This window comes from Dendropsophus ebraccatus, chromosome 3 (genome assembly GCF_027789765.1).
Source record: "Dendropsophus ebraccatus isolate aDenEbr1 chromosome 3, aDenEbr1.pat, whole genome shotgun sequence".
Lineage (NCBI taxonomy): Eukaryota > Metazoa > Chordata > Amphibia > Anura > Hylidae > Dendropsophus > Dendropsophus ebraccatus.
In genome coordinates, this window is record NC_091456.1 from 174,386,146 (window position 1) to 174,447,093 (window position 60,948).

General features: G+C 44.1%; 1 protein-coding gene across 2 annotated transcripts; it reads left to right on the plus strand.

The window, feature by feature from the left end:
- Positions 1-11,683: 11,683 nt before the first annotated feature.
- CCDC68 (coiled-coil domain containing 68) lies at positions 11,684-60,537 on the plus strand. Of its 2 annotated transcripts, none has more exons than XM_069963164.1 (11): positions 11,684-12,017; positions 39,640-39,797; positions 46,165-46,233; positions 48,426-48,572; positions 49,488-49,613; positions 50,168-50,296; positions 51,165-51,250; positions 53,433-53,538; positions 55,295-55,378; positions 57,651-57,727; positions 57,987-60,537. In XM_069963164.1, the coding sequence occupies exons 1-11, from the start codon at positions 11,975-11,977 to the stop codon at positions 58,057-58,059; spliced, it is 1,098 nt and encodes a 365-aa protein (XP_069819265.1). In that variant the 5' UTR covers positions 11,684-11,974; the 3' UTR covers positions 58,060-60,537. The 2 variants fall into 2 exon arrangements, with proteins under 2 accessions (XP_069819265.1, XP_069819266.1); XM_069963165.1 differs by having other exon boundaries at positions 11,685-12,017; positions 39,652-39,797.
- Positions 60,538-60,948: the final 411 nt, after the last annotated feature.

A 60,948-nucleotide genomic window follows, 5' to 3' on the forward strand; every position in this document is an offset into this window, starting at 1 on the left:
TGTGACCGTACCTGTGTCCCTGATAGGACTGTGGTCACACCTGTATCCCTGATAGGACTGTGACCGTATGTGATAGGACTGTGACCATCCCTGTGTCCCTAATAGGACTGTGACCATAACTGAATCCCTGATAGGACTGGGACCATACCTGAATCCCTGATAGGACTGTGGTCACACCTGTATCCCTGATAGGACTGTGACCGTACCTGTATTCCTGATAGGACTGTGACCATACCTGAATCTCTGATAGGACTGTGACCGTACCTGTATCCCTGATAGGACTGTGACCATACCTGTATCCCTGATAGGACTGTACGCACACCTGTGTCCCTGATAGGACTGTGGTCACACCTGTATCCCTGATAGGACTGTGACCGTACGTGATAGGACTGTGACCATCCCTGTGTCCCTGATAGGACTGTGACCATACCTGAATCCCTGATAGGACTGTGACCATACCTGAATCCCTGATAGGACTGTGACCATCCCTGTGTCCCTGATAGGACTGTGACCATACCTGAATCCCTGATAGGACTGTGACCATACCTGAATCCCTGATAGGACTGTGACCATCCCTGTGTCCCTGATAGGACTGTGACCATACCTGAATCCCTGATAGGACTGTGACCATACCTGAATCCCTGATAGGACTGTGACCGTACCTGTGTCCCTGATAGGACTGTGACCGTACGTGATAGGACTGTGACCGTACCTGTGTCCCTGATAGGACTGTGGTCACACCTGTATCCCTGATAGGACTGTGACCGTATGTGATAGGACTGTGACCATCCCTGTGTCCCTAATAGGACTGTGACCATAACTGAATCCCTGATAGGACTGGGACCATACCTGAATCCCTGATAGGACTGTGGTCACACCTGTATCCCTGATAGGACTGTGACCGTACCTGTATTCCTGATAGGACTGTGACCATACCTGAATCTCTGATAGGACTGTGACCGTACCTGTATCCCTGATAGGACTGTGACCATACCTGTATCCCTGATAGGACTGTACGCACACCTGTGTCCCTGATAGGACTGTGACCATATATGTGTCCCTGATAGGACTATAACCATACATATATCCCTGATAGGACTAGGACCATACCTGTATCCCTGATAGGACTGGGACATATCTGTATACCTGTATCCCTGATAGGACTGTGATCACACCTTGACTGGAGATGTAAGACACACTAGAACTGTCTCCAGCAGGTGAAGTTATCTATATCTGCAGGCTGAGAGGCCGTCACCACATCTCTACCCCAATACAAATCCCTTTATATAAGGAGCAGTGATGTCTGTGCATGCCCCTTCAGGCTATGTCATGTATATAATATACATCAGACGGCTATAACGGCTGTATATAAATCCGGGTCTGTTATATCACTCCGCCTGTCACTCCAGGGATGAGTCTCTATGAGTTATATAGAGGAGCCTGGCGGCTTTATTCTCTATATGTAAAGTAGTCGCCGTATTAATAGACAGATGTAATAGATGTAACATTAGTCACAGGAGGACGGGAGATGTCTGGCAGCGCCTCAGGTGTCCACTAATTGTGCAGTGTAATTACTATGTCTCCTAATTTTTCCTGTCATGGTGAGTTGCCATGGAGATGTATCAGTCACATGATACATAAAGCCATAAGCCATAATGCAGCAGAAAGGCTCGGGAAGCCAAATGTGTAGAATTTGGGGCCATGTCACCCCAGACCCTAAGATACGGAATATGGAGGGAGTCACTGGGGCAGGAGGAAGATGGAAAATGGCCTATGGAGAGTACGGCCGACCTGGCGATTGCCCGATGTGCCAGATGGCCTGTCCAGCCCTGCACCAAAACATTCCCAATGGTGTAATATGGGAAAGTTTCCTTTAGCAATAATCATTCACTAAGATCCATTTGCATCTACCACCTCTGCATCACCTATAGGTCTCTGTGTCAGAAAGTTATATAGATTTGGAATGTACTTCGATTCAAAAATCTCCAATCTTTCAGTGCTTATCAGCTGCTGTATGTCCTGCAGGAAGTGGTGTATTCTTTCCAGTGTGACAAAGTGCTCTCTGCTGCCACCTCTGTCCATATCCGGATATGTCCAGAGCAGCAGCAAATCCCCATAGAAAACACCTCCTGCTCTGGACAGTTCCTGACATGGACAGAGGTGGCAGCATAGAGCACTGTGTCAGACTGGAAAGAATACACCACTTCCTGCAGAGCATACAGCAGCTGATAAGTACTGGAAGACTTTAGATTTTTGAATGGAAGTAAATTACAAATCTATATAACTTTCTGACACCAGATTCATTGAAAACATTTTTCTTTCTCCAGAGTTCCCCTTTAAGGGGGTGCCTTAGTTGGCCTTCCACCTATAACTTTTGACTACTATAAATGTTAAATGTCTTGCAGATTTATTTAAGCATTGTTTTTAGTTTACGTTATTTGTTTACTGTATGTTGGCATTTGAGCACTGTATATATGGCGGTATATATTCCAGTGCTGTATACTACCATAGGACGCAGCTGTACTACACCTCATGCATCTGCCCATCCTATACAATGGCAAAGAATAGAAGAAGGTTTATGGATACTAAGAACCATGTATTAGGTGTGTGTCGGAGACAAATCACTGTCCTTAATGCTTCTAGACCGAAGACAGCAACAATTACCTATTTATAGTCATTCTGGGAATGGCCTGACCTCCATCTACTCTATAATCATACGGTATCTACACAGTCTGGGGTGAGTTACGTCCATTGTGGTGAATAATAATGAGTCTTATACTAATAATAGGTGGGTATAGTATACAGTATATTTATATGGACACGGCCAGTGGAAGACTGTAGGTTTGGTAAATGTAAACTTACATATAAGGAAATTGTATGCACAAGAATTCCTCATAGATATCTCCAGATAGGCATGTATAACCCAATCTAACACCCCTGCTATCTCCCCTTTGGGTGGTGGGTAGCAGTAAATGGAGACTGGTTATCACTACCATCTACGCCATGGCCTGTTGTCTCTATATTATGTGCCATTATTATCTTTGGTTATCCCAGTTATATTCCCCTGATGAACGTGGCACCACCTGGGAGAAACACGTTGGGACATTTTTGTTGTACTTCAGTTGCACCATCATATCTGTACTTCACTGCTGGTTATTATCAATACTCCTCTCATTGCTTATCATTGTGATTTAAACAAAAAGATTATCTGACAGATTATCTGCCAAAGATTTGAAGCCAAAGCCAGAAACAGAATATAAACAGAGAGCAGGTCATAAAGGAAAGCCTGAGATTTCTCCTCTTTTCAAATCCATTCCTGGCTTTGGCTTCAAATCTTTGGCAGATAATCTGTCAGATAATCTTTCTGTGTAAATGGACCCTAATGCTGGGTTTACATGGAACGATTATCGTGCGAATTTCCACGATAACGATCGAATTCGAACAATAATCGTACGTGTAAACGCATCGAACGATCGAACGACGAGCGAGAAATCGTTCATTTTGATCTTTTAACAGGTTCTTAAATCATCGTTCGTCGTTCGCAAAAAATTCACTGATCGTTCCGTGTAAACAGTCGTTCACTGATTTCACCTATGTGTGAGATAGGCTTAAGCGATCGCAAAACGATCAGAAAACGAATTTTCTGTACGATATATCGTTCCATCTAAACGCTGATCAGTATAAAAGAAAAATCGTTACTTAGAAATCGTTAATCGTACGATTGGGCGAATTATCGCTCCGTGTAAACCCAGCATAATGGTGCGTTTATACAGACAGATCTGACAGATCTTTGAAGCCAAAACCAGGAACAGACTATAAACAGGGATCAGGTCATAAAGGAAAGACTGGGATCTATCCTCTTTTCAAATCCATTCCTGGCTTTGGCTTCCAAAATCTGTCAGATAAATCTTTCTGTGTAAACACACCCTAATGCTGGGTTTACACGAAACGATAATTGGCCCGATCGTACGATTAACGATGTCGGAGTAACGATTTTTTTCATAACAATCAGCGTTTAGACGGTACGATATATCGTACGGAAAAATCGTTTTGCGATCGCGCACCCGCAGCCCGGCCCCCCGCTCGCAGCCCGCAGCCCGGCCCCACAGTCAACCGCAGCCCCCTGCACCGCCCCGATTACATTCGTAGCGGCGGGCGATTGGAGCGGGAAAATCAGAGCGGCGGCGGGGGGGGGGCAATTGGAGTGGCGGCTGGTGGGGGGGGGGGCGATCACAGCGGTGGCGGGGGTGGCGATCAGAGCGGCGGCGGGGGTGGTGATCGGAGCGGCAGGGGTGGCGATCAGAGTGGCGGCGGGGGTGGCGATCGGAGCCACCCCGCCGCCTGCGGCCGGACTTTTGCGCGACGACTGTTTACACGGAACGATCGTCGAATTTTTTGCAAACGTCGAACGACCATTTAAGAACAAGATAAAAGATCAAAATGAACGATTTCTCGCTCGTCGTTCGATCGTTCGCTGCATTTACACGTACGATTATCGTTCGAATTTGATCGTTATCGTGCAAATTCGAACGATAATCGTTCCGTGTAAACCCAGCATTAGGGTCCATTTACACACACAGATTATCTGACAGATATCTGGCTGATTTTTGCAACCAAAACCAGGAATGGATTTGAAAAGAAGGGAAATCTCAGTCTTTCCCTTAAAACCTGTTCTCTGTTTATAGTCTGTTCCTGGCCTTGGTTGCAAAAATCTGCCAGATATCTGTCAGATAATCTTTGTGTGTAAATGGACCCTTAGGGCCCTATTCCACCGGACGATTATCTTTCACATAATCGTTGACGATTAACGATCTCAAACGACCGCTATTGCGAAAGACCTGAAAATGTTCACTCATTTCCATGGAACGATAATCGTTACTTATGATCGTATTTGCGATCGTTTTTTCCTCGTTATTTCTTTGCAATTGCGTTCGTATCTACTGCGAATGACCGAACGACTTCTTATTCAATGCAAATGATTTGAGAACGTTTTGCGAATGAGCAACGATAAAAATAGGTCCAGGTCTTATAAAGCGATCAACAATTTCTCGTTCGGTCGTTAAGCGTTAACTGCATTTCAACCAATCGTTTAGATTCGAACGATTTAACGATAATCTGAACAATAATTGTCCGGTGGAATAGGGCCCTTAGACTGCCTGGTTATCATCTTCTTCTGCTGGTCTTTTACTTTTCATTTTTGTTTGGTGTTTGCTTTTTTTTATCTTATTACTGTTTTTTTTTTTTGAACATAAAAGGCCCCAACTATTCCCCATATATTTGAGAGGTGGGAGGTCTGTGGGAGTAATAGAGAAAGTCAAGCTAGTGGCTTCTACACACAGATGCAGGTGTATTGCTAGCGCTGCAGCCATAGCATAGTGCAGGGATTTTTGGGCCCCTTTACATCTTTGAAAAAAAGGGGCACATAGCCTTCCGCTGGTTCTCTCTGCTCCTTCCCTTACTTCCCACTGTATTGTATTTCTATGTGTGGTGTGCCCCCGGATTATGTTATAGCGGTGGGACGGCCGGTCACTTGCTAGGTGGAAGTGTGACGCCACTTCTTATGGTGGATAGATGAGATACAGCCGGACATTAGGGTTTTGTCACATGACACCAGTGCCAGGTGGGCACACAGGTGTGATGGCACGCCTGTTTTAAATGTGTAAGGCCGATTGTACCCTTTTCCCCTGTGGTCGGTGTCCTGTCGGGTTGCTGCCAGGTGCCTTGGGATAATGTTGTCACAGGTGATGTAGTCACAGATGTCCAGAGCGGTGTAGTAACCCTCTCCCGGATAGTAGTAGTAGTAGGGCCCGCCACCCATAGAAAGGGGAGATGTCCCAATGTTGCGGCGTAAATGCTGTGTAGCTGGTAGTGAATAATCACAGACTCTCTTGAAAACGTTGACTTGGTTTACTATTGGCAAATGTGCAACAGGTAATACAGAAGGACTTGGATATATATACTTGACAAGTTCCAATAAATACTGAGACGTAAAAACCACCATATCTGCTTGAAAAGTGCTGAGTAGGAGGAAGTAGAGTTGATAAGGTTGTACTGAGGTAGTGTAGTAGAGAGGAGGGTGTCCTGAGAGTCTCAACCCAAGTAGTAATGTGCTCTGCCGGGATGTTGGAGTGTATAGAAGAATACTTGTAGAAGAAGAAGAAGACAACCTGTGCCTGTGTATTGACTTACCTATAGTCTTCCCACCGCCTTATACCCACTATCTTTTGCTGAACCGTACTGATAGGTGACACAGGCCCCAGACCTTGTTACCTGGGATGAGCAGAGTGCTGAGGGTTTCCTGCTGACACTCGCGTTGCAAGATGGAGTTTATAGACTTTCCAGTAACTTTGCTCCAGCCAGATCAGTTCCTAGCTCTTTGGCTCCTTAGTGGATACTGTCCTGCACTGTAGTACTCCTAGTCCTCGGAGTGGGTTGAGTTGATATGTTGGATAGTCGTCTCTGAAAGGGTTTAGCACTGCATCACTCGGGGTACCAGCACTTCAAGAAAGAAGTTTGTAAGAGGGTACTGTCCTGCGTCCTACCCATGCGGGGCACTGACTAAGACTTGGACTTCCCTGTAGAGGGGACCTTGCAGAGGGCCAGGCCCAGGTAAAACCACTGTGGAGAGCTATCTAAGCTGCGTACTTTCTCCACCGAAGCTCAACTAAGACTCCTCCTTCACCCAAGGGACTAACTTCCTATCCAGCGTGTAAGGTGCGCTGTAGTTGGGTGGAAAGAGAGCAACAGAAGAGTAGAAAGGGGAGAGGTGATAGGACAGAAGAAAGGAAAGATCCTACTGGTTCACAGAATCTGGTACACACAAACACAATAACCCTTTTTAGACACTTCAGCTGTGCAGCTTCCATACTTCAATATACAATACAGCGACATCTAGTGGTCATCTTTAAATACTACTCTGGCTGTAATAAGACCACAAAAGTACAGACTTTTATGAAGAGTGTGAATAGCAGTAACACCACATATGCTGGAAACAGGTGTCAGATTATCCCACACATTTGGGATTATCCAACAAGTGTCAAACCAAAGGAATTCCCATACACTAGCCCTATGGGATGGGATTACGGGAAGGCAGTGACCAGTAAAATCCCAGCAGACGTAATGGATGTGACACCAGACGGCTTTTATTGCAGGATCCTCTCATATTCTGATTTATTGACACTAACAGAGTTACCAGGAGCTCATAAATGGTGTTTTTCATGTGTATAATATTTATAGCGATTACTGAGTACATGATCCACTGTAAATCAGAGTGGCGTGTAGTAGATGGATTTTATATACTATTAGCTGTCACTCGCCGCTTTGTGCGGCTGCAGTAAAGCTGTTATTACAGTACAATACAGGGTATAATTTACGAGGCTGAGAATGCCGGATACCTGCCTCTGGGGGGGAGCAGGGGAGAACAATACTGTCACTTCAGAGCGTTATATTGCGTCTGTCATTCTATTGAGCTATGGCTATTAGGGAAGAATAACTCAATGACTTGGTAAAGACCATATCCAGCTTAAGAAATACACTATTAGGGAATCTAAGGGCCCGTTCAAACTGGCGGAATTCTGCGCCTCCTCTTTCTGCGCCTCTTTGTGGATACAGATCCTCTCTGATGATACAAAGAGACCCTCATATTGGAGCATACAACCTCTGTGTGTCACATGGCCAGTCATTTGGTTTCTGTGTGAATGGTGTAATGCCTTATTCCCCCTGTGGAGGCGCTGCAGCAGAATTTTTTGAATCTATTAGGATATATATATATGTGTGTGTGTATCCTGCACCCAGGGCAAAGATTCAATTTTGAGCCCCTGTGTCTGTAAAATAAACAGAACATAGTCACAAAATGACTACGTCCTCCCAATTCAACTCAGCAGGACCATTGGCCACATGCCAGGCTACACGACAGGCTTACTTTGGCATGTATTAGCATAAAAAAAAAAAAAAAAAAAAAAACTTCTCGAAGTACCGCTTTACCTCTGGTCCCCATAGACAGCTATAGGTGATACAGCAGTGAGTGGAAGCACCTTCTGAAAGCATGAGCCCTCATTGGAAGATTGGCCATTGGCAGTCGTAGGCCGTCATTTTGCGATAAAATCCCTTAGTGAGAACATAGTATCCGACTCAAAAATAACTTTTTACAAGTTGCTGTCCATGGTAAGACTAACAATTCCTTCCATACTTGTTATTATCTATTCAGTCTCCTTCCCCCAGTTCTGAGCTGCTGCTTTCTGCTGAAAACACAAAAATCTGTATGTGAGCTTTTCTCTCTGTCCCCCCCCCCCCCCTCCCTTCTGAGACAGCTGATGTACACAAGTCCCTGGCAGGCTGTATCTGCAATTTTGTAACTTCTTTGTAATGCTGAGAGGGATAAAATGAGGTCAAGTTGCTGATGAAATCACTTTGATTATCCCTCCGGCATTACAAAGTTGCAGATGGGGACTTGTTTACATCAGCTGTCTCAGAAGGGAGGAGGGAGGAGAGGGAGACAGAGAGAAAAGCTCACACACAGATTTTTGTGTCTTCAGCAGAAAGCAGCAGCTGAGAACTGGTGGAAGGAGACTGAATAGATAATAACCAGTATGGGAGGAATTGTTAGTCGCACCAGTAACATATGAAAAGTTATGTTTAAGCGGAATACCCCTATAAGGAGGAATCATACAAGAGAGCAAACCCTAATGTTATGGTATGGTGTATTTTAGTTTAGTAGATGTTGTTAGAAGGTTTGTCTGCTCTGAACAGCCCCTCCTAAACATACTGGCCGCACCTGCAAAATAATAGCTACAGCCCTGGCACTAAAATACTGGAGCTCCACTGAGCAGCCTATAATAATCCCGGCACCACTAGAGGATTATTAGAGAGGTGTTTTGGGTGGTGGCCAGGACCTATGACGGTGACTGTGCCCAGACCTGCTGTCTCTCTGATACAATGAATACTTTCACAAGAGAACCAGTGAGCCGTGGGAGAGAGTACACTCTAATAATGATAGGAATGTTTATACTGAGCAGAAGAGTTTATAAGGAGTTTATGCATTTTTTTATTTTATTTTATAAACCATTAGAACTTATCACTGCACCAGTTATAATGCTGGAGTCTACTTATGTAGAATAGAGTTACCTATGTTACATTCAGTATTATACTCCAGAGCTGCACTCACTATTCTGCTGGTGGGGTCACTGTGTACACACATTACATTACTGATCCTGTACTGATCCTGAGTTACATTCAGTATTATACTCCAGAGCTGCACTCACTATTCTGCTGGTGGGGTCACTGTGTACACACATTACATTACTTATCCTTTACTGATCCTAAGTTACATCCTGTATTATACTCCAGAGCTGCACTCACTATTCTGCTGATGGGGTGGAACAACAGGAGAGTAGAAGATTAGTGACCTGATCCAGTAGGGTTGTGGTAAAATACTGGATCCGGAACAGCAGAGGTAGAGGCTACAGGTTGCCTAGCTGTGAGAGGGGGTGGACAGCAGGGACTGTGGTCAGGCATAAGAACAGGGCAAGGTGAGTAACACCTCATTGATTGCCTGTATATCAGTGTGGATTGTACATTGGTTATCTATAGGTTACTTGGGTGACTGGTGACTCAGGCCTATTAGTTCTGTGTATCAATACAACAGTGAGCAGCTCCAGGACAATGCCTTAAAGGACAAAGTTCACCTAAGAATCTGAGTACTTTGCTATGAACTGGTAGTTTCTGTTTTTATTCTTGTAAAAGAACCAGAAGATTAATAGAAGTGAACAGGTAAACAGAGATAAAGGCATTCTTCACCTCTACACATCTGTACTCCTCCCTTCTGTGACGTTCTAAAGCTGGGGGCCCACTGGAGGATTCTCTGGTCCTCTGGTGGGCCAGTCTGACACTGCCTGTGGCATCTGACTCCTTTCTGTCTTTTTCAGCAGTTTGCTCTCTGGCAGCTCTTCTGTGGGATTGGACCACAGGGGCTCGCCTACATATCAGTGGTCCCTGGGCACCCATGTCCCCGGTCACCAATTGTCCTTTCTTATACCACTTTGGTAGCCATTATCCTGTATATATGCTAGTCCAAAAGAAGAGAGGAGGAAATGGACAACATGTTTCTGGGCCAGACCAGACCCTTCAGATTCTTAACACTACATACTGGGAAAACCCGACCCTAACATTGTAGAGATGCTCTCACCTAGTCAGATGTCATTAAAATAAGATATTTAATCTTACTCCACTTGTTATTGCTGATATATACAGTTGTGCCCAAAAGTTTACATTTTTGCTTTCTTGTCCTTTTTTTAAAGAATATGAATGATAACACAAAAACTTTTTTTTCCACTCATGGTTAGTGGTCGGGTGAAGCCATTTATTGTCATACTACTTTGTTTTCTCTTTTTAAATCATAATGACAGCCAAAAACATCCAATTTACCCAGTTCTTAATCCCGTGTATTGCTCCCTCTAACATCAATGACAGCATGAAGTCTTCTGTGGTAGTTGCAGATGAGGCTCTTTATTCTCTCAGATGGTAAAGCCGACCATTGTTCTTGGCAAAAAAGCTCCAGTTCCTGTAAATTTCTGGGCTGTCATGTATGAACTATGTGCTTGAGATCTCCCCATAGTGGCTCAATGATACTGAGGTCAGGAGACTGAGATGGCCACTCCAGAACCTTCACTTTGTTCTGCTGTAGCCAATGACAGGTCAACTTGGCCTTGTGTTTTGGATCGTTGTCATGCTGGAACATCCAAGTACATCCCATGTGCAGCTTCCAATGCCTATATTTGCTGATAACCGTCTGCATTCATCTTTCCTTTAACTTTGACCAAGTTTCCTATGCCTTTGGAGCTCACACATCCCCAAAACATTAGCAATCCACCTCCGTACTTTACAGTAGGAATGGTGTTCCTTTCATCATGGCCGTTGTTGATACCTCTCCAAATGTAACGTTTATGGTTGTGGCCAAAAAATTCGATTTTGGTCTCATCACTCCAAATGATCTTGGTACAGAAGTTTTGAGTCTCTTCTTAACTGGTGACTGTCATTATCAATTCATTAGATATCAGAACAAAGTGAAGGTTCTGGAGACGCCATCTCAGTCTCCTGACCTCAATATCATAGAGCTGCTCTGGGGAGATCTCAAGCGCACAGTTAATGCAGGACAGTCCAGGAATTTACAGGAACTGGAGGCTTTATGCCAAGAAGAATAGGCAACTTTACCATCTGAGAACATAAATAGCCTCATCCACAACTACCACAAAAGACTTTAAGCTGTCAATGATTCTAGAGGGGCAATACCCAGTATTAAGAACAGAGGTATGAAGACTTTTGATGTTTGTGGTTGTCATTATGATTTAAACAGAGAAAATACGGTAGTTTTATAAGCGGCTACAAAGAATTACACTTCTGAGGGTGTATATACATACAATAATACAATAATCACATACGTTATACATACAATAATCACATATATATAAACAAACGTGATTAATTAGCCTCTAATTGACCATGTATCTACACAGGCGGAAGGTTTATACAGAAACCTGTTATCTCATGAATACAATAGAGATCACCTGTAATTTGTATCCGTCAGTAATAAACCTATTGCCTCCCGGAATGTTTCGAGTGTCATCCAGAAAACCTGCTCTGCCATACGTACAGATCCTCCAGGCCACACCTGCGGGACAGGGCTGTGTATGGAAATCAGTGAAACGCGTTGTATCAGGGATGATGTCACCGGCTCCTGGGAAGGTCTCCTTTATAGTCGCAGATGGGGAGAACGGCAGAGATTAGTGATCCTGGTCGGAGGTAGACACCGGGGAGAGCCGGACTTTGAGCCTGAGCCTGGGAGTGGTGGATTTGGATACCTGTTCTTTCTCTGAGCTGTGTGAAAGGAAAGAGTTAAAGAGTCAGATCATATATATTCTTAAGCATTTACCTGGATGTGACTAGTCTACACTACCATGAAGCGGATCCACGACCAGTTATGGGACAGCTAGACGTGCTGATCATGGAGCCCAGCTGTGCAGGTATGACACTACAAGTTCCAGAATGCCTGGAAAGGGTTGCCTGTTCTGCAGGCTTTCAAGGAACGGGTCATTTGAAAGGGTTAACAGAAACAAAGAATATTGTGAGATCTGTAAAGCGTGAAGGTTACAGGTGAGTGTGAGTCACTAGGGGGCGTTACCTGCTGTCAGTCCCAGGTGGTGAGTCCGAACGCCTAATGTAGTGGAACTGGGGGACCTGGGAAGGTAAGTGGAGAAAGGGGTAAGAGGGTCACCCAACAAAGAGGCAGGGACCGCTCTGCTCTTCTTGTCTCATTGAAGACTTTGCAGTGGTTGATAGAAGAGACTAAGAGATATAGTTGGTATGAGATCAATAACCATCAATACAGTCTGCAGGGTAAACAGAGTAATGCGTTGTAGGTTTCCAAGACTGAAGGGGTAGTTCACCAAAAATGTCTTTCTTTCAAATCAACTGGTGACAGAAAATGCCAGAGATTTGTAAATTGCTTCTATTAAAAAAAAAAAAAAAAAAAAAAATAAAGTCTTCAGTACTTATCAGCTGCTGTATGTCCTGCAGGAAGTGCTGTATTCTTTCCAGTCTGACACAACACAATGCTCTCTGCCTCCATCTCTATCCATGTCAGGAACTGTCCAGAGCAGGAGCAAATCCCCATGGAAAACCTCTCCAGCACTGTGTCAGACTGGAAAGAATACACCACTTCCTGCAGGACATACAGCAGCTGATAAGTACTGGAAGACTGGAAAAAAAATTTTTTAAAAGTGCATTATAAATTTCTGCCACTTTCTGGCACTAGTTGATTTGAAAGAACTACCCCTTTAACCCATAATGGGCTTTTATACTTTCTGCTTTTGCTCCATAGTGCATGCAGAAAGGGACTACAAGTTCCAGCATGCAATGTCTGTATTTCAGTCCATAATTCAGCTAACCTGGGCTGCAGCCCTTCCCTTTTAGTTCTCAGTAGTAAATGTCACAGGGATGATAAAACAATGATTTTAATTGTTACTTGTTAGTTCCTGAACTTGTGCAATAAAAGAGTATGTCATGTGTGCGGCACAGCAGAGCGGCACCTGCTGCCTCCTACCTCTCATACATAAGCTTATAGTTCACCTGCAGGTGAACTGCTGGAGTAAGTAGGTGACAGTCAGCAATGTCAGCCATTGCAGTTTACCACCCAGCTCTCTAATAACCCTGTGTGGCCTGTACACAATAAAGTGCTTATACATAGGGCCCTGACTGGTTTGGTTACTGTGGGTGTAACAGTAGTGCCTATATCTATGTGCTTGTATGCATAAGTGTCAGTCTTAAAGGGGGGTTCTGACATTTTTTTTTTCTTTCAATTAAACTGGTGTCAAAAAGTTATATAGATTTGTAATTTACTTCTATTTTAAAATCTTCAGTCTTCCAGTACTTATCAGCTACTGTATGTCCTGCAGGAATTGATGTTTTATTTGCAGTCTGACACAGTGCTCTCTGCTGCCACCTCTGTCCATCTCAGGAACTGTCCAGAGCAGGAGAGGGTTTTTTTTAGGAATTTGCTACTGCTCTGGACAGTTCCTGACATGGACAGAGGTGGCAGCAGAGAGCACTGTGTCAGCCTGGAAAGAATACACCACTTCCTGCAGAACATACAGCAGCTGATGAGTACTGGAAGACTTGAAATTTTTATATAGAAGTAAATTACATATCTATATACCTTTCTGATACCAGTTGATTTAAAAGAAAAACATTTTGTCCGGAGTTCCCCTTTTTGCAGGTCTGGCATTCTATTGATAAACAGAAAACATGATCAGTAGTGCTATAGGTCCTTCCCAGCTAAAGAAGATAGAAGAGACTTAAGGCCCTATTCCACGGGTCGTTTAGAGGAGCAATATCGTTCGTATTCGGACGATATCGGCCGCTACGAACGATATTCGTCCCGTGGAATAGAGTGCAACGATCAGCCGACATCGTTCATGTCGGCTGATCGTTGCAGTCGCTTGTTTTTCAACATGTTGAAAAACAAGCGACTGATATAGCAGCGATCTGCTGCCGTCGCTCCGTTGAATAGGAGCATCGGCTGCAGACGCTGCTGTATCCTATGGGCTGCCCGGATGATCAGCGATCCCCCAGGCAGCCCGCCCAGCAGCTCCCCGCCGCCCCTCCCGCACTCACCCACTCGCCGACGCCGCGTTGAATAGCGGCGGCAGCGAGCGGGGAACGAGGGGCAAACGAGCGCTAATAGCGCTCGTTTGCTCCTCCAAACGACTCGTGTAATAGGGGCATTAGGGCCCTATTCCACCGGACGATTATCGTTTGCATAATCGTTAACGATTAACTATCTCAAACGACCGCTATTGCGAAAGACCTGAAAACGTTCACTCATTTCCATGGAACGGTAATCGTTACTTCTAATCGTAATTGCGATCGTTTTTCTTCGCTATTTATTTGCTATTGCGTTCGTATCTATTGTAAACGACCGAACAACGTCTTATTCAATGCGAACGATTTGCGAACGTTTTGCGAACGAGCAACGATAAAAATAGGTCCAGGTCTTATAAAGCGATCAACGATTTCTCGTTCGGTCGTTAATCGTTAACTACATTTCAACCGAACGATAATCGTCCGGTGGAATAGGGCCCTTATACTGAACCTTACTGTGCAGGGTTTATCATTGTGGGATCAAAACATTCCCATCAGGAATCAGATAAGAGCAGGAAAGTTCCCACACCTCCCAAAACTTGTATATTGGCCAAAGTGTGGCTATGTTCACATGGAGTTCGATGGAGTGTATTTTGATGCATCTCTTTTAGGCTGCATGTACCTGTCCCTTAAAATTGTGTGTGGTCGATGGACAATTTTAGGTACCAATTTTAATGCAGCCATTCACGCGATCCGTGCCGCGACCCGCACCGCAAAAAAATAGGACATGTCCATGTGTGGATTGCGGCAGCAGAGATGACAGGAGCGCATGATGTGCGCTCCTGTCATGGCATCTGACTACTCACCTACTCCCCCCGGGCAGGCTGGCTTGCATGTTCACCAGAAGTCGCCTGGACTACGCCACCTTCTTCTGCTGGCCGCATAGTCCAGGCCACTTCCAGTGAGCATGTGTAACTGGCCGGCATGGGGGCGTAGGTAAGTAGTAGATGCGATGACAGGAGCGCACCATGCTGCTAGGGGATTCTTCCTGGGCCCTTGCCCTCTGCCAGGTCCCCTCTTCAGCTGTAGTCTTAGTCAGTATCCCGCATGGGTAGGACACAGGACAGAGCCCGCTTACAAACCTCTTTCTTGAAGCATCAAACACGCTGTATGATGCACTGCTAAACCCTTCCAGAGAGGACTAGCCAACAGATTACCTCAACACATGCCGAGGACTAGGAGTAACTACAGTGCAGGACAGTATCCCTAAAAGAGCCAAAGAGCTAGGAACTGATCCGGGGGGAGCAAAGTTACTGAAAGTCCATGAAGTCCATCTCGCAGCGCGGGTGTACTCAGAAAATTCTGATCATTCCGCTCATCCCGCTCATCCCAGGTAACAAGGTCTGGGGCCTGTGTCACCCATTGGTACGGTTCCGCCAAAGCTAGTGGGCATCAGGTAGTGTGAAGACTATAGGAAAGGTCAATACACAGGCCCAGGTTGTCTTCTTCTTCTTCTATGCACTCCAACCACCCGGCAGAGCACATTACTACTTAGGTTGAGACTCTCAGGGCACTTTCCTCTCTGCTACGCTACCTCAGTACAACCTTATCAACTCTACTACATCCTACTCAGTGCTTATTGCACAGATCTGGTATTTCTTTGTTCGTGTATTTATTGAAACCGTATCAAGTGTATATCAAGATTCGTTGTATTCCCTCCTGCACATTTACAAGTAGTAAACCAAGTCAACGTTATCAACTGAGTCTGTGATTAGTCACTACCACCTACTGTGGGTGGCGGGTCCTACCACTATTCGGGAGGGTCACTATACCACTCTTACCACCTGTGACCACACTATCCCAAGGGACCTGGCAGCAACTCGACAGGACACCGACCACAGGGAAAAGGGTACAACCGGCCTTACACTACAAAAGCAAGCGTGCCATCACACCTGTGTGCCCAACAGGCACTGGCGTCATGTGACAAAACCCTTAAGGTTCGGCTGTATCTCGGCCATCCACCACTAGTAGTGGCGTCACACTTCCATCTAGCAAGTGACCGGCCGTCCCACCGCTACAACATCATCCAGGGGCTCACCACAACTGTGTGTCGTAGTTTATGATTAGGAAGTTGAAGCAACAGCCAATAAAAATCCTGCTAAAAGCTGTTTCTAAATTTGGCCCCACCCACGAGGATCCAACCAACAATCAAACATAGTTTTACTGTCTGTAGGTGAAATGTAGAAGTGCACTGACCTGGATGTAGTGCATGTCACGTACAGTGCTATAGATTTACAGGCATGTTCAGTGTGGATGATGCCACGAGCTTGCTATTAGCTCTGTGTAACCTAAGAGATATGACAAGCTTGTTTTATCAGGCGGCTTCTGTGAACAATAGATTGTAAATCATATTCCGTGACTGATCAGGAGTCTCTGTCACTAGGTTACTGAGTCACCGACCATGCTGATCATGAGCTGTCATTGTGATGTAAACAGGGCCCTGACGTCTAAGAGCACAATACTATATATGTTAATAAGAGATGATGACACAATGTTATGTGGAGTGTCAGTGGATTTGTATTTGCCGGGGCTAATGGCCATCATACGATAAAGAGATGCTGAACTGCCAAGCTGTATAGCTCACAGAGCATTGTCTAGACTGGATACAATTGTATCACTTCTCAGCTGAGAGCAGGGCTAGCTATGTACAATGTATCAGTCTGGAGTCCAGGCTGTAGAGCTCACAGAGCATTGTCTAGACTGGATACAATTGTATCACTTCTCAGCTGAGAGCAGGACTAGCTATGTACAATGTATCCGTCTGGAGTCCAGGCTTTAGAGCTCACAGAGCATTGTCTAGACTCGATACAATTGTATCACTTCTCAGCTGAGAGCAGGACTAGCTATGTACGATGTATCAGTCTGGATACCAGGCTGTAGAGCTCACAGAGCATTGTCTAGACTGGATACAATTATATCACTTCTCAGCTGAGAGCAGGACTAGCTATGTACGATGTATCAGTCTGGAGTCCAGGCTGTAGAGCTCACAGAGCATTGTCTAGACTGGATACAATTGTATCGCTTCTGTCAGTGGACAGTGTTTATATCCTGGGACTGATACCATGTACAATATAGTATATAACATCTAATACTTCAGACTGTATTATGTATGATGGATTTATCTCCAAGAAGGAGAGCTAGAAGCATTCTGTACATCCCATGGGTCCATGAGTCTCTGACATATTGTATATAATGCTTGTGTGTCAGACGTCACCAGGGCAGGTTTCTACATTCGGATGCCAGTTACCGCGTTTCAGTTTACTGACAGCGAGCGGATGAGGAGACGAAACAACAAGTACATTACAGAGTTGTAGGACTGTTCATTAGGGTGCATTCACACGTACAGGATTGACAGCAGATCCGCAGCAGATTTGATGCAGTGTTCAGTTATTTAGTCAAATCTGCTGCGGATCCTGTACGTGTGAAGCTAGCCTTATACACAGATTCTGCTTGTCATACCCAGAACTGGAAAGCCCCTTTAAGCCTTTGCTTCAGTATCAGGAAACAGCATATATGGAATTCTTCTATAATATGCAAATAAGCTCTCAAGAAGAAAAAAAAATTAATACCAGATAAAGTAAAGGTTTCCCTAAAAGGATGAGAGTTCTATATAGTTTTTTGGTGTGGGGGAACTAAATTTCCCTATTGAAGAAAAAAAGTAAATCTTCATACACCAACCAGTTCTCTTCAACAAGATTATTACAAATATGTTTTATTTGGACATTTTTTTGATACAAGGACCTATGACTGTAATCTCCATAAATGGCCGACCATAACCTAATATTTTCTATGCCAAAAAATATCTGACTCACAAGGCCTAGACACATCCAGACCAGTGTCCTGTGGTATCTGTACCAAGGTGTGAGGTGCAGGCCCCATATCCCTGTGATGTCCCCTGTGGTATCAGCAGTACATCCTGTAAGGTGTGAGGTGCGGACCCCATATCCCTGTGATGTCTCCTGTGGTATCAGCATCCTGTAAGGTGTGAGGTGCGGACCCCATATCCCTGTGATGTCCCCTGTGGTATCAGCAGCATGCTGTAAGGTGTGAGGTGCGGACCCCATATCCCTGTGATGTCTCCTGTGGTATCAGCAGTACATCCTGTAAGGTGTGAGGTGCGGACCCCATATCCCTGTGATGTCTCCTGTGGTATCAGCATCCTGTAAGGTGTGAGGTGCGGACCCCATATCCCTGTTATGTCCCCTGTGGTATCAGCATCCTGTAAGGTGTGAGGTGCGGACCCCATATCCCTGTGATGTCCCCTATGGTATCAGCAGCATGCTGTAAGGTGTGAGGTGCGGACCCCATATCCCTGTGATGTCTCCTGTGGTATCAGCAGCAGATCCTGTAAGGTGTGAGGTGCGGACCCCATATCCCTGTGATGTCCCCTGTGGTATCAGCATCCTGTAAGGTGTGAGGTGCGGACCCCATATCCCTGTGATGTCCCCTGTGGTATCAGCATCCTGTAAGGTGTGACGTGCAGACCCCATATCCCTGTGATGTCTCCTGTGGTATCAGCATCCTGTAAGGTGTGAGGTGCGGACCCCATATCCCTGGGATGTCTCCTGTGGTATCAGCATTCTGTATGGTGTGAGGTGCGGACCCCATATCCCTGTGATGTCTCCTGTGGTATCAGCATCCTGTAAGGTGTGAGGTGCGGACCCCATATCCCTGTGATGTCCCCTGTGGTATCAGCATCCTGTAAGGTGTGAGGTGTGGACCCCATATTCCTGTGATGTCTCCTGTGGTATCAGCAGCAGATCCTGTAAGGTGTGAGGTGCGGACCCCATATCCCTGTGATGTCTCCTGTGGTATCAGCATCCTGTAAGGTGTGAGGTGCGGACCCCATATCCCTGTGATGTCCCCTGTTGTATCAGCATCCTGTAAGGTGTGAGGACCCCATATCCTGTGATGTCTCCTGTGGTATCAGCAGTAGTTCCTATAAGGTGTGAGGTGCGGACCCCATATCCCTGTGATGTCTCCTGTGTGGTATCAGCATCCTGTAAGGTGTGAGGTGCGGAGCCCATATCCCTGTGATGTCCCCTGTGGTATCAGCAGCAGATCCTGTAAGGTGTGAGGTGCGGACCCCATATCCCTGTGATGTCCCCTGTGGTATCAGCATCCTGTAAGGTGTGAGGTGCGGACCCCATATCCCTGTGATGTCCCCTGTGGTAGCAGCAGCATCCTGTAAGGTGTGAGGCGCAGGCCCCATATCCCTGTGATGTCCCCTGTGGTATCAGCATCCTGTAAGGTGTGAGGTGCGGACCCCATATCCCTGTGATGTCTCCTGTGGTATCAGCAGCAGATCCTGTAAGCTGTGAGGTCCGGACCCCATATCCCTGCGATGTCCCCTGTGGTATCAGCAGCAGATCCTGTAAGGTGTGAGGTGCGGACCCCATATCCCTGTGAGTGGTATCAGCATCCTGTAAGGTGTGAGGTGCGGACCCCATATTCCTGTGATGTCTCCTGTGGTATCAGCAGCAGATCCTGTAAGGTGTGAGGTGTGGATCCCATATCTCTGTGATGTCTCCTGTGGTATCAGCATCCTGTAAGGTGTGAGGTGTGGACCCCATATCCCCGTGATGTCTCCTGTGGTATCAGCAGCAGATCTTACTGTTGTATTTTGTGATTCTGTGCACCAGTGAGAGATGCCCTTCTCTTCCTACCTATCTCTATTCTCTTCTATGCACTCTCTTCTCCACTACTCACAGGAGCTGTTTCATACACCCTGTAGGAAGTAATGACATGGGGGAGAGGAAGTGTAGGTCTACTTTAGTTAGTTCTTTTCTGATTCTCAGTGGAGCAAGACCAGGCATCCCTGCTAAACTTAGCCAGAAGCCTGGCTCTGCCAGGTTCCCTATCCGGGACAGACTAGCTGTGGTAGTAGACACATATGGAGAATGCAGAGACTTTCTTTCTTCAAGCTACACTTATAGTCAAGATGCAGTGCTAAACACTTAAAGGAGGACAAGTCAGAGAATACCTCAACCCACGCTGTGAACATCTCTATACAGTGCACAACGGTATCCTAGGACAGAAGAATTGTCCCAGATAGAGCAAAGCAGCCATAGCCAAGGCCTACATACTCTTCCTCACAGCACAGGTGACACCGGGACACGCTCACACACTTTACTCAACTCAGGTAACCAAGACTGGGGCTTGTGTCACCCATGTAGGACGGGTACCCTAACACTGCAGGGCAGAAGGTGGTTTATAGTGACAAAGGTCGAAGCACGGGCAAAAGTATTCTTCTCTTCTTAAGTATCTTTAAATACTTCTTCTCACAAGTTCCGGAAGAGCACATTACTTAACTGACACACTCCTCTCCACTCTTCTGAACTCTCTACACTACTCAACTGAACCAGCATTGCTATTCTACCTCAGCACTTCAGTATCTCTCTGCACAGATTCAGTGAACGCAAGTCTGTATCTCAAAAGTCACTCCTGTATTACAAGAAATTTTCAGTAAAGATCAGTTTATTTATTCTACTGAGACTGTATACACACAGTCTACACCGTCCTTGCGTCATTTTCCCCTTTCTGTGGGTGGCGGTAGTGACAGTCCGGGTGGGTCATCTCTCCACTCCAGACCACCGTGATAAGAGCCCAAGGGACCCCTCACAGCCCGGCAGGTCATCAACCATTGGGGATCAACATAGCCAGCCACACACTAAAAGCAGGTATACCATCACAACAAGAGTGCCTATTGTGCTAATGTAGAGGGCTCTCTAGAAGCGGGTGATGTGTTACAAACACTGTGGAGGCATATAGTTGTATACTTGTATAAGCTATACATCAACATTTATTGAATACATGTGACATAATTAATAATCAATCGTCACTATAAAAAACTTTGTATAGGTAAGACAAAAAGAAATCTAGATGCGTAGGAAATATAAAATAATTGTGTATAGATACCTAACTAATGTTAAAGATAAGAAAGATAATAGAATAAAATAAAATACAATAAAATCTATATGATAAAATAAGTGTGTATAGGGAGCCTAGTGAAGTTGCCTGCGCCGGGCCCAGCGCAGGCAGCTCACCCAGATGTGTATGGCAGTAGTCCCGAATCAGGAGATCTAGCTTGAGCTTATATCGCTGGATGGCCGTTGGAGTGATTGTATTCGTATCCTGGTGAGACAGCTTGCTATTTGAGTTGTACACTTTGGGTGAGATAAGATGGTATTAGATGAAAAATGGTGGAATATCCACCTCTCACCCTGTCGGCGGTAGTTCCCACGGTCCGGTATAGTATTGCAGCGACAGTCCGTGTTCCAGTTAATGCGGCTACTTTGCGATCCGTGCAGTTAAGGTCTAATGCAGCACGGTGAGCTGTCTCCTGTTTGCGGCGTCCGCATGCATCTGAGCGCGCGCTCTGGCTAACTGCCGTTTGATTTGAATGTCCAGACAGATCAGCTTAGGTTCGGGATATACTCCAAAAACAGTAGATGTCAAAAAAGGCTCTGTTATCTTTGGTTCTTGAACGCGTTTCAGGAGGTCTACTTGCTCCTTTCCTCAGCAAAGAACTTTAGATAACACTGGTGCAACCATATCCATTTGGACTTTATATCCGTTCTAAATCCATCTACAAGACCCGTAGTGGATCATTCCGGATGATTTTGCCTTGTGTGAATTCTGTAGATCCAGTTGTCCAATGTGGCTTCTCTCCTGTGTGAGTTCACATTCAAATAGATCGATTTTCCAGTGTGGCTTCTCTCCTGTGTAAATTCTGGTTTTTATATAAAACAGGATAGTAATATTGTTGATCAATATACATTATGAGCTAAGTGGGTTGGTTCCACTATGACTGCTAGGACTGGATCCAGTTTGTGTATCTTTGAATGGCATAAGTTCATATCAGCTTGTGCATGCCTGCACATACATAAACATATATGTATATAAATAAATATAGAATAATAAATAAATAAATACACACGTAGATACATGTAGGAAAAGTAAGTAAGTGAATGAATAGATGGATCTTAATAGAGCAACGGGGTTCACACAAGGTGGTTTGAATACTGGTAGAACAGTATTTGTGTATACATCAAAACGAATAGATAAATGAATACGCCCGCGTGCACATATAAACATATAAATAAATAGATGGATAAATAACTAGATAGATCTTGACGGGGCGACGGGAGTCACCAAGGGGCGGTCCAGGCACTGATGGAAACAGTCTGGCACTGTACCGCCCGTCGGTAATGCTCCCGACGTACATCTGTTTGAGAGATATGGAGTGTAGCAGCAGATACTTCTGTATTGTGCGTTCTGCCTCTCAAAAATACATAATTCACATCTTATATATGTGCACTGTCACATAGGACTGGACCCAGTTTGTGTGTCTTTGAATGACATAAGTTCATATCAGCTTGTACATATATGTGTAACTGAACATATATGTTTATAGATGTGTATAAATAGATATAGACACAGGGTAATATATGTATATGAATGTATATAAATAGATATAAAGTAATAAATAAATACACACGTAGGTATATGTAGGAAAAAATTGGGAGAATAAATAAATGAATGAATAGGTGGATCATAATAGAACGGCAAGAGTCCCAGAAAGCGGTTTAAGTACTAGTGGGACAGTCTGGTACTGTATATATATATATACATCTAAACGAATAAATAAATGAATACGCCCGCGTGCACATATAAAGACATAGGTAAATAGATGGATAAATAACTAAATGAATCTTAATGGGGCGACGGGAGTCACCAAGGGGCGGTCCAGGCACTGATGGAAACAGTCTGGCACTGTACCGTCCGTCGGTAATACTCCCGACGTACATATACTTGAGAGATATGAGATGTAACAGCAGATGCTTACGTATTGTGCGTTCTGCCTCTCAGGAATACATAATTTACATCCTATATACGTGCACGGTCACATTTTTCACAGAAAACCAAAGATCTCTAGTTCGGCGTTGAGACCATAAGGTATAAGTGTCTGAAATTCAAAGATAAACCTGGACTCTTGTCTTGACATTTTGGATATGAAATCGCCTCCCCTCCAATCTTTTTCAACCTTTTGTATGGCCGCGTAAGTTGTGCCTCTCAGTCTACTTTGGTGTGCCTCTTTGTAGTGGGCCGAGAGTGTATGTTTGTCGTAACCCCTTTTTATGTTGTAAAAATGTTCTGTTATTCTCTTTTTTAGGGTTCTGGAAGTCCTCCCTATATACTGTTTGTGGCATGGGCATTCGATGATATATATAATGTTTTCGGAATTGCATGAAAGTGTATCTTTGATTTTATGTTCACGTCTATTTACTACTGATGTTACTGTATCGGTACGTCTTTGGAATTGTGTAGCTTTGCAATTGCTGCACATGCCACATCTAAAGAATCCATTAATTTCGGGGCATATAGTAGGTTGGGAGCTACCGTTTCTTGTTCTTACAGTCGGAGCTATCTGTAGGCCCAAATTAGGTGCCTTAGAATATACTATGGGCGGTCTCGGAGGTAATAGGGGGCCGATTGTTCGGTCGTCCTGTAGGTGGTGCCAATGTTTGGTAATGATTTTCCCTATATGTTTGTAATTAGGGTTGTAGGGCAGAACTAATTTAGTGTCTTGATGCTCGGCATCTTTAATTTCTAGGTTTGATGATTCTGAAAAGAAAGAACTCCTGTCTAGCTCCCTTGCTTTGTTTAGAGCTTTGTCGAGTGCTGCTTCTGGGTATTTCTTTTCTCTAAACTGTACTTTTAGTGAGGATGCCTCTTGTTCGAATCGGTCATTGGAAGTACAATTCCTTTTGAGTCTCCGGAATTGACCAAAGGGGACATTGAGCAGCCATTGAGGTAAATGGCAACTGTCAAAAAGTATAAAACCATTTTTTGAGGTGGGTTTGTGGAAAGTGTTACACTGTAATTTAGATGTATGGGTAGTAATTTGTAAATCTAAATATTCTATAGAGACTTGACTGAAATGTGATGTGAATGTAAGGTTAAATTGATTCTGGTTCAATTGATTGACGAACTGTGGGAGGTCAGATGTGGTTCCTCTCCAGAATAATAATATGTCGTCGATATATCTTTTCCAGAGCACCAGGTCTGCTCCTAGGTGGGGCGAGATGTGATGTTCCTCCCAATATGCCATAAAGAGGTTGGCATAACTAGGAGCAAACCTGGTGCCCATAGCAGTACCAGACGTCTGGAGAAAAAACTTGCCATCAAAAAAGAAAAAATTATGTGTAAGAATGTATTCTATGGCTGTAAGTATGAATTCTGTTTGTTCCTTTTTGATCGAGTCATCCTTCTCCAGGAAGTGTCTAACTGCTGCAATTCCTTGTTCATGGCGTATGCAAGTATACAGGGAACTAACATCTAAAGTGGCTAGGGTCCAATCAGATTGCCATTCATGATTCTCTATTAATTTGATTACATCTGTAGTGTCCTTGAGGTATGAATTGGTTTTTTTGACATATGGTTGTAGAAATCTATCAATATATTGGGACATGTTGGATGTAATAGAGCCTATCCCAGATATTATAGGTCTTCCTGGGGGATTTGTAGCATGTTTGTGTACCTTGGGTAAGCAATATAGTACTGGTATCCTCTTTTCTGTGCCTAGAATGAAATTGTATTCAGTTTCTGATAGAATGTCTTGCTCTAAGGCTAATCTGCATATTTCTTCTAGTTGTTTGTAGTACTGTTCAGTCGGATTGTTTGTTAGTGCTCTGTAGGTGTTGATATCTGAAAGTTGACGTGTGCATTCACTCTTATATGTGTCTGTGTCCATTATAACTGTCCCCCCCCCTTTGTCTGCGGGTCTTATGGTAATATTTAGGTCCGATTGGAGATCTTTCAATGCTTGAATTTCCTTCCGTGTTAGGTTATTGTTGGGTTGTTTGGGTTGTAATTGACGTAATTCTTTTTCTATGTTGCATACGCCATGAACAAGGAATTGCAGCAGTTAGACACTTCCTGGAGAAGGATGACTCGATCAAAAAGGAACAAACAGAATTCATACTTACAGCCATAGAATACATTCTTACACATAATTTTTTCTTTTTTGATGGCAAGTTTTTTCTCCAGACGTCTGGTACTGCTATGGGCACCAGGTTTGCTCCTAGTTATGCCAACCTCTTTATGGCATATTGGGAGGAACATCACATCTCGCCCCACCTAGGAGCAGACCTGGTGCTCTGGAAAAGATATATCGACGACATATTATTATTCTGGAGAGGAACCACATCTGACCTCCCACAGTTCGTCAATCAATTGAACCAGAATCAATTTAACCTTACATTCACATCACATTTCAGTCAAGTCTCTATAGAATATTTAGATTTACAAATTACTACCCATACATCTAAATTACAGTGTAACACTTTCCACAAACCCACCTCAAAAAATGGTTTTATACTTTTTGACAGTTGCCATTTACCTCAATGGCTGCTCAATGTCCCCTTTGGTCAATTCCGGAGACTCAAAAGGAATTGTACTTCCAATGACCGATTCGAACAAGAGGCATCCTCACTAAAAGTACAGTTTAGAGAAAAGAAATACCCAGAAGCAGCACTCGACAAAGCTCTAAACAAAGCAAGGGAGCTAGACAGGAGTTCTTTCTTTTCAGAATCATCAAACCTAGAAATTAAAGATGCCGAGCATCAAGACACTAAATTAGTTCTGCCCTACAACCCTAATTACAAACATATAGGGAAAATCATTACCAAACATTGGCACCACCTACAGGACGACCGAACAATCGGCCCCCTATTACCTCCGAGACCGCCCATAGTATATTCTAAGGCACCTAATTTGGGCCTACAGATAGCTCCGACTGTAAGAACAAGAAACGGTAGCTCCCAACCTACTATATGCCCCGAAATTAATGGATTCTTTAGATGTGGCATGTGCAGCAATTGCAAAGCTACACAATTCCAAAGACGTACCGATACAGTAACATCAGTAGTAAATAGACGTGAACATAAAATCAAAGATACACTTTCATGCAATTCCGAAAACATTATATATATCATCGAATGCCCATGCCACAAACAGTATATAGGGAGGACTTCCAGAACCCTAAAAAAGAGAATAACAGAACATTTTTACAACATAAAAAGGGGTTACGACAAACATACACTCTCGGCCCACTACAAAGAGGCACACCAAAGTAGACTGAGAGGCACAACTTACGCGGCCATACAAAAGGTTGAAAAAGATTGGAGGGGAGGCGATTTCATATCCAAAATGTCAAGACAAGAGTCCAGGTTTATCTTTGAATTTCAGACACTTATACCTTATGGTCTCAACGCCGAACTAGAGATCTTTGGTTTTCTGTGAAAAATGTGACCGTGCACGTATATAGGATGTAAATTATGTATTCCTGAGAGGCAGAACGCACAATACGTAAGCATCTGCTGTTACATCTCATATCTCTCAAGTATATGTACTTCGGGAGTATTACCGACGGACGGTACAGTGCCAGACTGTTTCCATCAGTGCCTGGACCGCCCCTTGGTGACTCCCGTCGCCCCATTAAGATTCATTTAGTTATTTATCCATCTATTTACCTATGTCTTTATATGTGCACGCGGGCGTATTCATTTATTTATTCGTTTAGATGTATATATATATACAGTACCAGACTGTCCCACTAGTACTTAAACCGCTTTCTGGGACTCTTGCCGTTCTATTATGATCCACCTATTCATTCATTTATTTATTCTCCCAATTTTTTCCTACATATACCTACGTGTGTATTTATTTATTACTTTATATCTATTTATATACATTCATATACATATATTACCCTGTGTCTATATCTATTTATACACATCTATAAACATATATGTTCAGTTACACATATATGTACAAGCTGATATGAACTTATGTCATTCAAAGACACACAAACTGGGTCCAGTCCTATGTGACAGTGCACATATATAAGATGTGAATTATGTATTTTTGAGAGGCAGAACGCACAATACAGAAGTATCTGCTGCTACACTCCATATCTCTCAAACAGATGTACGTCGGGAGCATTACCGACGGGCGGTACAGTGCCAGACTGTTTCCATCAGTGCCTGGACCGCCCCTTGGTGACTCCCGTCGCCCCGTCAAGATCTATCTAGTTATTTATCCATCTATTTATTTATATGTTTATATGTGCACGCGGGCGTATTCATTTATCTATTCGTTTTGATGTATACACATGTAGCACACCCGTAGGTGGAGCTTTATTATACTAATTGGATGGGACCCCTGCCTGAAACCTTGGTGACACCCCAAATATTCCCCAACTCTCTGACACAGTTTTCTTTGACAGCAGGAAAACATATTTATTAGGACAGGTTAGTAGAATTGTCCTTAGAGCAGTTAACACAATAGACAATTAGCATACAGCAACAAAAGAAAATGATTTGCTAATTAACCAGCAATAATGAACTTAAGTAATGTTATTAATTACACATGCATAGACATTAAATCACACAATAAACTGTAATTTTATGATCTAACTGATTCAAAAATGCTCTCAGAGGTTCTTGTCTGAGGTAAGAGTAAAAAGAACAGGTTTAAGGAGGAAAAATGTGTCCAGAGTCCTCTAGTACCAAAACCCGGAGAAGTCCAGCATGTGCACAGCTGTAAATCCAGTAGCTCCCACAGATAACAGTGCAGGGGACTGATAGGCTTTAGCTGTAGTCTCTCTCTCTTTACATGCAGGTGGGGAAACCTCAGGCTGCAGGCTGTCACTTATTCCCCTCACTGTCACACATACACCTCACAGCACTTGTATTTATTCCCTGTATTTTCCCTCCAGTCTGCAGGGTTATATGTAGAACACGGGGGCTGCATGTGATGTGGCTCCTGTAAGTATGTGGTACTGTTATCTCCTGCTTAAAAATGGCTGACAGCACTACACATCCACCATGTGTCCTTCCTGAAATGGTGGCCGCCTCACACCAACACTGTAACTTGTTGCACACTGTAACTGGTTGTACTCACAGCCCGGGCATGTGTCTGAGAACAGGCAGGTTCTTTGCAGGTGCTTTATGGGGTGATAAATGTCTTTTAGTAGAGAAAGCACAGGGGTCTCTTCACTTGCTTCCAGCAGCATCCCAACACACTGTCCTTGCATCCCCAGCATCCTCTTCCTCCTCTCCTCCCGGCTCCTCCCACACTGACCCTGGGGGATCATGGGTCTTGTAGTTTAAGTATCCATCACTGCACTGGAAAGCTCTGAGAATAATCCCACCCCAGCGCACAGTCTGAACAGCATTAACTCTTTATTTGCTGAAGAATTCCACCAGCAGAGGAGCTCTACATTCTCCCCCCACTTGAAGTCTTGAGTCCTCTCAAGATGAGCAAGAGAAAATATGGGTTATTATAAAACTGTAAAATTATTAATACACCATCAAATGAGCAGTAGCATTATATGCAAGAGGAACATCCCACCAAGGCACATCACCACATTTTGTCTGGGGCAGGGTGTCACCAAGTGAACTAACATTCAGGGGAGAATGGGCGAAGGTCAGTCTATGAGCAGTCCTAATAGGCTCTTGAGTACTATGACCCAGGGAATCATAGGTAAGTCTTTGTGGAGGTCTAATGGGTCTTGAAGGTCTTGATTCAGAGCTTATAACAGAGAAGCTTGACTCACAACCTGGTTCAGACTTTTCCTGTTCCTTTTTTTGAGATGTGTCTTGCCCAGCTCCATTTCCCTTATCCTCATGATTAAGAAAAGTTGCTTCAGCAGAATGTGCAGGGCATTCACCAGGGGTGTCGGTGCGATCTCTATTGTCCCTTGACAGGGAATCGTCTGCATCCAGGGAAGACTGATCATCCAGCTCTTGTTGGATATGTTGGGGAACGAATTCTGGAGCATTGATATTCAAATTAATGTCTGATGGAAGATCCACATTCCAGTCATGGAAAAACTCATCTAGCTCCCACTCATCTTCGCTTGGATTTGTCTGTTCCCTTGGGTTAGTTTCCTCCTGATTTAGGAGTAAAGGTTCCCTTCGCCTCAGTCTCCTAGACCGCCTAGAGTTGGGTTTGCGCTGAGCTATTTTAGGTTCTGAAGTTATAATCCTTGCAGATTCTGTCAAAAGCATAAGATTATTTCGATGCCATGTCTTGATGGGTCCATTCTTCCCTTCTGGGCAAATTTGATACACCGGGATGTCAGGCAACTGTGAGCAGATGATGTAGATTTGTGAACCCCAACGATCGGCCAGTTTGTTTTTTCCATGAAGACCCAGATTTCTTAGAAGAACCCTGTCTCCTGGTTGTAAGTCATGGACCTTCACCTTTTTGTCATAACGAGCTTTATTTTGATAGTGACGTTGGCCAGCAGTAGCTTCAGCCTGTTCATAGGCCTGTTTCAAGTTTTCCTTTAATCTTTTCACATAGCTTGCATGTGATTGTACGGATGTGTCATCAGCAGTAACACCGAAAACCAAATCAACTGGAAGTCGAGCCTCTCTTCCAAACATGAGGAGGTATGGAGAGAATCCTGTAGCATCACTTCTAGTACTGTTGTATGCATGGACGACAGTAGCTACATGCCGGCTCCAATGGACTTTCTTCTCGGCCGACAGTGTACCTAACATGTCTAACAAGGTTCTGTTAAAACGCTCCGGCTGAGGATCTCCTTGTGGGTGATATGGGGTTGTACGACTTTTTTGTACACCCAGCAGAGTGAGTAGCTCATGAATCAACTTACTTTCAAAATCTCTCCCTTGGTCTGAATGGATCCTCCTTGGAAGGCCATAGTGCACAAAGAACTTTTCTACAAGAATCTTCGCCACTGTAATGGCTTTTTGGTCACGGGTAGGGAAAGCCTGAGCGTATCTTGTGTAATGGTCAGTCACCACTAATACATTGCTGACTCCACCTTCATCTGGTTCAATGCAAAGGAAATCAATACAAACAAGATCCAGCGGCCCTTGACTTTCCATTTTTCCCAGAGGAGCGGCTCTGGCAGGCAGAGTTTTCCTCTGAATGCAGCGAAGGCAAGAACGGCAATAATCTTCTACATCCTGCTTCATGCATGGCCAGTAGAATCTGTCCCTGACTAGGCCTAAAGTTCGGTCAAACCCCAGATGACCATGATCGTCGTGTAGTGATTGAAATATTACATCCTTGTACTTTTGAGGGAGTAGTAGCTGCCACTTTTCACCATTTAGATGACTTGGAGCTCTTCGGTAGACCAGCCCATTGCGGATTTTCAAACGATCCCATTCTTTGGCAAGGAGTCTAGCCAACGGATGATCATCTGTGTGCAGTATATCAGCTTGTTGTTTTTGTAGAGCCTCTACAGCTAGCCGACAGAGTGAATCTTCTCTTTGATCTTTCTTCAAATCACCTTGCGTAATAGCAGGAAGAGGTGAAGCTTGCAAAGTGACCAGATTACAGTAGGCTTCAGGCACACTCTCCTCGTGAAGCCCCAGCTTTCGTGCCCAACATCCATTTTCAGAACAACAGCTAACATATTGACACATGGTCTTCACCCCAGGTGCGGGAATTTCCATCCACTCATCTTCAGGGTGCATATCGCCATGAGGTCTTCGGGACAGTCCGTCTGCATCCCCATTTTCCTTCCCAGGGCGGTACTTGAGGCTAAAATTGTAATTTGAAAGTGCAGCCATCCACCGATGCCCTGTAGCATCTAGCTTGGCAGTGGTCAGTATGTAAGTCAAGGGGTTATTGTCAGTTTGAACTTCAAATTCAGCCCCATACAAGTAGTCATGTAATTTGTCAACCACAGCCCATTTGAGAGCTAAGAATTCCAGTTTATGGGCTGGATAGTTCTTCTCAGTGGGAGACAAACTTCTGCTCACAAAAGCCACCGGTCTTAGTTTCTTATCATGTTCTTGATATAACACTCCTCCAAGACCTTCTCGGCTTGCGTCCACGTGCAGCACATACAATTTGGCAGGGTCAGCATAGGCTAGCACAGGAGCATGAGTAAGGCAGTGCTTCAACTGTTCGAATGCCTGCTCGCATTCTGGACTCCAGCGGTCTTCAATGCACTCCTTGGATTTTCTAGGTCCCTTTGGTTTCTGGAGAGCACTCTCTTCGTCAGTGTCACCGGGTTCCACATCATTCTGCAGCAGCTGATTGAGAGGTCTCGCTACTTTGGAAAACCCCTTGACAAATCTCCTGTAGTAGCTGCAGAACCCCAGGAAAGAACGTACTTCTGTGATTGTCCGGGGCTTGGGCCATGATGTCACAGCTTCCAGTTTTTCTGGGTCAGTGGCTATTCCCTCAGCAGAAACCACATGCCCTACATACGTCACAGAAGGCTGAAAAAACTTGCACTTCTCAAGAGACAACTTCAGTCCTTCCTGCTCAAGCCGATCCAAGACTCGCATCAGCCGGTCAGTATGTTCTTCCAATGTCTTTCCGAACACTATTATATCATCCAGATATACGATCACTTCCAGCAGATGCATGTCACCGACTGTTTTCTCCATAAGTCTCTGAAACGTAGCTGGAGCCCCCATGAGACCTTGTGGCATTTTGTCAAATTCAAAGAATCCACCTGGATAGATGAAAGCCGTCAACTCCTTGTCTTCAGGGCTCATTGGAATCTGATAGTATCCACTCCTCAGATCCAGGACGCTAAACCACCTACTCCCTACCAAACAATTTAAAGCATCTTCAATTCGAGGGGTGGCATACTGATCAGGAATGGTCCGCTGATTTAGAGTCCGGTAATCAACACACATCCGAATGGTGCCATTCTTCTTGCGCACCACAACTATAGGTGAAGCATAAGGACTTCGGGACTCTCTGATTATCCCAGCCACTTTAAGGTCTTCCAGATGCTTACGTAGATCCTCTAAATCACCAAGAGCTACTCTTCGAGGGCGTTCTCTGAAAGGTCTATCATCTTTCAATCGGATCTGGTGTTGCGCACTCTTTGCACATCCCATATCCAGCTCATGTGCGGAAAAGCAGTTTTTTCGAGCTTTCAACAACTTTCGAACTCTGTCTACCCACTCTGGTGACATTCGACCTCCTCCTATATCCACTTCATCAATCAGGGCCTCAACAGTTTCTGTCCTTGCTCCAAGGAGGGCTGCAGAGGGTAAAGGGGTAGCATTGTAAACCTTTCCGAGGCGTATAGAAGGCCTTAACACTACTGGAGCACCCCCAGTATTCTTCAACCCCACTAGAAGGGAGTCCTGTGGATGCTTTAATTTGTTTGATGGCCAGACTTCTGGCACTAATTCTACTCCAGGAGGTAAATCTGCTTCAGGATCCATCTCCATCATAAGATGAGAACTGGTGCTGTCACGGTACATTTTAATTTTGGCCCTCATGCAGGTAACTTTACCAGGTAAAACAGTATATTCTTTATTGGCTTGAGTCCACACATGACCAATATCTTCCTTCTGGTATCTTTCCTGGGACTTTAGCAGAGCAAACATGGGCCTCAACACTGGGTGCACTGCCTCCTGCTTATTCACCAATTGAGGTTTCAACATTCTTCGTACAAAGTCAGTGTTGGTGCCTACCAGCATGGCTGCTTCCCCACCTTCTTTAGGTCTGGGGCAGACAACGGCCAAAGTTTCGAAAACTTCTGTTGATCCCACCACAGAAGAAGGAAATTCCACCTTTAGAGATACATAGCCATCATAAGGGAACTTCGTGTCACTGAGGCCCCAGATTTCCAGATTCTCTAACTTGTGAAGAGGGAGATGCTTTAGATGCTTCTGGTAGAAATCCCTAAAAAGTACTGTTATCTGAGCTCCCGTATCCAACAGGACTTTGCTGTACACTCCTTCAATCCGGACTGAGACTACTGGGGAAGGCCCAATTAACTCAGGAGGTGTTCTTGATTTTGTGTCTGTTGTAGCATCAGGCATAACCTTCTGATATCTGGTTTTGGGCCGACTCGTGGTACTTTGAGAAAAGTCATACATGGTGGAGTCTTCTATCCGCTTCTGTCGTGTTATGGCTTTAGTTTTGTCTCTCACCCACTTCAGTGGTAAAGGCTGAACCTCAGTTTTGGTTTTAGCTCGAGGGTTAAAGTTGAACTGGTCCACCCTATGTTTTGCTTGATTGGAGTTCCCTCCTCTGGGGCACCCAGCTGACTCCTTCACTGGGGCCCTCTGAAGTTTCCCGGCTGCTTTCTTGTCTGCACCTCCTTGGAGGTTTCAAGGCTTGGGCATTGCCTCCTAACATGCCCTCTTCCTCCACACTGGTAGCAGATTATAGCATCTTTTCTTTTTCTCTCCTTCTGGGGGGCAGTACTAAAGGGCACAGTCTCAGCCCTTTCATCAGGCTGTAACTGAGTACCAGCTACTAACGTCACCAGCTCAGTTAGCTTTGACACTTGTTCCCTCAGCTGAGCTAACTCCTCCCCAGCACAACAAGCTTGTACTGTCTGCACTTTAGTACTGAAGGTTCCTGGGTCCTTGACACTGACCCCTTTTTCCTCCAACATGGCTTCCTCTTCTCGGACCAACTTGACCAATTGGTTATATCTAAGAGTGCCACAGTCCCCTTGGGACCTCAACTTGAGCATAACTGGGTCTAAGGGTAGGGCTCCTCGAAGTAGCTGTCTTACTCTGACACTGTCCACTGAGTCGGCATCCATGCCTCGCTTCAGCCTCATCTGATGCAATATTTTATCCAGCCGCTGTATATAAAGGGACAACTTTTCTCCCTTTTCTTGGTAAGTGTGCTCAAACTGGTACAAGAGTTCAGAGACTCCCTCTATCCTACCGAACACATCCTGTAGTGCCTCCAGGTAGTCGTGTGCAGTGCAGTCTTTCTTACTCAACTTAAGATTCCTAATAGTATCAGCTGCTACCCCTTTCAAACTTTCCGCTATCCTTTGCCTTTTGAGAGCTTCAGAAACTTCCCATTCATCCAGACCTTGCAGAGCCTGTTCCATCCAGGCCTCAAAGCTTTCTTCATCAGATGGGAGAGGCTGAGTCCCTGAGAACATTGGCAAGCGTTTATATCTAGCCATTGAATGTCCTGACTTGGCACACTTTTCCACTAATTCACCAAGAGCATTCAGAAACTCTGGGCCAATTGTGGCGGTAGTGGTTGTTTGAGTCGAAGGTTGACTTGCAAGCTGTATCGGCTGTTCTTCAGCTGGTACGACTATTTCCACTTTGTATTTTTCATTTCCTACTTCCAGATTGCTAGGCACTACTACATTAGCAACAGGGCAGTCTAATTCCAATAGAACTCTCATGGTATTACCACTCTGGTCTTGCTTTAGACCTCTAATGAAACAACGACTGTCGGACAGAGTCTCGTCCATTATCTGGTAAATCTGTCTATGGGTAAGGATGGTGGTGGAAATGGACAGGCCTAGACAGTGACTCTGGTCCAGTTGGAGGGTTCTGCACCATTCAGCAATGGCTTGTGGGTCTAGGGTTGGTTCTGCCATGATTTTGCTGTTGCTGACTGGGTCTGAGACACTTTGGGGGGGGGAGGGAAAAGGGCGGAGTCACTCAAAAGTAGGCGGTCCACAGAGGATCCCGGACGAGCCCCCAAATGTAGCACACCCGTAGGTGGAGCTTTATTATACTAATTGGATGGGACCCCTGCCTGAAACCTTGGTGACACCCCAAATATTCCCCAACTCTCTGACACAGTTTTCTTTGACAGCAGGAAAACATATTTATTAGGACAGGTTAGTAGAATTGTCCTTAGAGCAGTTAACACAATAGACAATTAGCATACAGCAACAAAGAAAATGATTTGCTAATTAACCAGCAATAATGAACTTAAGTAATGTTATTAATTACACATGCATAGACATTAAATCACACAATAAACTGTAATTTTATGATCTAACTGATTCAAAAATGCTCTCAGAGGTTCTTGTCTGAGGTAAGAGTAAAAAGAACAGGTTTAAGGAGGAAAAATGTGTCCAGAGTCCTCTAGTACCAAAACCCGGAGAAGTCCAGCATGTGCACAGCTGTAAATCCAGTAGCTCCCACAGATAACAGTGCAGGGGACTGATAGGCTTTAGCTGTAGTCTCTCTCTCTTTACATGCAGGTGGGGAAACCTCAGGCTGCAGGCTGTCACTTATTCCCCTCACTGTCACACATACACCTCACAGCACTTGTATTTATTCCCTGTATTTTCCCTCCAGTCTGCAGGGTTATATGTAGAACACGGGGGCTGCATGTGATGTGGCTCCTGTAAGTATGTGGTACTGTTATCTCCTGCTTAAAAATGGCTGACAGCACTACACATCCACCATGTGTCCTTCCTGAAATGGTGGCCGCCTCACACCAACACTGTAACTTGTTGCACACTGTAACTGGTTGTACTCACAGCCCGGGCATGTGTCTGAGAACAGGCAGGTTCTTTGCAGGTGCTTTATGGGGTGATAAATGTCTTTTAGTAGAGAAAGCACAGGGGTCTCTTCACTTGCTTCCAGCAGCATCCCAACACACTGTCCTTGCATCCCCAGCATCCTCTTCCTCCTCTCCTCCCGGCTCCTCCCACACTGACCCTGGGGGATCATGGGTCTTGTAGTTTAAGTATCCATCACTGCACTGGAAAGCTCTGAGAATAATCCCACCCCAGCGCACAGTCTGAACAGCATTAACTCTTTATTTGCTGAAGAATTCCACCAGCAGAGGAGCTCTACACACAAATACTGTTCTACCAGTATTCAAACCACCTTGTGTGAACCCCGTTGCTCTATTAAGATCCATCTATTCATTCACTTACTTACTTTTCCTACATGTATCTACGTGTGTATTTATTTATTTATTATTCTATATTTATTTATATACATATATGTTTATGTATGTGCAGGCATGCACAAGCTGATATGAACTTATGCCATTCAAAGATACACAAACTGGATCCAGTCCTAGCAGTCATAGTGGAACCAACCCACTTAGCTCATAATGTATATTGATCAACAATATTACTATCCTGTTTTATATAAAAACCAGAATTTACACAGGAGAGAAGCCACACTGGAAAATCGATCTATTTGAATGTGAACTCACACAGGAGAGAAGCCACATTGGACAACTGGATCTACAGAATTCACACAAGGCAAAATCATCCGGAATGATCCACTACGGGTCTTGTAGATGGATTTAGAACGGATATAAAGTCCAAATGGATATGGTTGCACCAGTGTTATCTAAAGTTCTTTGCTGAGGAAAGGAGCAAGTAGACCTCCTGAAACGCGTTCAAGAACCAAAGATAACAGAGCCTTTTTTGACATCTACTGTTTTTGGAGTATATCCCGAACCTAAGCTGATCTGTCTGGACATTCAAATCAAACGGCAGTTAGCCAGAGCGCGCGCTCAGATGCATGCGGACGCCGCAAACAGGAGACAGCTCACCGTGCTGCATTAGACCTTAACTGCACGGATCGCAAAGTAGCCGCATTAACTGGAACACGGACTGTCGCTGCAATACTATACCGGACCGTGGGAACTACCGCCGACAGGGTGAGAGGTGGATATTCCACCATTTTTCATCTAATACCATCTTATCTCACCCAAAGTGTACAACTCAAATAGCAAGCTGTCTCACCAGGATACGAATACAATCACTCCAACGGCCATCCAGCGATATAAGCTCAAGCTAGATCTCCTGATTCAGGACTACTGCCATACACATCTGGGTGAGCTGCCTGCGCTGGGCCCGGCGCAGGCAACTTCACTAGGCTCCCTATACACACTTATTTTATCATATAGATTTTATTGTATTTTATTTTATTCTATTATCTTTCTTATCTTTAACATTAGTTAGGTATCTATACACAATTATTTTATATTTCCTACGCATCTAGATTTCTTTTTGTCTTACCTATACAAAGTTTTTTATAGTGACGATTGATTATTAATTATGTCACATGTATTCAATAAATGTTGATGTATAGCTTATACAAGTATACAACTATATGCCTCCACAGTGTTTGTAACACATCACCCGCTTCTAGAGAGCCCTCTACATTAGCACATATCCAATCCATTTCATATCCTGCGAGCGCTGGGATCAGTGGTGCACTCGAAGGGGGTGGACTCCATTCGTAGGGGTTAGGTGTAGCAGACCTTTTCTACTATCTTTTCTTCCAAGAGTGCCTATTGACTTTAAGGTGAATGTCCACTGGTGAATATTTCTGAGTTGGTTCATAGCTTTAACTCCTTAGTGTTAAATATATGCCCGAGCGCCTTTTAACAGCAGTTGGGTGGGCACTGCCTATGGAGGGGGTCTCTCAAGCTGAGCCCTTCCCTTTCCTAATTCTTCAATAGAGATCCATGAAGAAATCACATAACTTGTAATAAAAAAACACAACGGATAAAACATCAAATAAAAATGGCTATATGAATACACACTAAACTGGAAAAAAAAAAATAATTAAAAAAAAAAACAGAAAACCACTGTTTATTTTCGGAAGTGGGGAAGGAGGGGGGAATCAGCTATCTTTCTCTAATCCTGGCTAAAATCTTTAACCAAATAATTTCCATCCTAAAGATATGTTTTCTCCCAGATTTGGATCACTCTATTAGAAACGTTTCCGCTCTCTATGATACATTACTGACATCTAATGAATGGAGGACATTGTGGTGGGGAGGCTGCGGGCTGGATGATGAAGTGTCTGACAAGATTGCTCATTGTCTCCTGAGATGCGGACACAAACACACCTGAGGCACAGGCAGGGAACGCTCACCTTAAAGAGACACGCACACTTTCCGTACTTTTGCTCCATAACAATAGCTGCTTAATAACAATATAGAATTTACACATCACCAGTGCATATGGAGTCTAAGTTTTATTATGGGATCCAGTCATATATAACAGTGTGGTAGCAACCTACCTAAAGTTTTTGTTATACTGAGCCTACAGGGCACTGCTTTAGCCAATGTGCACATTACCAGCACACTCAGTAACTCAATAAGGGTATGTGCACACTATGGAAATCACACGGATAACTTGCCACAGATATTGCCGCTCATCCCTGCGCGCTCCCACTTCACTCTCCGTCTGTCCCATAGACTCCATTTTATGGTCAGGCAGACTCCGCCATCCGCCCAAAGAATGAACAGGTTGGTGGAATCCGTCTGACCATAGAATGGAGTCTATGGGACGGGCGGCAGAATCTTTGGCAAGTTATCTGTGTGCACAAACCCCAATTGTTGTTTCGGTACACAAGATAGTTGAGAAACCTATCCATAAACCTAATATCCCATAAAGCAGGTAATAATCAGCACCACCATCTGGCATCAAAGGTTCCCTATGGGAGAAAGCCATGAGAGCACATGGATAAAAGCTATGGATCCATGGGTGTAGTGTGCAGGCTTTAGTTCCCCAGATGTCTCAGGCATCCTGTAAGACCATCCCTTGGGCTATATTCACACATTGCAAATCCACAATCTCTCAGACTGCACCCCCCTTGTGTCCAGCACTGCCACTCCGTCCCTCCCAGACTGCACCCCCCTTGTGTCCAGCACTGCCACTCCGTCCCTCCCAGACTGCACCCCCCTTGTGTCCAGCACTGCCACTCCATCCCTCCCAGACTGCACCCCCCTTGTGTCCAGCACTGCCACTCCGTCCCTCCCAGACTGCACCCCCCTTGTGTCCAGCACTGCCACTCCGTCCCTCCCAGACTGCACCCCCCCTTGTGTCCAGCACTGCCACTCCATCCCTACCAGCCACCTCCACTTCCTTCCTTGCAGAGATGACATGCCCCTATACCCTGCACCAATCCCTGGCCGCAGCAGTAGATGACTCAAGGTCCGTGAAGCCAGTGATTAAGCTCTAGGTATTATGGGAACAACATCTCTACAGGGATGTAAAAAGGTTGAGAGGCAGCACTGGACACAGCAGAAATAAACCAGGTGAATATAGAGAACCAAAGTAATTTATTTAGCCACTGTGCCCCTATAAGTAATTTAATGATGCTGCTTTATCACAACCCTCCTAGTCACCTGTACCACTACCTCTAAGCATTAGTGCCACCATGCCCTTTTGTACTGTGCCACTTTGCCCCCTAATGTTTTGTGTCCTTAATGATCTGTGTCCTGACTACATAATGCGAGTTGTAGTTCTGCACCATTTGGAGAGCCAAAGATTGGGGGAACACTGAACTTAAATAACCCTTGTAATACTCACCTGTCCTGGCTTCCACACTGCTCTGGGCTCCGCTGGCCAGGATGGATGGAGGCACCACCCATTGTTTTCACACCATACAGCAGGACGAGGAGCAGAGCGAGCACTTCCATGTTCCTGCCTGTGATCAGCTTTTCAATTGTATTGGTGTCTTAAGGATGCCCATACAATCTGGATCTGGATCTGCAGAGTGCTTAATCTTTGATGAAAAAAAGACTTTCTGAATGACATTTTTATATACTATGTTATTTTTGTGATTTTATTATAATGTGTGTATATACTCTCTCTCTCTCTCTCTCTCTCTCTCTCTCTCTCTCTCTCTCTCTCTCTCTCTCTTGTATACTATCTCTAACTTACAACAGTTTATCTTCCAGGAAATGCAAAAGAAATGACAACAATCTCGCCCCCAGAGAATGGGTTCCTAAGGAAAGGTGATCAGGGGTCATCAGATGATGATATATTTTACCTGTACGGGTCAACAGCGGCCCACATCAAAGAGGAGACCGAATACGTCCGCACCGTAAGTTACTGCTACGATTTATACTCCCTATGATTTATTCTTTATTACATCCATGACGACAGACTTATGTTCCTACAAAGCCTCTGTTCTCACCATCTGTAGCCGGAGATAATGTATGGAGATAGATTCTGTATAGTATAGGTGTGTCCACCTTTACTTTTCATCAAATCTAGTTATGGATTCCAATTTCTCACTATACAGTATTATCACATCATAGCAAAATCCTAAGCAAACTGCAATTTATATCACAGCCACTGAGTGACTTCACAGACACCTCCCCCCCCCCTCTGTAGTTATTCCCCCATACTGTATACCTCCCCCTCTGTAGTTATCCCCCCATACTGTATACCTCCCTCCCTCTGTAGTTATTCCCCATACTGTATACATTCCCCTCTGTAGTTATCCCCCCATACTGTATACCTCCCTCCCTCTGTAGTTATTCCCCATACTGTATACATTCCCCTCTGTAGTTATTCCCCCATACTGTATACCTCCTCCCCTCTGTAGTTATTCCCCCATACTGTATACCTCCCTCCCCCCTCTGTAGTTATTCCCCCATACTGTATACCTCCCTCCCTCTGTAGTTATTCCCCCATACTGTATACGTCCTCCCCTCTGTAGTTGTTCCCCCATACTGTATACCTCCCTCCCTCTGTAGTTATTCCCCCATACTGTATACATCCTCCCCTCTGTAGTTGTTCCCCCATACTGTATACCTCCCCCTCTGTAGTTATTCCCCATACTGTATACATTCCCCTCTGTAGTTATTCCCCCATACTGTATACGTCCTCCCCTCTGTAGTTATTCCCCCATACTGTATACATTCCCCTCTGTAGTTATTCCCCCATACTGTATACCTCCTCCCCTCTGTAGTTATTCCCCCATACTGTATACGTCCTCCCCTCTGTAGTTATTCCCCATACTGTATACCTCCCTCCCCCTCTGTAGTTATTCCCCCATACTGTATACCTCCCTACCCCTCTGTAGTTATTCCCCATACTGTATACATTCCCCTCTGTAGTTATTCCCCCATACTGTATACCTCCTCCCCTCTGTAGTTATTCCCCCATACTGTATACGTCCTCCCCTCTGTAGTTATTCCCCCATACTGTATACTTTCCTCCACTTCACTACCTCCACTTCTATGGTGGATGGCCAAGATACAGCTGGACCTTATTATGTTGTCATGTGATGCCAGTGCCAGGTGGGCACACAGGTCTGATGGCACACCTGCTTTTAGTTGATAAGGCCGGTTGTACCCTTTTCCCCTGTGGTCAGTGTCCTGCCGGGTCCAGGTCCCTTGGTATAGTGTAGTCACAGATGATTTAGTCACGGATGGCTAGAGCAGTGTAATGACTCTCCCGAATAGTAGGACCCGCCACCCACAGAAAGGGGAAGTGTTCCAAGGTTGCAGTGTGTATGCTGTGTAGGTGGTGATGAATGACCACAGACTCTTGGAATAACGTTGAGTTGGTTTACTACTTGTAAATGTGCAATAGGTAATACAGAAGATCTTTGGTATACACTTGATAAAGTTCCAATACAGACTTGAACATAAGACAACCAGATCTGCGAGATAAGTGCTGAGTAGGAGATAGTTGTGTTGATAACGTTGTACTGAGGTAGAGTAGCAGAGAGGAGGAGGCTGTGAGAGTCTCAACCCATGTAGAAATGTGCTCTGCCAGGATGTTGGAAGAAAAAGAAGAATATTGAAGAAGAAGAAGAAGAAGACCTGTGCCTGTGTCACACCACCTTATGCCCACTAGCGTTGGCCGAACCATACTAATGGGTGACACAGGCCCCAGACCTTGTTACCTGGGCTGAGCGGAATGCTGAGGGTTCCCTGCTGACACTCGCACTGCCAGATGAAGTTCAAAGGCTTACTGCAACTTTGCTCCACCTGGATCAGTTCCTAGCTCTTTGGCTCTAAAATGGATACTGTTCTGCAATGTGACTTCTCCTTGTCCACGGTGTGGATTGAGGTTATCTTTTGGCTGGACCTCTCCTAAGAGGTTAAACACTGCATAGTGCTTTGTGTGGGTACTTGAGAGAAAGTTGGTAACAGTGTGGTGTCTTGCGTCCTACCCATGCGGGGCACTGGCTAAGACGGAACTTTGGGGACCTGGCAGAGGGCCAGGGTCCGGACAAGACTGCTGTGAAGAGCTATCTAGCTTGCTATCTAGCTTCCTCCACACTGTCCCAAACGGAAAGCTCTTGCTCCTCCCCCACCCAAGCGACTAACTTCCTCTACAGCGTGTAGGGTGCGCTGTGATTGGGTGAAAAGAGTGCAATAGAAGAATAGAGAGAAGAGGTGATCGGAAAGAAAAAAACAGAAATCCTACTGGTTCACAGATTCTGGTACACACAAACACAATATCCCTTTGCGATCCTTCAGCTGTGCAGATTCCATACATGAATACATAATACAGGGACATCTAGTGGTCAACCCTTATTACTACTTTCACTATAGTAATACCACAAAAAGTACAGACTTTTGCGAAGGTTGTATATAATAGCAACACCCCTAGTGGGACACCACAGCAACTTACCCACCCGGACTATTGGTACGGCCACCGACAGAAAGGGGAAGAAATGACCTAAGGTGTGTGACGGATGTATATAGGTGCTGGTTCTGATGTAAGGATGACCGAGTCCCAGTGAATAAATAAAACAGTTTTAAAGAGGATGTACCACCAGGTACATCCTCTTTAACCTGAACCCACGGATCGAACGGCGCCGGCATAGGGAAGCCGATGCCGCAGTCCGTTTTTCGGACCGAGGCCCGGTTCCCATGCACGGCGCCGTTCTATGCACCAGAACCGGCCGGTGCTCAAGCACTGGAGGTAGGCCGGCCCGCCCCCAGTGGGAGGTAATTCTCTCCCCTCCATGACGCGGCTCCCTTAGAATGAATGGAGCAGCGTCATACAGGGGAGGGAATTCCCTCCCACTGGAGGCGGGCCGGCCTACCTCCAGTGCTTGAGCACCAGACGGTTCCGGTGCATAGAAAGGCGCCGTGCTCTGCCAGAACTTGAGGGAAGAATATTTGAGAGTGAGAAGCTTACTTGTACCCGTTGTGGCATGGTGGGCTGTAAGAGGCAGTTCTGTGCCTCTGGAGTGGGAATTGGAGTTCAGGTGGAGCTCCTGTTCCAGATACTCCACTCCAGCCCTAGAGCTAATGAGGCTCTGAAACCACCTGGTGGAGCTCTATTAGAGACTCCAGAGCTTCCCAGGTGAAGGCTCCAAGGGTGGGAGAACACAGGCAGCGCTAGGCCTGTGGGAGCTACAGCCAAAAGGGCTTGGTGAAACCAGTAAGTAGAACTGGTGACGTTGAGCAGTAGGCTCAGAAAGTCAGCTAGGAAAGCTGTGTTGTGTTAGTAAGTGGCTAGACATCCTAGGTTTTATTATTTTGCAGTGTTGCTTATATCTTTTTGTTTTTCCTTGAATGGATAAATAAAGCTGACTGTGGTCAGTATAAAGCATACAGCACTGACTGGACTGCAATTTGTGATGTGCCAACCGTCTCAGAGCCAGGAGATAGCGATCCCAGCCAGTGAGTAACCCCCAGATTGTCACACCGTGTATAGACTATGTCTAACCACCTTCTACCCTACAGTGGTGAGGTACTCATCCTAATAGGAATCCAGCCCCAGCTGTGGTTACCTGGCTGAAGCTAAGTGTACGAGGTTTCCCGGTGTCACTTGCACTGCGAGATAGGATACGTAGACCCTCTGGTAGCTTTGTCCTATCCAGGCCTGTTCCTCTGTATATCAGGATACTGTCCTGCACGTTGTAGAGAGGTTCTCGGCGTGGGCTGGGTTTATCCCCGTCTTGTCCTCCTTGTAGTGTCTAGCACTGCATAGTGGAAATAGTGGATAGAATGGAGAAACTGGAGAAACACATGTCGTACTACCTCATCAACACACTGTCTAGACTACACTTGTCCTGGACAGGGGTCCTGGCAGAGCCAGACCCTGGCTTGACTACAGCAGGGACATCTGCTTTGTGTGCCCTCTTCCCATGAGAAACCAAATAAGACTGACGCTACACTTCCTCCCACCAAGTGACTACTTCCTACAGAGTTATGTAAAATACCCTGTGAGTGGTGGAAATGAATGTGTGCAAAGAAGAGAAGAGAAAGGATAGATCAGAAAAGAAGAGTATCTCTGTTGGTCAATAAAAGTACATAGCATATAAGAAACAGTAACCCTTTGGGAGCTTCAGCTGTGCAAGACATAAGAGCATATACACAAAACACTGACATCTTGTGGTGAAACTAATAAATACTTTCAGCACTACTTAAATTTGAGAAAGGGGCTTTTGCAACAAGTGTGACATAGGAAACACCCGTGGTGGGACACCACAGCCTCCACCAAACATGTGCTGCTGCAGTGACATCTCAGGGCTGTAGCATGCTACTGTACACAATTTGCCTAGGCTGTAAAGTATATGTACACAATTGTCTCTCCCTATGCTAAAGAAAATACAAAAGCATAGAAAGGACAGTAAGCTAGTATTGTCTTGTCTTGCATTGCCAGCTTACTGTCTGAGGACCCACTCAGCTACTACAGCGTACTACAGAACCAGGGACTCTGCGTAGCAACAGATAGCATAGCATGCTTTGTGACAGATGTAGTGCTCCAATAAAACAGTTGCCACCGGCTACATCTGCATTACGTATATCAAAAACATTGCAAAAGCATGTTTTTTATAAGCAAGTTACCTCATTCCAGACATGTCAGGATATGTAGATCTGTGAGTAGGTAAGGGAGGACACGTGTTTAGGTTGTATAGACTTTAACTGTACAGATGTAGATCATGAGTTTGTCAAGGGTAACAATACAAAATAATTTACATGAAAAAAAATATATATATATTTTTACATGTGTTAGCGGTTAGAAACAAAGCTGTATTAAGTTTTCATGTTGCAACCTATTCCTAGTTTCAGACCTAGCTCATATGGGTTGACATGATTCCAGGATGGTACTGTAACCAGCTTCATTCCTGTACTGCTCTACCCATCTAACACAGTGTGATCTCTACACCTTCAACTTGATGGTGTCCCCCCTCTGAGCACTGATGCTGTCTATATGATCTCTCTCACTCCCTCTACAGATATCTCTGATGCGTCTTGATGTGCTGTATACTCCAACCACCCAATAACCCTGACCTCCCCCCCCCTCCCCACCACTCATATCCCTATCCCCCTCCACTCTGAAGATAGGGGAAGGAAAGGATGTAAATGACACCGGTCTTATGTTGACAGCAGCCAGGAGTATTATCCTGCTGTAAAAAGCAGCAGCAGAACATTCAGCCATGTAAAGCAGCTGCACAGTCTCTACAGCAACAATATGGTAAAGGTAAAATATAATAAGGTAAAAAAGGAATTATTACATAGATGTCCATGGCCTTTACCTCTATTCTGGAGATTTTAATCTCAGCCTTAAAATTACTCTGTATATAATTTTTTCTGCCTATTTTCAAGAGAGAAACTAAAAACAATAATGCTTTTAACATTGGGCATTTCACTTTAAGGCCACATTTACTTTATATTTACTTTTAATTTAATTTGATTAAACAACGGTTTGCTGGCTTGCAACGACGGCCGTTATTTAATCACCATGGCCGATCAATTTACTTACTATGGAATCCCGGCTGACGGAATTTCATGCGACCGCACAGAAAACTAACATGTCAGTTTTCGAATAGCGGCCGCACAAAACTAACAGTGCAGACAATGTAAAGTGGCGCTCTGGCCGCACTTAACATTGTCTGCAATAGGTAATTGGAATGCAGGAGCACCCAAATGCGCCCGCATTCCAATTAAAAACAAAACAAATAAAGTTCACTGCTGTAGCGGCCGAGGTGAACTTCACTAACAGCAGCCGTTCAGTGACACGGCCGTGTCTCAGAACAGCTGCTGTCATACCTTGTGTAAACTTGGCCTAAAGGAGTATTCCCATCACCTAGAATTTTGTTAGGGTATAGTGAATGCAAAAGAAAGCAATTTTGCAAATGCTTGGCCTTCTTTTGAAGTTTGTCCCCTTGTTGATCCTGTAGTGTTACTTGCCTGGGTTCCAGACCACCGCTCTCCGCTCTGGGAGGAGTGGCCAGATGGGACACCAATGTAGTATAGTTTTATTGGATTGTCCCTGGAGACATGTGTAAACTCTGTGGGAGACACAGCAATGCCGAGCTGATTCAGCTCCCCCCCGCAGACCCCCACCCCAGTGCTAAACCAGGAAGTGAGCAGGGATGCAGTGGTGCCGAGTTGAACTCTCAGCAGATGGGACAACCCCTTTAAATAGCTCTGGTTGTCACCAGTTTGTCACAGTCTCTGGTGTTGATAAAGTTTCATTTTTTTTTTCAGATCCGAGCAACTTTAGAGAAGATTCAGAGTCAATTATTTAAGGATGAATTGAACAGTAAGAATACACAGGTAAAAGGGTTTTTAAATGGTTTACAGCCACTGTAATTAAAATGCAGATTTCTGAATACATCCAACTTATAATTCAGAGATGTCTCCTTTATAAGGGAAATCAGTGCTCAACCATCCATTGACACCGATGTTCTCATAGGGATTGTGCCACCACATTGTTCCATATATGATAGAGCTTCACCCCGGACGGAATAGAATGGCGTCATATGTGGGAAGCGGGCTGTGATTCAAAAAAAGGGCTTTCCCGTGCCGGCGCTGTTCTATCCAAGGGCAAAAATAAAAGCAAATGTACTGATGGAGCATTTGCTTTAAAGCCTCATCTCCCTGCTGACTCTGTCACAGTCTATACAGTCAAGCTGACAAGTGAGAAGCAGAAAATAGAAAGTGTCAGCCTGCTGTGCCTGCTATCATTTTAAGATTTTTTTTTATATGTATTCTTACATGAAGAAAATAAATTTATTTTAAAGTGTTCAGTCCATGACTGATCAGTAGAACTAACTGGGAGAAGTTCTGGTTAAGCGTGTTCTCTCCCTGATCTGTGTCATGTGACCGAGACAGACTCACAATGGCAGTGTGCTTCTCTTCCAGTTCGTCTTCCTGATCGGTCGGGTCTGAATGCTGGGTACTCTGTAACATGTCAAAAGTTTTTATGTTTTAAGGTCCTAGAGTTAGATCCTGAACACAATACTAATAATACATCACTGAAACCCTACAGAATAGAAAATATAGAACAAAACATAAGACGGCTTATTCCTCTAATACTCTAGTCCATGCGGGGCTGTGTCTGTGACTTGGACTTTCATATGCGGCTATTACTGCGCCCCGTCACTGTTTGCTTTCTGCAATTACCTTGTATTAGTGAAACCAGATGGGCTGTAAAGTTATTGACATACAGTGTGTGCTAAATGGGTGTATTTCCCTGCTCTGCCTTCATGGTTCCTGATAGGCGTCATGTGTATATTTTATATGCACAGGGTCAAGTTTCTGTGGATACAGATCACCAACAATGCTGAATAGGTCACTACTAAAGATGAGCGAACCAGCCATCAACTCGATTCAAGGGCTGTGTTGGATTCGTTCTTACACTCTCTGGGTTGGGTTTTCAGCAAGTGTATAAAGCATAAACTAATCAGTCATCCCCAGTATAGAGCACTGCTGTTTACTGTACAGGAGCAGGGTCTCCTGTCTTTGACAGGTGTCCCTGCTCCACTTTATAGTTTGCATGGAATCCTATGCAGAGTGCCAGTAAAGACTGTGTGGAGATGCAAGATGCTTAGCATCACCGCTTATACTCCTGAGTATAGTAAGCAGCAATTCACAGAGGATCACTGCTTACTGTAGAGGAGCAGAGACTCCTATTGTTGACTCCAGTTCCTGCTCCTTGTAGATTGTCTGGTGCTCTACATTAAAGTAGTAAATATAGAGCATAGAGCATTGTCACTTAGCTACCGTTGGTACACAGGTGGAACACCCAGCTAAGTGCATGTAAACTGAAGAACAAGCATACAGTGTACATCTTACAGGAGCAGGGACTCTTGTTTTTTACAGATGTCCCTGCTCCTGTACTGGTTTGCCTAAAGTAAATCACAAAAAAATTGGGATTCAAACTAATCACATTTTTTTTCTTTTTTCTTTTTTTCCTTTTTTTTTTAACAAATCCAATTTATTCAGAATCCATTGGCTCATGTCTAGTTATTACCATGTAGCCTTTAAAAAATATACTCTGGTAGTCTGCGAATAGGGTTGTCTGCTAGTGGCTCTTTCCACTAGCGTCACATAATATATAATGTAATATATATATATATATATATATATATATATATCTATATATATATATATATACACGTGTGTGTGTGTGTATATATATATATATATATATATATATATAATTTATTTTATTTTTTTAGATTTATGATGATGACCTTTCCTTAAAGGATTTTTTCACTTTCAGTGCAGTAGAATAACCCCAGGATTAAAAACACAACTATTTTTTCTTCCAAAAACAGCGCCACACCTGTTCCCAGGTTGTGTGTGGTATTACAACTTGACTTCCTTCACTTAAATGCAACTGAGTTACCATAGCACATACAAACTGAGGACTAGATTGGCGGAGTTGTAATACCCTATAAAACTCTTTATATCGTACATATCTTTATTAAAGTTGATAAACTCATGACTAAAATTACTTTCAGAATTCTTCACACCTAAAACAAAATGGACACGATAAAGAAGAGGAGGATTCATTTGGCTCCCGATATAAACGGATCATTGAGAAGTTAAAGGATCAGGACCTGCAGATCCTGGACACTCACAGGGAAAATCAGGATCTGCAGATTAAGGTAGAACCACAAATTCTTAAATAGTTATGGAGTCCTTCAACTTGTTCTCTAAATATCTCCTCCATGGTGGAGTCAGATACTGAAAAATGTTCTGGTTACAAATATGTTTCTACTTTCTGACTATAGTTTTTCTTTTATTTTACTTTTTGTATATCATTATGGTGGCAGCCATCTTGCCTTAGTTTCTGCTCTGCTCTGTTTAAAGGGATACTCCAGCAAAAATAGTTTTCTTTCAAATCAACTGATGTCAGAAATTTATATAGATTTGTAATTTACTTGTATTAAAAAAATCTCCAGTCTTCCAGTACTTATCAGCTGCTGTATGTCCTGCAGGAAGTAGTGTATTCTTTCCAATATGACTGCCACCTCTGTCCATGTCAGGAACTGTCCAGAGCAGTTCTATGGGGATTTGCTCCTGCTCTGGACAGTTCCTGACAGAGACAGAGGTGGCAGCAGAGAGCACTGTGTCAGACTGGAAAGAATACAATAATTCCTGTAGGACATACAGCAGCTGATATGTACTGGAAGACTTGATATGTTTATATAGAAGTAAATTACAAATCTTTATAACTTTATGACACCAGTTAATTTAAAAGAAAAAAAATCACTAGAGTACCCCATTGCTTTACAGCGGCCACATAAACATAGACAATAATAGACTAGAGAGGACCCTACTGACTTCTATAGGAGAGTTTTCTGTGACCTGTGAAAAGGAGCTGTTCCTATAACCTATTGTGAATGGTGTATGCTGTGTTGGTTGTGATGATAAGGAAGAGACTGCAGAATAGTTTTCTCTACAGAACCGCAAGTGTGAGTCAATTATTAGGCTTAGTGGCCAGATTAAAAACTGCAAGATTTCAGGATTATTATAAAGTGTAAATAATAATAATAATAATGTTATATCTTTTGTTCCAGTTGGAAGCGACTCGTGAAGCCGGAGCGGGCGCAATACGGGACGCAACCCGAAAACTGTACGAAAATTACAACAAGAAATCTGAACAACTGAGGAAATCTCATGAAGAAGAGAAGCAGCAAATACAGGTAAGGTGTCATATTGGTGAAGCATGCTGCAACCTGTAATCGGAGAAGAACTGATCACCGTAGAATAGGGGGATACAAAAAGAAAGGGAATACTAATGGGGTACTCCAGAGAAATAAATATTTTCAAATCAATATCAGAAAGTTGTATAGATTTGTAATTCACTTCTATTTAAAAATCTCAAGCCTTCCAGTACTTATAAGCTTCTGTATGTCCTGCAGGAAGTGGTGTATTCTTTCTAGTCTGACACAGTGCTCTCTGCTGCCACCTCAGCACTGTCAGGAACTGCCATAGGACTTGCACCTAATGGGTTACCATGGCATACGAGCACTTTAAAGGATATTCCATGGGATATGCCATAAATGTCCCACCGACCCTCTTTGTATTCATTCTTCATCCTGATATATGGCAGGACAGGAGTAAAGGAATCCAGTCCTGGAGATGGGTGGAGGTCCCAGAGATGACACACATTCCTGCCATATCCATTGGATACACCATAAATGTCTGAGGAGGGAATGAAGTTGGTAGAAATAATGGCGTGTGTTCTCCTCGCTAGGCGTCTTCCGCAGAAGATGAAGAACGGTTTAAGAAGAGCATCGAGAAACTAAACAGCATGGCTGATAAAATTCAGGAGAAGCACAGCCGAATCCTGGAACTGGAGAAGCTCATGGAGAGAATGGAAGCGGTGAGCGATATAGGATTTATAATGTTACTACTAGAGGAAAACGTTATAATCTACGGCTATGTCGATTGATAAGGGATATACTGTATGCAGACAGTCTTACAACTCCTATGTGTTTCTATGGCAACAGACTACAAGCAAACCTTGTGCAGTCATAGGCTTAGTTACCTAGTCTTTTGGGCTAATGTACTGTATGTTGGAGAGAGTCCTAAGACCTGATAGCCTATAGTGATGGATCATATGGAATAGCATTGAGCATGGTGTTTTATTAAGCATCAGGCTACTTGAGAGTGCTTGATGCTTGACCGAGCACCTAGTGGTCCTCAGATGCTTGGCTCAAAGTGCAAGTCTGCTTGCCAGTCCTTCATAGATGCTACCTCCTCCGCCAGCTTCTTTTGTGTATTTTTAGTAATCTCAGCATGTTTTCATTTCAATGTTGTCTTTGGAAATAAAAAAAAAACTGCAAAAACATGCTGTCATAAGTAAATATACACAAAAGAAGCTGGCAGGGGAGAAAGCAATCGGTATACTCAGGGATGGCATCTATGCAAAGCTAGTGATACACTAAGTGAATAATACAGTATGCCCCCTAGGGGGTTAAGTTAAGGGGCCAGACTGTCATTTTCAGATTGACGAGCACTCGCTCAATCCCAATAAGGACCAATAGGATGAATGATTATCCATGTAATAGATGGGCTGCATGGTGGCAGCAGACATCTATAGCTCATTGATTGGGAGTCCTGAGTATAGGATCCCTATATCAATGAAAAAGTGGCATATGTATATATATATATATATATATATATATATATATATATATATAAAGCACATGTCCTGAAAATATACTTTTTTCCCAATCTTTTCTGTATAGGAAAATGCAACTTTGGTCGAAAAGAAACGATTACTTGAAAATGAGCTCTCCAGAAGGATGGCCGATCCTTCCAGCAACAACAATGGGTCAGTAGTTGGTCTTCATTCCTATTTGGGGGATGTTGGTACTACTGATGGGGTTATCCAGGCTATTCATTGCCCATATAATGCACATTCACTGTATATAATCACCATTCCTGCAGTCTTATCAGTTCTGCTGCATCCATCCATTTTACATTGTTTTATGGCTCATATAATCCGCCACCATCACCACAAGATCACATAGGCAGGTACAGGCAGAAACAAACCTGCAAATCCCGGAGTCAGTCAGAACTTTGCAACAAATTAGAACTGGTTTGAACACAGGACCACAAGTGGTTCGCTTCCACCAAACCTGCTCTTACAGTAAGATAGGGTTGCTTCATGCATCTCTAGCTTACTGTAATATATGGGTGCTTTCCCCAGCTCTGCACAGTGAGCAAACTCCTGTACGCAGCTTTCCCACTTGCTGTCAAGTGCAGAAGCAGCTTATTAGTCTTCAGTCTGCACCATCTCTACTCATTGGGGGGACTTTGTAATACTCCCCATTTCTATGTATCCTCAAAGCGACTCTGTACCCACAATCTGACCCCCCAAACCACTTGTACCTTCGGATAGCTGCTTTTAATCCAAGATCTGTCCTGGGGTCCGTTCAGCAGGTGATGCAGTTATTGTCCTAAAAAACAACTTTTAAACTTGCAGCCCCGTGCCAAACGGGAGTATCTGTACTCTAACTTTGCACCACCCCTCCGTCCCTCCTCCCCACCCTCTTCATCATTAGGAATGCCACTAAAACATTTTCTCCATGCTGAACATTGCACAGGTGCTTAACGATCCAGCCCATGTGCCGGGCTGCCACAGGTGGGGAATAGGAGGCAATCTGCCTGGAGCATTCCTAGTGATGAAGAGGGTGGGGAGGAGGGACAGGAGGGAGGGGTGGTGCAAAGTTAGGGCACAGATACTCCCGTTTGGCACAGGGCTGCAAGTTTAAAAGTAGTTTTTTAGGACAATAACTGCATCACCTGCCGAACGAACCACAGGACAGATCTTGGACTCAAAGTAGCTATCCGAAGGTACAATTGGTTTTTGGGGGGGTCAGATTGTGGGTACAGAGTCACTTTAAACAGGTTAAGAGACTATAAGTATACAGCCAGGGAGGCAGAACTGTCATTACATTCATTATAACTGCACAACAGGAGCCATATAATCACCATCAATATAAAAAAAAATCCTTCAGATCAACTGGTGCCAGAGATTTGTAATTTACTTCTATTAAAAATCTTAAAGGGGAACTCCGGATAAGAAAAACTTGTTTTCTATTAAAAGTACATTAAAAGTTATATAGATGTGTCTATATAATGTATTACTGTAACTGTATGGTTCTGCCACACTGGTAGCTGATAGAAATCCAGGAAGTGAAAAAAACTGGCCTCTGTGCCAATTCACATTGTCTCCTGCTCCTTCTGCTACCCCCCCCCCCCCCTAGGAGACAAATCTTCCATGCCTTTGTCTCACATTGTGTGTGTTTGCTGATGATGCAGACAGGGGGCCGGGGCGTGATGTCACAGGAGGCTTGGCTGGATACCCCAATCCCCTGACTGATTCACCATCTCTGACCAGCCAGAGGCAGGTGCAGCACTAATTTTATTGATTGTAATGGGTGGGGGCTGTGATGGTCAGCTGAGGGAAAGCATTGCATTCTGGGAAATGCTAAACCAGGAAAGACAGAAACACAATACAAATGGATTTTTGGTAGTTTCAAAACTGGGATAGACAGGTAAGTATGCGTTATGCTTCTGCAGAAGTTTCATTTTTTTTAACCTCTACCCGGAGTTTCCCTTTAAGTCTTTCAGCACTTATCGGCTGCTGTATGTCCTGCAAGAAGTGCTGTATTCTTTCCAGTCTGACACAGTGCTCTCTGCTGCCACCTTTTTCAGGAACTGTCCAGAGCAGTAGCAAATCCCCATTGAAAACCTCTCCTGCTCTCTACAGTTCCTGACATGAACAGAGATGGCAGCAGAGAGCACTGTGTCACACTTTAAAGAATACACCACTTCCTGCAGGACATACAGCAGCTGATAAGTACTGGAAGACTTGAGATTTTTTTTAAAGAAGTAAATTACAAACCAGTAAATTTAAAAAAACAAACATTTGGTGAACAACCCCTTTAAGTACTGTCATTCTCTCTTGATACATTTGCTTATAAATTGTTGTGCTTTTGGCTGTATAGTACTTTGTCGGTCCGGACTGAGATTATTACTGTTGAAGAACAAATAAATCACCTGCAGCAGCTGATGATGTCCCAGCACCAGCACCTGCGCGCACTGATCCAGGAGGTGAGGGGTCTTTAGAGTGGTGAGAACTGTTCATGGTGTTCTCTCCATCCTCATTGTGTTTTTTTTTCTTTAAGTGTGAAGTAAACTTATTCAGACATATAAAAGTATTTCCTAGAAGTCTCAAGTTAAACTCTCAGCCGTGGAAATAATTTCTCATCTCTGTAGTTTTGTCACCACCTAGTGGCAATGTAGGTTATTGCAGAACTCAAACATCTTCACTGAAGATGAACTAAGAAGCAAGGTATCCTTTCCACTGTTCATTCCCCATTTTTCAGAGTTCAGCTTGAAATTAAACAATGTAAATACAGTGGTACCTTGGTTTAAGAGTAACTTGGATTAAGAGCGTTTTGCAAGAAGAGCTCACAGTTTTTCAAAATTGTAACTTGGATTAAGAGCATTGCTTTGGTGTAAGAGCTCCCTGTACTGGTTCGGAGCTCGAGTGGGGGTGGGGCATGGTCTGCATAGCGGGGTCTACAGCACTTTACTCTGACCCAGGAAGTCTCCCTCACCTTCCAAATCATAGCAGATCCACTTCAGGCTGGGGCTTGTATCAGGGGACAGGACGGTGGAGGTAACCTCTCCATAGCTGTAACCCCTCTCTCCCCGGACAGAGAGTGCTGCTATACTGTGCCCACATCTGCTCTGCTCATTCCTTCATGCTCCCTGCAGTCTCTGTCAGCCCTTGTGTTTCCCATCCTCTCCATTCCTGCTATAATGTGCCTGCACTTACACTCAGCTATACACGCTGCTGTTATAATGTGCCTGCACTCACACTCAGCTATACACACTGCTGCTATAATGTGCCTGCACACACTCAGCCATTCACACTGCTGTATAGAAACACTTCTGTCACTGTCCTCCTGCACAGCTCTGTGATTCTCACTTCCTGATTGGTCCATGCTAAGTACACACCCCTTCCCCACTGCTGTCATGTGACCACACAGACCTCTGACACCAGCCCTGCTGCTGAGTTGTGATACCACACACAGCTAGGGGGCGCTATTTTTTTTTTTTTTTTTTTTAATAGCTGTTTTTAAATTTTTTTTTTTTTTTTTTAAATCCTGGATAATCCCTTTAAGGAGCTTCTCTGCCTGGTTCACATCACGATTTTGCTTTCCGTTTTATGGAGAGAGAAAAAATGGTAAAAACTGATGCAGTTTTATGCCATCCGTTTTGATCCAGTTTCCTTTGACTTACATTATAAATAAAAGGATCAAACCAGGATCTTTTTGTAGCATGAGACAGATAGCAAAATCATGACGTGAAACAAGTTACTCTGGAGGACCCAACACATCCTTATATTAACAAACCATTGATTTCAGCAAAAACCTTGTAATGTTTCATATCACCTATGGTGGCGCTGCAGGGAAATGAAACACTTCACGTCCCGCCTGAGATTACAGCTAATCACTAAATCTCCCAGCTGTAGTAAATCCTATTTTTTGGGGGGAAACCCTTCATAGTGGACGCGTAAACAGATTGGTAAATTACTTCTTTTTCAAAAATCTCCATTATTCCAATACTTATCAGCTGCTGTATGTCCTGCAGGAAGTGGTGAATTCTTTCCAGTCTGACACAGTGATCTCTGTTGCCACCCCTGTCCATGTCAGGAATTGTCCAGAGCAACAGCAAATCCCCATAGAAATCCTCTCCTGCTCTGGACAGTTCCTGACATGGACAGAGGTGGCAGCTCTCAGAAAATGATGAGTTTAAAAAAATAGTTTTTTAAAATTCTATATTTTTTCTGCGTTCCCAGAGCGAAGAACTGAGGAACCGCCTGAAAGAGCAGGATATAACCATTGGGGAATTAAAAGAAAAACTCAATATTCTTACATGCCAGGTAACGTATACATCTCCACCTCTGATAATCCGCTCTGTTTTTGAAAAGGAAAAGTTTTAGAATTTTTTTAAAAGAAAAAAATTTGGATTTTTAGAAAAGATCCTACAAGCAGATGAGGAACTATAGGAATAAAGTAACATGTGTAAATGCTGCTTCTTATTATGGTGATTAGGCCCCTACCGAGCTGTGGGAATGGGAGGAGGACACCCTGGGAGGATCTGCGGAACATGCTAGAACACAGGTGTCAAACTCAGGCCCTCCAGCTGTTTCAAGACTACAATGGTGATGGGAATTCGGCTTAGTGAGCTGGGACACTTGCCTAATAGTCCATTTAGACGGAGCGATAATTCGCCCGATTGCACGATTAACGATTTTGAATGAATGATGTGTTTTTTATAACGATCAGCGTTTAGACGGAGCAATACATCGTACGGAAAAATCGTTTTGCGATCGCTTAAGTCTATCTCACACATAGGGTAAATCGGTGAACGACTGTTTAGACGGAACCATCTGCAAATTTTTTGCGAACGACAATTTAAGAACATGTTGAGAGATAAAAATGAACGATTTATCGCTTGTCGCTTGATCGTTCGCAGCGTTTACACGTACGATTATCGTTCGAATCCGATCGTTATTGTGCAAATTCGAACGATAACCATTCTGTCTAAAAGCACCATTACAAATAGCCCCTTATTACCACCACTTCTGGGTCTGTTTATAAAGAGGGGGGTCAGCACTATTATAGGTGCCCCTCCTATATAGATAGAGGATAGGGGGGTCAGAAGGAACCCAGAAGCTGCATATGTAGGGCAGGTGATGGGCCAGGCGGCCGAGGGGATATGTGGCAGATAACAATAAATCGAATAAGCTACACAAATAATCGAGTGATCGCTTCAGCCGCCCAATCACACAATTTATTAAAGCGACTCTGTACCCACAATCTGCCCCCCCCCCCCCAAACCGCTTGTACCTACAGATAGCTGCTTTTAATTCAAGATCTGTCCTGGGGTCCGTTCGGCAGGTGATGCAGTTATTTTCCTAAAAAACAACTTTTAAACTTGCAGCCCTGTGCCCAACTGCCATGGCTTAGAGTATCTGTGCCCTAATTTTGCACCATCCCTCCGTCCCTCCTCCTTGTACCTCTTTATCATTAGGAATGCCACTGGAACATTTTCTCCTGTCTGAACACTGCCTAGGTGCCTTAACGATCCAGCCCATGTTCAGTATTCACACAGCTGACGAATAGTAGGCAATCTGCCTAAAGCATTCCAAATGATGAGGAGGGTGGGGAGGAGGGACAGAGAGGGTGTGCCAGCCTAATGCATACACAATCTAGGCCTTGGCCGTTGGGCACAGGGCTGCCAGTTTAAAAGTTGTTTTTTAGGACAATAACTGCATCACCTGCCGAACGGACCCCAGGACAGATCTTGGAGTAAAAGCAGCTATCCGAAGGTACAAGTGGTTTGGGGGGGTCACATTGTGGGTACAGAGTTGCTTTAAACCTTGTGAAGGCTCATTTGCTGCCTGAGGGTATGTGCACACTATGGAATCCCAGCGGATGACCCGCGGCGGATTCCTTCCCTCGCCCCCACTCACGGCCACGCGTCATAGACTCCATTCTAGGCACAGGCATTTTCCACCGTCCGTCCAAAGAATTAACCGGTTCATTCTTTGGATGGACGGTGGAATCCACCCGTGCATAGAATGCAGTCTGTGGCATGGGCGGAGATGCGCAAGGCCGTGAGCTTGGATTCTTCAGTGTGAACTAAGAGGAAATGACTGGAGAGACCAACAGCCAATTGATGACTTTAGTTCCCTGTGTTAAAGGGGTACTCCGGAGAAATTTACACATCTGTCTAACTTTCTATTAAAAAAACTTCTAGTCAAAAATCTCAAGTCTTCCAGTACTTATCAGCTGCTGTATGTCCTGCAGAAGGTGGTGTATTCTTTCCAGTCTGACACAGTGCTCTCTGCTGCCACCTCTCTTCATTTCAGGAACTGTCCAGAGCAGGAGAGGTTTTCCATAGGCATTTGCTACTCCTCAGGATAGTTCCTGACAAGGACAGGGAGCAATGAATACAGCACTTCCTGCAGGACATACAGCAGCTGATAAGTACTGGAAGGCTGGAGATTTTTAAATAGAAGTATAACTTCCTGTAACCATAGTGAATAGTAACTAAGCTGCAATAACCCACAATGGCCACTATGCAGTGTATGGAGCTTCCTGTTTTGTTCATGTTCCTCCGACATAAAGTTTTCTATTTTACTTCAGAACAAAGAACTGAAGTACAAGGTGGAGCATTGGTCGAGGCCGAGAAAAATAAAAGTATCCAAAGTAACGAATGTGAAGTAAGTGTCCGAGGTAACTGGTACTGTTCTCATTGTAGCTGGGATGTGTCTCCTATATCTGACCGCTGCTACCCCGCCAATCCCAAATACATAGTGCCAGCCGCCATAGAAAATATAAACTATATAAACTCCACCTGAGTGGCAATGGCAATAATCAAGGCACATTATAGCATTGCTATGTGGGTTCTATGTGATCACTATCAGGCCCCATTTATGACTGATACAAGATTGGTAATTGTGGACTCTTCTCATTCTACAGTGAGTCCATGCTGGGCAACCTGTCTCCATACTTTCTCCTGATGAAGAAGAAGAACAGCTCTGGAAGCAGCTGATGCCGATCTCTGCCGGACCGGAACCCTTTCCAGGTGGATTCTGCATCGTAAAGTGACGACATTTCAGGATACCTGATGTATTAGTATCATTTAAAGGGACTTTCTATAAACCGTGTATTATATTATCAAGACCTCATGAGTTAATAGAGAATAGTGGATAGCCTTCATTACTTATTTGGAACAGATTCCGTCTCTGGAGGACCCAGCCCATTGATGTAAACTGAGAGCTGTGTAATACTTCATTTCTCCTGTGGTGGCGCTGCAGGGAAACTGAACACTTACTGCCGGGACCCTGATCACTGGGGATGACATCACTAGAACAACCTGTAATCGGCATAGTGATTTCCAAATGGTCGACCCATTTATTCTCTGTTCTAGACAAAGTAGTCAAGTGGGTGGTCCTTCTTATTTATTGACACCTATTTAATGTACAGTGATACTGTCCGCCCCGCCCCCCGGTTTTGCTTCATTTTATTGATTAACATTGTCAACTAGGCGGGGCTTCACAGCAATTGGGCCTAACTAGGCCAAGGAATCAACTGTCATAAAGCCCCGCCTAGTTGACACTGTCCACCGATTAAATAAAGCAACTTTAGAGCAAATAGAAGATCCAGACACATTTTATATATGTATATATCAAATGTGCAACATCTAAGCTTGTGGAGAGCCGCACATAGAGTACGGGGGCAACAGTATCACTTTGAATATGCATATAGAGAGATGTCAATCAAGTAGGACCTCCCACTTGACTGCTGCTCAGCTCATCCTGCTCTGTAATATGATGCTTCATTTTCAACATAAAAGGTTTACTTTAGTGCAAATTTGCATAAACCCCGCCCTCCTTCAAGTCCATTTGATGGGGCTTGTGACAATTAGGACTCGTGCCTGGTATATATTATCCTTTCAGATGGTGTAAAGGAACCTGCTTAGAGTATACAGTATAGTCGATGTAAGCCAGTCAATGTTTGGGGTTCCCCTTTAAGTGGCTAATTGATACAAACATTAAAGGGATCCCTTTTTCCGGAAACAGCACCTCTGCTGCCCATATGTGGTATTGCAGGTCAGCCTCCCAGTGTACAACCCCTCTAAGTGTCCTTATATTGTACAGATCTCTTTGGTAATTGCAGGAAGCTGGTAAGTGTTATAAGAATAGTTTTTTATTGAACGACCTATAGCTCCGGCCTTGGTGGCAAGTGGTGGTAAGTGACCGGCGGCCTCTATTTCCACCCCTTCCCCGGTCATACCCTAAAAAAAAAAAAAATCCGCCCGGAGTACCTCTTTAATGGGAATCTGTCAACTCTATATCATTCCCAGAGCTCAAATGTCAAAGAGGCGGTGCTTAGCTATAGCATGCATGCCTCCTCCCTCCTCCACCCCTTCCTGTGTTCTAACATTGAGCTGTGTACTTCAATATGTCAATGGACGGAGGGGTGGTGGAGGCAGGAAAGAGGCATGCATGCTGCAGCTTAGCACCGCCTCCTCGACACTTGATCTCTGAACATGATCTAGAACTGTCAGATTCCCTTTAAAGTTGGCCAAATCTGTCCCTCTTGTGTGTATGGAGGCCTCCTAACTTTCAACAGAAATCTCGAATTCAAAATGCTGCCAGAGTTGCCTCTTTCTGCCCTCTCAGCCAAGCATGAGTATGTAGGCCCCAGGATAGATAGTTATAGGTCCTTTTCCATAGGCGGACACTGTCCAGAAGGCGAGCACCGAGGAGCTAGATCAGTGCTCGCTTGCGGAGTCCAATCAATAATGAGGCCCATTAAATTTAAAGGGGTTATCCATTTATGCTTTCTTGCAAAAACAGCTCCACCCCTGTCCTCAGGTTTTGTGTGGTATTACAATTAAGCTCCATTTACTTCAATGGGACTGAGCTGCAAAACCCACACCCAAACTGGGGACAGGAGTGGTGCTGTGTCTGGAAGAAAGCCGCTATGATTTTCTTAACCTGGTCAACACCTTTAAAATGTATAATATTTAAAGGATTTTGCCACATTTACAGACCATATGCATGAAGGAGCCCTGTTATTAGGCTGGATATAGATGCCACCATACAATCATCTCTATGTCGGAATTTATGTGAGGTTTCATTCTATATATTTATTTTGTGTTATTATTAAGAGACAGTATTGGTCTGGCTCGGCTTTGTCTGCCATCTGGTGGCCACAATTTATACTACACATATATTCACTTCTTCCCAACATACAGTAGTTAGAGAATTCAGCCTGACCTACCTTGGAATACATTTGTTAGGTGCCGGATTATCAGAGATTCTGGAACATTGGACAGGTATTAGTAAGATGGCAGCTATCGTGTGTTTGACGCAATATACAGATTTTAATTGGATTGGATTAATTTTGGAGAGTATGAAGCCAAAGCTAGGATGATAGAAGTAATAATACCTGCTTGGCTATTCTTTGTATTATGTGTATATATGTTATTTAATTTGTGCAATAAAATATTTTTTTTTCCTTTTTTGTGCTATATGTGTGGTGTATAAAGCTGATAAATGTGGTTATATAGAATTTTTTGCTTTGCTTTTTGCCCCACCACCAAAAAAACCCAAATACAATAACACTTCAACTAAGTATAAGATCAATGCCATTGTTTTATCCAGGATTTTTAAAAAAAAGCATAGCTGTCTTCTTCCCAAAACAGCGCCACCCCTGTCATTCAGGTTGTGTGTGGTATTACATCTCCGCTCCAATCTCTTCAATGGAACTGAGCTGCAATACTGGACCCAAACTAAGGACCCTGCAAATTTTAATTTTTTTCCTAACTGTGGCTTACACCAACAATTTGTTTTGTTTAGTTGAACTTATTTGGGAAAATGACTTTTTTTTAAAGAGCTAAAACTGCATTTTTAGTAGAAAAAATGTTTTAAAA

Excerpts from the sequence above, each read along its gene's own strand:
- CCDC68 (XM_069963164.1), top strand. The coding sequence starts at position 11,975 with ATGGGACAGCTAGACGTGCTGATCATGGAGCCCAGCTGTGCAG. Across the intron at positions 46,234-48,425 it reads TGAACAGTAAGAATACACAG|AATTCTTCACACCTAAAACA; the intron begins GTAAAAGGGTTT and ends AATTACTTTCAG. Across the intron at positions 51,251-53,432 it reads CCTTCCAGCAACAACAATGG|TACTTTGTCGGTCCGGACTG; the intron begins GTCAGTAGTTGG and ends TTGGCTGTATAG.